The following is a 72,089-nucleotide window of genomic DNA, read 5'->3' on the forward strand; positions in this document are numbered from 1 at the left end:
TAATTGCTTTAGGCCAAAGCAAAGAGTGCCTGCTTTTTCTGCCACCTTTCAATTCTTGGAGATGGGGATGTCATTTTTCAAGCTGGGTGCACTGTCAGGATTAGATTGCATGGTAACCAAGTAGAAAGATTTCTGCTCAGAATGAGATTTCTTCTCATCACTGTGCCTTTTACTCAGGTCCTGATTCTTTTTTTACTATTATCTATAGGGATATAATATGAACACCCTCTTTTTTTATTTTTTTTTTAATTTTCTCTTTTCTCAGGGCCAAAATCAGAGCTCTTTTATGGCAGTTGGAATAAATAGATAAATAGAAACTGAGACTAGATTCGGTTCTTGGTATTTTATTTACTTTACACTTTCTGCTACGAATCATGCCTGTCAAATGTGGGTAGAACACCACCTCATTTTTTTAAGTATAGCTTTTTAGCTAACTAAACTAAAACTTGGTATCTTTTCAATTATGATACAGCATTTTTGCGCTATTTTGAATTGCTGCTAATTGCTGCTCTGCAAATGAGTGTGTAGGAGACTGCACAGTGCTTCCCTGGCACAGTGGGCTGTGACGGGGAGGTCACTGCCCTGGCACTCCAGAGAATGGGGCTGGAAATCTGGTCCCACCAAACCGCCAGTTAGAGGAAGAGGGGATCCAGGACTACACTCCTTTCTGAGGAGATGTCCTGCGCGAGCCTGAAACATCAAATCTTTGACACAAGATCTGCAACAATTTACAAAGGGGGAGGAGGGGAGAAGGAAAAAAAAAGAAGGATCAGCTTTTAATGTAAATGACTCTGAGGATCATACGAGGAAACTTCAACAGAAGAGTGATGTATCATTCATTTTTTGGCAGTCTTTTCCTTTTTACACCTCATGAGCACATATATGTTTGTTTTCATCTGTCCTGATTAAAAACACACTTGTGATACCAGACTCGACTTCTACAGTTTGTATCCCTTATGCCTAATATTATGGTTATATAAAGAAAGGTTACCCTCACCTTTGGGGAAGAACATCATCTTTATGCGGCTTTTGTTCTTGGGATTTTGAGATGTTCTTCTGCTGAATAACTCTGACATTTCTAATAGTACAGGTATCCTACATAACTACATTAAAATTACAGAATCACAGAATGTTAGGGATTGGAAGGGACCGCAAAAGATCATCTAGTCCAATCCCCCTGACGGAGCAGGATCACCTAGATGAGGTTACACAGGAATGTGTCCAGGTAGGTTTTGAATGTCTCCAGAGTAGGAGACTCCACAACCCCCCTGGGCAGCCTGTTCCAGTGCTCTGTCACCCTCATTGAGAAGAAGTTTCTTCTCAAATTTAAGTGGAGAGAAGAGAGAAGGTATCTCACTACCTTTCTGTGGTTAAGATTTGTGGTTTGGCTATAAGAGCCATTTAGATGACAAAAGAAACCGTAACTAAGACAGTGATTTATTGCTAGAATTATTTTTTTTTTAATACATACTGCATGAACATTTTAATACCTGTTTTCACCTCATACGGCAGTTGAGAGTTTCAGTACAGACAATTGCCAAGCATTACTGTAAAATAAAGCCTAAATAATTAATTCTGTCAGCAATAAGGGTACAACATCAATAGCTAAACATAGTCTCAAAATTGGGGGCGGGGGGGGGGGGAAGAAAAAAGAGAAGGTAGAGGGAAAACAATTCTTGCTTTAGATCCTGCCAAGAAGAGCAAAGCAAGGGCGGGATTACAATAAAAGTTCATTTATTTAGAGATCCATGCTGGCCCTTGATTCTTGTTTTCAGAGACTCTGTCACAGCAGATGAATTCATGGAGTAAATGTATTGTGAAACCACAGAAAATCTGATGTGCTGATGGCTTGGCAGTATCAACTTTCTTTCCTGACAAGGAAAAGCAACAAAACCAGAAAGGCATCATTGATAAAGCAAAGCCCATTCCTCTGCTGATACCAGCTGGTCCAGGGAAGCTGCATCATGTGATGGCAGCAGAGTTGCTCTTCCATCTTTCTCTTATCTTCATGGATTCATCCTTCCTTTCCTCAGGCCACTCTCGTGATGGCACAGCCTCAGTAGCATTGATGAAAGGAGGCTTGAAACCAAAGGGGCATCTTTAATCTTCTTGATGTCAGTGAAAATTGCACCCAGTGATTTTGAATTTTGCAATCAGCACTGGCTAATACTGAGAATTAGCATTGCTCTTGAAAGGGGAGTGAAATAATATGCATTTAAATCAGGTAGGACTCAAATACACAAATTTTATTCAGGTACAAGCTCTGCTCAGAATCACAACTGTTTATTTCCTGTGCTAACATGTAAAAGAAAACAGAGAAAATTTCTCCATGCAATGTGTTCAGAAACACTAAAATTCTCAGTTCACAGTCCCATGCTTAGGACACTGTCCCCATAAGGCAAGTTCTGGTTTCTTGAGCAGGTTAGCAACATTCTGAAGTTTTAACATATTTATTGTATCTCACCACTTGTTAAAATGTAACTACGTGTAACTAAACGCCTCCTGACTTTTTACCGAGCTGCTCTTCTTCAGAGAAAACAGTTCTCAGCTCAGTATCATTTCTTTTTCACCACTCACCGTCTCTGTGCAGAAAAGTCTGAGGTTCTCAGATGTGCTTGAGAAAAGAAAGTGCTGAGGTGCTAAACAAAGACTTCTGTTTCTCAATAACAAATTTAAAAAAGAAAAAGAAAGAAAAAGAAAAGCATTTTCTTACCAGATATAATTCAAGAGCTGGAGTGACTTTTCTTCGTTTCTTGTTTTGCTTTTGATAATTACACCATATCCCTATAATATATTCTACGCTGAATTATTGATATGCACTTTCAACCTCAACTCCTGAGTCCCACTGTTGTTTCTGACTGGGAGTAATAAACACACTTCTCTTTTTAACATGCCCCTTGACAAGTAACTGAACACAAATATTTATCACTGCCTCCCCTGCCTGTGTGCATCGTCCTAGCTGTAGATGTTGAACCCAAATTCTTTTCTTGTTAGTTCTTGCTCCTGTGGGCTGTGTGGAGCTGGGTGAGCTCAGACTGGGACCTGGGGCCTCTCCTGCTGATAGGACTGGGGTGGCTCCAGGTGCTGGGTGACCCCAAGGTCTGTGTTCAGGCTGTGAATGGCCAGGCACGGGGCATGATGCCAAAGGACATGTTGCTTTCAGAGCCCACAGGCTGGGGAGAAAGGAGGTTTCCCCCGTAACACTTGGGAAAAGGGGTCTGTGAGAGCTGATAATACACATGCCCCTTTGTCATCTCATTTTTACAGACTTTTTCAGAACTTCTGCAAATGCAGCAGGCTCTAAATTGGCAATAAGGATTCCCAGTTTAAATCATACTTTTCTAAACCAAGTTTCCAAAAGCTGGCTATTTTAGGGTCCCCAATGTCATGAGGAAGTCGAAGCAGCACACTGGCAGCCAGAGAGGGCAACTAAAACTGCCTTTTTCCCCCAAGGCATTTCATTTTGACTTGCAAAGCCACTTTAAAGACAGTGAGTGCTACAGACCTTTAGCATGCTCAGGGCTATATTAACTCACATGGCTGCTGAATGTTGACCTAGATCCAAATCACCTCAAAAATAAAGCCATCTATCTGCAGATCTTCACTCAACAGGAACAATATTTACTTCTTTGTTCCTTATTTAATGTACAAAGCATTATGTATTATATGTGTGCATGAATGGAAGATAAATCTATGTTTTGGTTTTGACATACTATGGTATTGCTAACAAAAGAAAAATGTTTCAGCTAACTTTTGTATAAATCATGGTTATTTCTGTAGAAGATTAAACAGTAGTTTGGTCCCTTGGGATATTAATGAACAGATGAAACATTAACCACTGGGTCTTAAATGTTTTATAAATCTACAGTGCATTCCTGCAACAGAGAAATAAAAGCAAGATTTATAAGTCCACAGTCCATGAAGGGATAGATACTTTTGCAGAGACAGGGCTGTACACTAGGTAGGGCTGGTACACTTTTCTTATCAAAATCTTGGACAGTCTCAGATGAGCTGCTTTTGTGCTGTGACTTGCAGCTCATTGTGCATGAGAGGTAATTTGTACAGTAAATACATTATTTATCTGCTCGTGTGCAATAGTTGCATCTCTGGGCTTGCAGGATCCAGGTTGCCAGACAAGCAGCAGATGCAGTGAAAATCCAGGGAAGGCCACTTACCATAAACTTTTAATGTAGGATTTTTAATGCAAATATAATATGAGATATCCTTTATAATATAGACTATCTGACAATCCTAGAAATGGTTCAGGTCACAGTTTGCCTTGCACATGTAGCAGAGAATTTTGTATTGGCCAGGAGATGGCCAAAAGATCCCCTTGGGCTCAAAAGCCACATCCACTTGGCAAGGTGGGGAGCAGGTTTGAGGGAAATTTAATGCAAATGCACATCATGGCACAAGCTTTTCATCCTGCCCACAGACTGCAGGTTCAACAAATTGTGTATGTATGAAAAGGTGAGAGTACAAGGGCTTGATCCCTTTCTAATCTGGGTCATACAGACAACCTGTTTGCCTTGTCTCCTGATTGCTCCTGCCCAAACTTTCGGGATGGGAACATTAGGTCCCCACTCACTCAGTTATCTCTGCATAACTTCAGCTGCAGGCATTATTTCACCTCAGCTTTTCAAAATATGCACATACAAACTCCTTTCACTTGCTCTGGCCCTTTAGCAGAGCAAGTGACAAGAAAACCTGTGAACATCTTTCATATCATTATGTATTGCAAACAACATTGCTATTTACTGTGTGTTGTATTCAGTGTCATGCACTTCTTTAATGCTATAGAAGGCAATGTACTCTGCTGGTGAAACTGGGGCACACGGGTCAGCCTGCAGAAGGGTGGCCACAAAGCATGATCATTGTTCACAGGAACACTGGGGTTTAGGTTTCAGTCCTAACTAGAAGATGTTTCTGCCAGGAGCACAGAGGGATTTCCTGGGCATGAGCTCCTTGGCTCAGGACTTCCCATTTTGGGTGGGAGATCCCCCTGTGCCCCTGTCTGTTTTCCCCTGTAAGTACTGTGGGGTCCCTTGGGCACATTTCAGGCAATACAGATCGAGAGGAGAGGAGAGGAGAGGAGAGGAGAGGAGAGGAGAGGAGAGGAGAGGAGAGGAGAGGAGAGGAGAGGAGAGGAGAGGAGAGGAGAGGAGAGGAGAGGAGAGGAGAGGAGAGGAGAGGAGAGGAGAGGAGAGGAGAGGAGAGGAGAGGAGAGGAGAGGAGTTTGGTTGGAAGGGAGGTACAGTGACTGTCTACTCAAATCGCCTGCCCAGTTCAGGGCTGGCCAAAATTTGAAGCAACAACGTGTGGTTTTGGAAGATTTCTAGCTAGTCGGGTGGGTGCCTGAGAGCTGCTCCCCATGAAGGCAGGTGTGAAACCTGTCCTTACGCCCACATGTCCTCAGTCGCTGGGGCACTATCGAGCAAAATGACTTCACCATCAATGATAAAGACCCAGAAATCAGCATTTGAAGATGTCCACAGGCATCCAGTGGGATTCCCCAGAACATATGGCACCGCCAAAACCCCCATTGCTTCCGGTGACTGGGCTGCTCTCGAGTTCCTTGGAAAATTTCCAAATTATTCAGACTCTAAATCCCAAAGCTGGTGACTGGTTCCTTCCTCCAAGGGTGGCCAACAAGTGCTGACTGCGCGTCACAGCTTCTCCAGGGACCTTCTGCCGTGTCATAGCGGGGGAACTCCAAGTGGAGGGGGGTCCGCTTTCTCCCCTCAGTCAGGCGGCGGCTGTGCCCGGGACACATGAGCAGGGGCCGCGGGCGGGCAGCAGGGGGCGCTCCGGGACCGCGCACGGCGCACACGCTGTCGCGATCGTCTGCCCGGCCCCGCCCGCCGGCACCTACTGTGTTCATCCTTCTAATGTCTGTAATTAGGAATAAATGTGTGTGTGCGCCCACAGATGCGTGTGCCTATAGCTGTGTGTGCCCACACCATACCTGTGTATAGGTGTAGCCGTGCGCAGGCACATATCTCTGCGTACAGTTATCTCCGTGGACACGTTGTTCCCACTCCTTCCCCACGGCAGAATTAAAAGCAAAAAGCCCGCTGGTGTCATCCAGCCTCTCTGGGTGACCCTAAAGCAGAAAGGGGGGGAGGATTTGGGGCCAAATAGTGTTTGTGCAAAAGTAAAAAGGGAAGTACAAATTAAATATGCATATCTAAACACCGATCCCGGCTTGATACAGTAGGGCTTTAAAATGTAATGGAATTAATTTCAAAGGCTGAGGTCCAAGCCTTAAGAACACAGACTATGTGCCGTAATTGCACAGAGCCTATTTATTTTAGCTGGCAACGTCAGCTAGAAGTCAAGAACCGTTTCTTTAGAAATACCAGGCAGTTGCGACTGTTCAGCTGTGTGTGCTTTCCCTGCCTTGCTGTGGTCTTTCTAAGATGTGTCTTTTAGTTCTTGGGAAATCAAGATGCTCACCATCATCATATGTTGTCACTTCTACATCGTTTAAGTCCAGTCGTTTATAAACAGATAGTAATTTGTAATTAATTAAACATCAATGCTTGGGTGTCCATTTCTCTTCTATACCCAGTGATATCGATCTGTGTGCCTCTGAGAGTTAAATAACTTCATTCTTGCACTGCTGGCTGATTGATAACAGAAGGCCACAGCCAGTGGTTTTTGTTTCCACAATACAGCATTGTTCAGGAACGTAATAATTTAGTGATACTGTGAGGTTAGAGCACTTACAGCCTATTGTGTCATTGGACAATCATCTAAAGTTTGGCTGGGAATATTTGTGAGCTTTTTTTTTCTTTTTAATAAAGGCATCAGTTAGTTTGAAATCCAAATCTTTTCAGGGTATGGAACAAAGCCTGCTCTTAGCTATGGGCAGGCAACCAGTGCTGGGCAGGCAATGATGCTGTTTCAGATTTATTCCAACATAAAGCAAAGCTTTGGCCTCATAAAGAAGCCTTTAAAAACAGTGTAAGTATTCTGTGTGTGCTGTGCAGCCATTACAGAGCTAGTCATTGCATTGGTAATGTGTTTTCATATTTCAGGGCTTAGCACTATCAGTAGATGCTGAGGGAGCAACCCAGAAACTCAAAGCACAGCCCAAGGCAGATAAAACCCCTTTTGTTTTACCTTTAATTTAAAAAAAAAAAAAAAATCTCATTCTGATAAAAAAAGAAAGTTTTATGTGATGGTGTAGATTCACGTAAATAGGTTTTGAGGTTAGCAGGCCAAGGAGTCAGCCTCTAACCTGTGCCTGGCTTTCTCCAAGCCTTGTGTGCATCAGGAAGGTGGTGTCCTCAAGGAGGTTTGTATTACACCTGCTCAGGCCCTTCTGGGCTGCACAAAAAAAAAGAGAGGCAGGACAGACAGAAGGAAAAGGCCATTCGCACCAAACATATAGCTGTGTCGCAGAGCTGCCGTAGTTGAGAAATAGCTGCACTGGCCCTGAGAAATGCAAAACAAAGAGAAGACATGGCAGTTGTTTGTTTTCATGTTGATAAATTCCTCAAGCCAAGGCTGGAAACTTGCCGACTGCTGGACATGCCTCCGAAGCGCAGCCAGCCAAGCGTTAACCCCACGTTCCTTGGCGTGGGCTTACAGCGAGAACTTTGCTCCTTCTCATTCCTGACAAGACTGCAAGGCTGTCCAGAGGTGGTGATGGCTGTGCAGCAGTGCTGCCCTCATGCTCACCACCATTGCCAGCATTGCTCAGAGCTCCACAGCTTAACAAGCAGCCAGTCCAGAAACTTAATAAATCAACCTTTGGAGCTCCCAGCCCTCGCTGCCTGCCAAGGCTGGGGTTTGGTATGCTTCAGACACAGTACAGCAGGAGTTATTTTTATGAGATTCACCTTTGACTGCACAGGCAAATGCTCCCTACTACATTTGCAAGTTTAGAGCATCTCCCTCACCTCTGGAGCATCATGGCTGCTGTCAGGCCTCTGTCCCCAGGAAGGACCCCTGGGAACAACAGTCCACTTTTCACATGTGGGAAATAATCATCAAGAAGTGTCTTCTACCCTGTATTTTCCCTTCCAGAGGAGCCAGATATGTGATATTAGCAGATCAGAAAGGGTTTGTGCCAAGAGAGGGCCACATCATGTTGGCTTCTGGAGGCTGGCATTGTTGTTCATCCTCATTTTGTCACATGTGAATCAAAAAAGTAAGGGTGGAGCCTAGATGCATCTGAATGTTCTTTGCTTGTGAAAAAAAAAAAATAATGGAGCCCCAGCTGGCTGGCTGTGAAGGGCACAGAAATCCCCCTCTGTTAAACTCTTCCTTTCACTTCATTTCATGCAAAAGAAGTTGTGGATATCCCATGACTGGAATGTTCAAGGTCTGGTTGGACAGGTCTTTGAGTAACCTCATCCAGTCATATATGTCCCTGCACAGAGCAGAGGGATTGAATTAGGTGACATTTGAAGATCTCTTCCAACCCAAACCATGCCATGATTCTATGAACACCATTTCACATGGATCCACTGCATTTCCACTGTATTAAGTTTCTGTGGCACTATTGCCCTTTGGGACACCATACAAGATATTTTGTATAATAAGAAGGAGGACACCACCTCCATGAGTAGGTAGGCTTCTCTGTTGTGGGCTGGAGGGTAACATTAAACATAAATCCTGGACTTCTTCCTGCTGTGAGAGCACTATCAAGAAAGATATGTTGGTGAACTTTGCTGAGTACGTTTCCCAATAGAGTCCCGACAGAATAGGAAATAATCAAGGAGAAACAAGGAAAAATTCTGTTTCTGCATCCATGTCATCCCTCTCTGTGTCTGCTGGGACAGTTCAGGTGCTCTTTTGTGTGTATGTGTGTGTGCATGTATGCGTGGAGGCTGCTGGTCTGCTATAAACTACATCAAAACACATCAGTACATGTCAGAGAGGTTATTGAAGAGTCTGTTGATCCAGCAGTGATGGGTCAAATCCCACAGCACTGCTGTCCCCATCAGTTTCCATTACTGGTGTGGTGGGTTGACCTTGGCTGGACGACAGGCGCCCACCCAGCTGCTCTATCACTCTTCTCCTCAACAGGACAGAAGAGGGATAAAATAAGGTGGACAAAAACCCTCATGGGTCAAGATAAAGGCAGTTTAATACAGCAAAAGCTTTCCACCAGCAGGCAATGTCCAACCACTTCCCAGGAAGTAGGGACTCAGTGGCTTTGTAATAATGAATGCCCCCCATCCTCTGATTTTCTCTTCACTTTTATTGCTGAGCAGACTTCATCTGATATGGAATATCCTTTTGGTCAGTTTGGGTCACCTGTCCTGGCTGTGTCCCCTCCCAAGATCTTGCCTAAAGTCAGCTTATTGGGTGAGGGGAGAATATTGGAGACTTGATGCTGTGTGAGCACTACTCAGCAGTAGCCAAAATACTGGTGTGTCATCAACACCCTTCCCGCTACCATTACAAAGTACAGCACTATGGGGGCTGCAATGGGGAAAATCAACTTAATGTCAGCCAGATTCAATACAACTGTTTTCCGAAATGTACTCCATGAATGGTATATTTTCTCTTAAAAGTAGCGTTTTTTGCTATAGGGAGAGGGTCCACAAGATGGCTCAGGTGGAAAAGAAATGAGGAATGTTTGATCTCTGTCTAGTACATATAGGACTGGAACAGGAAAGTGTTGCCCTGGAACAGTTATTTGAAACTCTCCCAAAAGATCTGTTGATTTGAATTCAGCTAATGATAAAGAGGTGCAGAACACCAAATTTGTGCCAATAAGTGCTGAGGGAACTTCATCTTGTAGCCACTCAAAAGACCAAGGACTGAGACACAATAGCCTGGACAGGCAAAGAAAATTGTATCCTTGTGATCCAGATCTAAAGGCCTTGCCCTTCTGACTTGCCCACAAGTACCTTCCCCCAAAATTAAATGTACTTAAGTAAAACTGAAAAGTAGACATCTTTGAGCATTTTCTTGTGAGTTAGTCAAGGAAGTGTCTGTTGAGCCAATAGTTGCCTCTCTTGTTTGGCGAATCATTTCTGAAGCCTAAAAAGTCATTTGTATTATTACAAGATATTTACAAATGGAGAAGCACAGAATCTGTATGGCTAACAAACTGCTCATGGCAATAACTCATCACCCTGCAGTTTATAATGTGTGATTAGCCACAGGGTATTGTTTTTGCTGTCAGAGTGGATGATGGGACATCTAACACTTGAGTGATGAGTGGACGACAATATGTAAGCCTGCTGATATAAGTTCTGGGTAATTCAGGATTTCTAGATATTAGTTTATTTCTCATTGAATCATCTGAATATTCACTTAAAACACAAGCAAAACAAACCTATCCATATCCCTCAATCAAATGCAAATCAATCCTAGCAGAAATGTCGCAGTTTCTTCTCATCACAGCTTGAACTATCATCTGAGATAGTTTCTATGGTGTTGGTATTCTATTTCTATATGTCAAACTCAGAAAGTGGCAATACAATTAGAAGAAAAGTTATTTCTACATCAGCTCCGCAGTAGTGTTAAAGGAGCAACAAGTAACCAAACTAACAGACATTATATTAGAGATAGATGGTAGGGCTTGAATTGCCTGACTAGAGCAAATTAGGAGGGCAGCAGTTATCTGATGGATTTGCTTTGTGCTTGCATAAAACAGTTGCCCAGTAGCTTGCTATCCTCTTTGCCAAAAAGTGTTGGTTGAAAGGTCACCAGATGGATGGTTTGGTGAAGTGAGACTGGTCCTTTGCTAGCAAGGACTGACACTTTTGTTCTTTGCTCCAAGCACCTGTGACTTCCAGTGCGAGCTTTCACCTCCATGAAGACCAACAATCTAGATGGGGGAAATCTTCTCCCCAAATAATTTTCCTCTGCCATACCACCACCTCTTTATGTATTTCACCTGAGCCCAAACCCAGCCCTGCCACATCCCCAAAGCTCCTGGCCCTGTGGGCTGGGAAAGGGCACCCACCATGTCAGACCATGCCAGACCATGTCAGACCATGCCAGACCATGCCAACATGATACCATTACAGTTACTCATCTCTCCCTCTGAAGAGAAGGGGAGCAGTGACACTCTACCAAAGCCATGTGAAAGATGAATTTCTACAGCTGATCTCTAAAAAGCAGCAGTAGCTCGAAAGCCCTGTGTGCAAGGAGCACCAGCGACCTGTCCTCCAAATGAAGATGGTGGCATGAGTTTGAGGTAGGGTGTCCACCATCAGTTTTTCATGTTGGAGCTGTGGAAACTGGCCCCATCCCTCTGTGGGAGGAAGATCTCCAGCAGGGAAAGTGAGACAGTGACATTCCCAAACTGATCTGCCAGCAGCTACAGATCACTGGTCCCTGAGGAGGTTTTCAGACCTGTTAATGTCTAAAACCACAAAATGTTATAACAAAAAAAAAGACATAAAAAGAAAACTATATTTGACCTAAGATGCTTAATTACAGACACTCACCATTTATGAATCTTGAGGCAGCTAAGCATCTAGCCCTCTGCATGAAGAAAGGACAGGTTCAATCTTACAATACCTACAAAGCTTCCAGGCCATGATTAAAAGTTGTAAGTGCCACACCTGAGGCATAAACAAATTGAAACTTATTTCACATCTCTTGAAACATAACCATCATTTCCAGCTAACTGATCACTGACGGAAGTCTCAGGGTATTCTGGGCATATTTGTGCCACTGAACACTGGTTTCAGCACGTTTTTTTCACTGTTTTGCTTCTTTTAAGCTAGAGTTGCTTTACATGTTTTCATGCAAGTTTTTTTTGCTTCAGACAGTCTGTAGATTTAAGACATGACTTTCACTCAGAAAGATGTGCTCTGAGCTATTCAGTGAGTGTCAAGGAGTTTGGCCTGATGGGCAGGTTCCCAGGACACACAAGGAAAGAGTTAACACAGAACCACTTGCCAACCTGGAACGAAGGAAATGATGGATCAGTGTCCTAAATCAGCAGGCATGATGGCAATCACATAAACAATGTATGAGTGGGGTGATGGATTATACCATTTACAGTATGTGAAAGGTTGCTTAATTTTTTTTTCTTCCCCAAAACTGAGGCTGAACAGTAAAATGGACACAAGTTAAAGCAATGCATTAGCTCTTCTTAGGGAGAATATAAAAATCTTATATACCAAGTGTCGTAAGTAGTACAGGCACCAATAATTGTTCTGAGCTTAGAAATCATAAGGAAAATAAAGGACTATAGTTAGTTAATGTTTCTTCTAAGAAAGTCTTCTTTTTTGTTAAGTATCACCATTTATTAATCATACCTAGGCATTTTCTAACTTAATGGTACATTCAAAGTAGATTATTTGAAATTTAATTTGGAATTCGTTCAAATACAGTTCTCTTATACCATAGAAAAGTCTTCAGTCTTTGAAGGGCTGATCTTTAGATTAAATGTTTTCCTCTCTGGAGGAAAACCAATAGCCTACACATGTGAGAATGCAGTGAAAATACTGGTACTAGAAAAGGATTTCTCAGATTTTTCTCCCATATTTCTAGAGTTTCCTTGGAAAATATGCTGTTTGACCTCCTGAGGGAGCAAAGCATCTTCTCCACAAATTATGTGGGAGGAAAGCAGCCATTTGCTTTAGCGTTGTGCTTGGTGGGTTGCTAATTTGAGTTTCTGTAAAATGGAACCAGCCTCAAGTGCCTCAAACAATTCCTATCAAGTGCTGACATTTCCAGATAAGGAGAACAGTAGCTCCTACGTTGTCTTTCTCCGCAGCTTTAGCAGGCTGGTTCTTCACCCTCTGCTTTGCAATATTGCTGCATATTTACTCAAGCTTTTCCTTTTAATGCCAAGTGGCTAGAATTACTGGGAGGATTTCTACACTGTAGGGAAGAACATGTTTTTTATGAAACAGAAGCAGCCTAGGAGAAGCAATGAAAAAGTGTAATTTTTATAGGTCTCGAGGTGAGGAATAGTGAGTATTACGAGGGTAATTTAATGGGGCAAAGTCCCCTTAGGTATTTGAAACTCTCAAGAGGCTATTGAAAGAGGGAAATTAATTCAATAATAGCTTGCCATCAGATTATTGACATCAGAAGTGGGTTTTGTCATGGGCTGTGTGGGAGGGAGAAGTCTGGTGGTGGTTGCAGCTATGTGAAGTGGGCATGGTGAAGTGGTTGGCATCCAGGACCCTTGTTTGCTGCTGGATCCTGAGAAACATGGTGGCCTTTAAAGCTACTTCTGTACTGAAGGTCATGTCTGGTCCTTGTACCACTGATGTTCCAGCCCAGCTGGACCAGGTCACTCTTCCTGTCTGGTCCATAAGCTCTGGCTCCTGGCCTGTGGGACAAGTGGGGATGCACAGAATAGTGCCAAAACCACAAATTTCACGTTGTTGTTTTTTTTTGTTATAGCTTACTGAAGGACATCAATCAGCTTCTGAAAGCACTGGTGAAGAGAGTCAGTGTAAGGGTTGGCAAAGGCCAGCCCGGCCTCACATGGTTCTTCCCTGAGACGCTCTGCTGGGGCTGTTCAGCACTTCACCAGCAGTAACAAAGTCACACCTGCAATTAAGTTCCCTTGCTGTGACAAAAAAAAAAAGCAGTCCCAAAGCACCCTATCAAGTGCCTTCTCTCAATTAAAGTGAGAAGAAATTACATTTCACCGCTTGTTTAATAAGCTTTGTAATGTTTGATGTTCACTTAAACCTGTTATTGGTGGCTGACCACAAAATAAAGTCAGGTTGCTAGGGATTAGCAGTTTTAATGACAAGGATAACTGGGTTGGAAGATGGTCACTTTATTTTTCACTGAATTCTGTATTATTGCTATTATCTGTATTGCTGGTGTTACTTCTATAGCAGCATTAGGAAGCCTTCGTTACTTAACACTATGCAAGTACATGCCAAAAAAGTTACCATTGCCATGGGCAGCTTGTGACCTGGACTGCTGGTACAGCTGCTGCAGGACCACAGTACTGCTTAAAAGTCTTCTAGATTATATTATTATTGTTATGGCTATTGTTATTGTTATTCTTATTATTGTTACTATTATAATTAGTAGTATTGCTTGCCAGCAGAAGCCAGATTTTTCTCTGTTCAACAGATACCCAGCAATGAAAGAACTGAAAAATGAATGACGCGAGAAGCGGACTAACAGAATTAACAGATACAAGCATCCAGCCCTGGAAGTCGTCTTCTGAGCTTTGAGCTTCAGCTAATCTCGATTTTCCAGACCGTTTATTCTGTTCATCACCCTTTGTTATCTCTTTAAAGGCGAAAAAATAAACCAACCCTCCCCAAAGTAGGATTATATTATTACATGTACAGGGAGCTCTTGAGGATGAGCACATTGATCTTATTTTCTGCTTCAGTTTTGAAAATACATTGGCCTCTGTTTGCCATTGTTCTCCCCCTGCTCCTGCTAGGATGACCATCAGTTCTGACAGGGATGCTGTGCACGTGCAGCGCTGGGGCACAATTAATTTTTGAAGATGCACAGTGTTTGGACATGTGAGCAAGGGCCTTGGTATGGTAACATCCTTCCCCCACAATGTATATTTTTTCCTGGTTTGAGCTGCCTTGGAAGCAAAAGCGATTCGAAAAGCAGTTTGCTTGTGTGCTGGGATCAGTTTTGTTGACTGTTTGACTGGGTTTGCACATGATTGCTGGTCTTCCAGGGTGGCCTTAACACCTCATACAAAACCAACCCTCGAGCAGTTGCTGCATGACTTATTGCAGAGTACTGCTGTGCAGCCTCCGCTAATGAACAGAAGCAGCCAGATTCCTCCCAACACCGAGGAAGGAAATTTTCTCTACCTCCACTGTCTTTCACTTCTCCTGCTCTTAGTTATAAATATTCTAGTGCATGAGCTCAGATGAATAATGCTCATACTGCAAATAACTAAAGCTGAGGAGCTCTGTATTTAAAGGTGAAGAATCATTTATTTTGGAATAGAAAGTGAGATTTTTTCTTTTTGTTTAGCAGCTTTCAAACATGAGCAAAGCCTTCTATGAAAAAACTGAAATGATGCGGTTGCGGTTTTATTTTTAAGCCTAGAAACTCAAGTACATATTTCTGTCCGGCTTAGGTTTTAAGGCAACATTAAATACTTTTAATTAAATACAAGTGCAAGGAGCCCCATAAATATGAACATAAATATATTTCATGACAGCAAAACCTTTCTAATTGATCATTCTGTTTTCAAGCTATGTCATCTATGCTGGATTTTTTTGTCTTCTGTGCAAGTCCTCCACTAAGAAACTTCTGTGATTGCACAGTTCAAATCCACACAGGGAATCTGAGATTTTATTGTTCCTCTTTTGTGAGGCTGCAGTTAGTAATGACTTAAGTAATGTTTCATAATCTATTTGTAGTCTAGTGTCTCCTTGAAGAAGACAGACAATTTTGAGTCTTCTCTTTACAAAACAACTTATCAATAAGCCTCTTTCTGGAAGAGCTGTACTAATTTAAACCCAAGAATAAGTAATTAAATAAACATCGGGAGGGTTTGTTTTGAGTAACTGAAGACTTGTGATACACTGCAGACACCTTTTTGTTTTGAAAGTACTGAAATGAAAAGAAAAGCTGAATTTTGGTTTTGTTCAAATAATTTTGAGAAGAAATGCTGAGAAACTTTTAAGATGTATCAGTGATAAACATCTCTGGCATATCAGGGGATTTATTCATTAGGGACAGTATGACAGAAACCCACAACTGATAGGATTATCGGTGCAGATCTTGCCCATGGCCATGCTCAGGATTGTCTTGTTACTGCAGCTATTTAGCAGAGAGCCTTTTTGGCCCTGCCAAACCGCTGCAGGTCAAAACCAGTCATTTTGCATTTGGCTGCTACCTGTTACCATTCCTTTCTTTTCCAGCTAGTAAGCACCTTAACCCCTGTAACGTCCGCTCTCATTCTTTTCTTTGGTGTTCACATTAAAATAGGTCACATTTAAAACTCCTGTATTGCTGAATGGGGACCATGAAAAAGCAAAAACCTTAACAACTTTAAATAGGTTACAAGGTAATAGCTACATCTTTGCTTGCCATGTTTAACGAAATGTCTATCACTATCTTTGCAGTTCCCCGTGAAAATGTGAATGCCTTCAAAGTTGCCTTTTTCCTGGGCATAAACACTGTCCAGTCATCAGCTCCAAAACCCCACAGCCAGCTCCTGCAGGCACATTGCACGTCGATGCTGCAGCAAAGCGAGAGGTGGAGCCCCTTTAAAAGGGAGGCCAATTGCAGGAATAGGTCTGGCACTCCAGTAAAGAGCAGGAATTAAAACATCGAACAAGTTCTATCAGGAGAAGGCTGGATCATGTTAATTATGAGTCTACAGAAACGCTTAAGATTATGCATGACTGTCAATACACAATGGATCGTCCACGTAGTCAACAGAAGGCTTGGACACAGATCAAGCATAGGAACTCAGTTGTGTTCTCAGCTTCTGCAATAAGTTATTTGTTCATTTTAAGTCAATATAAACTGTCTCCAGCCCTCCTTAGGTTTGCCAGCTCCTAAATAACTTTCCTCTTTAAGTATTCCTCTACAATACTATGAGGATTGTCATTGTAATGGCTTTGAAAGAAATCCGAATGAGTAGGACAACTCCTCCATTTGAAATGCTGTGGGCAAGCAATGTGGTATCAATGCATGCTGTCCCCAGCAGCCTTTTTTGTCTCCTTAAAGACCCACCCCAGAGCTGCTGCCCAGCTCACTGTCTACATCATGTCCAAAGAAAATCAGGTAGCTTTTGTGGTCTGAGAAAGAACATGCAGGTATGTAATTTAGGTCCAGATTTTGCTCCACAGCACTTGTGTTAAATGCTCTGGAGAATATATTTGCAACACTAAATCTCTCTCTCAACCTGCATACCATGTATTTGTCAATGTAAGAAGTACTATTTTCCAGTTCATTTGGGTGATCACAAAGAATGAGTCACACTGAGCTCCAGATGATGTTGGTTCATGAATAGGCATGAAACTTTTCACACCTATGGATTGAAGCCAAAGCTGTTTTTCTGTTTGAATATATCAGCACTTTGTTCTCATTACAACCTAAACGACTGGTGTCCAATTTCAACAGTTTTGTCACAAAGAATTGCCCAACCCAGACAGGATGCATTTCATGCTTTCCCCTATCAGGTACCATAACCAGCTCTTTGTTAATAAATGCCCTCAGTTCCTCATGCTCTTTATTAAGATCTGGATCGCACAAATAGTTGGCATCTTCACAGCCTTGCTTGGCAATTGATTCAAACAGCCACGTGAGACACTCTCCTCTGTTCTCAGAGGCTTTGCATCACCTCCCTGCGTGCCAGATCCCAAACCACCCCAGCATTTCACCCAATTTTTTGGTTGAACAAAACCCTAACACCTTTTGTATTTCGCATCTAGCAGTTACTTCCAAAGCTGCTCAGAGCCTCCATTGTGCCCCAGTTCTATTATCTAGGATACTTCATGCAACAGTGGTATAGCCCTTACCCTAAGAAAAGCTACCAGATTGGGCCAAACAGACAAATATTATCTTCACAACCAGTTATGCTGGATGCGTCACAGTCTAATTGCATCCTGCAAACTCCAGTACTCCAAGCACTGGAAAATGTTTAGCTGTGTGTCTTTCTCCAAAGCATGTGCTTTATGCATTCTTTTACATATAACTTTTACTACCTATTTAATGAGAACGTTTGTGTAATTCAGAAAAAAAAACTCCACCAACTAGATAGCAAATCCACCCTTTTTGAGTTTTCCCACTTCTGCAGCAGTTCATAGTATTTAACTTAGCTCCCAAGCATTTTACTTTTTTGAGGTAGCATAAGTCATGAAAAGTTTTCTTATGCCCGCAAAAACATCCCTTAATTCTTCCTCAGTTGCTTTTGTTCCTTTTCCTCCAGGGAATAGACTGCCCTATACTAGATGGATCTTTTGCTGCAAATTCTCATTGCTCAGTAGGAATTCCCTCACCTGGCATCACTGCCATCCTCTACCAGCGTTATACGCAGGTATCCCTCCTCCCCTGCATACAACCACTCTGTTGTGACATATGGTGTAAAAAAAGCTTACTAAAAAACCAAAAATGTATTGCTGGGAGCAGTGAATTAGTTTTTGATCGTGCAAAATCTATGTTTGAAAGACCCCTTCTGTATACCATGCACTTGAAAAAATTCACGAACATAAAAATCTAAAGCCATGCTTTTTCCATACATACATGTATTTATGTGCATATATATAGATAATAATATATAATTTAACTTTTTTTCCTCCCAAAAACAGTTTCAGAAGCAGAATAAATAGCATTGATTTGCCAAAGTATGATCCAACAGCAACTCCTCTCACAAATGCTTTTTATTCTTAGTGCAGGAATAAATTTCAGTCTGGAAACTATAAAACCCATTTGTAGTCAAAAGTATTTGATTACATTTATTTTCACATTCAATAACTTTGAATGTGACTAAGTGACAACATTTTGTTGAAAGCTTCACATAACTAGCAACACCTCTACTGCTTATTGTCCTGTCCACTGAAACTGTGACTGTCACCAGCACATTTGCCTTCATACATCAGAAGTGAGTTTAACATGATTATATATAGCTTAGAATTTTTACATTACCCTGACAATAAAGCTGCTGATTTAACATGATTTAAGCACACAGATTTCAAAGCACTGAGAGCAAGATCAGTACAGGCCCACAAGACAAGGTTCTTGTGCTTTCCATTAACCTTCACCTGTGATGCTACTGACTTTAGATGGCAAGTGGTCCACATAATGCTGAAGAGAGCCTGAGCCTCTGTTGCATTGCTCAGGAACTTGCTCCATTTACATGCACCCACTAAGGTTTGCCTTTACATCTTCCCATTTGGTTGCTTGATCGCAACTGCAACTAAATTTAACATCGAAATTTAAACAATATGGTTCAGACAAGTGAACCATATTGAACAACAATGTAAAACAGACCTGGATACTTAAAGCCAAGAACACACAATTTGAATAATGAAATATTTTTAAAGACAGGATTCAATTTTCATTGTATTTTTATTCTTGCTGCTTAATCAAGCTCAGATGAAAAGCATTGTGCTTAATGAAACTACAAAAATCAGTATTTTAGACAAACATGTACATAAACCCACAACTGAGCATAACTTGAGCAAGTTACTTCCAAATATTTTTTTTAAAAAAACACTTCTGAGATAAGTACCCTCCTGAAGGCTTGATCCTGCTTTCTCTTCTCTTGCAGGAGCAATCCAGAGTAAGAGCAGATCTGCCAGGCCACCGAGCTTTGCCTCTACGCACCATCCCCTGCTTTTCAGTTCTGCCTCAGATTCGGCTGGCCGAGAACAGATCAGGTTGGAAATCAAAGTTGTTACCATCCATGTACTTCCTCGAACACTTATGATGTTCTTCTCCAAAACTTTTACCTTAGAGGACTTGTGAGCCTTCCCTTCTTCCTTACAACTTTATTGGTACCAGTTTTTTACTGCGTAAGGGTTAAGCACAGCTCTGCTGTCTTGGCAATGCTCTATAAAGTCTCCTTTTCCTCTCTAGAGAAGATAGTTAATTATAGTTTGGCAACAACAACTGTTTTGAGTACTCTGAGTCCTTGTTGGTTTAGCTTACCTAACCATATTTGAAATCACGGATTTACAAGGTATGACAAAAAACATAAGAATCCAGAATTTGAAGTCCACTTTTATTTTCAAATCAACGCACAGCATAAATTAAAAGTGCCATGTTATGTAACTACAGTATTTTATGAACATCATGTTTCAAGGACTGACTAAAGTATCTCAAGAGGCACAGGCTCCTTTTGCACAGTGTAATTATACATAAGGCTTCCGAATTAGTTTGGTCAACGTGCATTCTGGCAGTTTAAGTTTAACATCTCAGAAAGTGCTTACCAAATTGCAATCACATGGACATCAAAGTTCACAGCAGAACCTAAATCTTGCTCCTCCGGCAACTCGCATGGCCTCTTCCACCCACCACCCTCTGCCCAACTGTGTCTACACCTCCTTCTTCCTCCCAGTCCCCGCAAGCTGTACCTGCAGGACAATGCAGTATGTTATGCAGCAGCAGCAAAGCAAACACTCCCCAGCATATTTGCTCTTCAAGGCAAGGACTACAAGAGTTTACCTTTAACAGCTAGAATGCAATACATCTTTTTCTCCAAGTCTTGCTCTACACTATTGGCTCCTTGCCACAGGAAGTTCCATCTGAATATGAGGAGAAACTTCTGAGCTTTACAGAGCACTGGAACAGGCTGCCCAGAGAGGTTGTGAGGTCTCCTCTGGAGATATTCAAACCCCACCTTGACACAATCCTGTGTAACCTGTTCTATATGAACCTGCTTTAGCAGGTGGGTTGGACTAAATGATCTCCAGAGCTCCCTTCCATCTCCAACCATTTGTGAGTCATGGCTATGTGGGGGATAGACTCCCTGGAGACTAAACACAAGTAACCTTGAGAAGGTGGCAGTGCAGCCAAGCAGATATTCCGTATTATTTGAAGCCTTCATGCCTACCTGACACTACTTGGTGAGATGAAAACACCAACAGCTTCAACTGCAGCAAATCCTCATCTCATCAAGACTTCTGCCCTGGCAAGATCATTCCCTCCCATAGGGAAGTGTGATTTGCTATGCCCTGCTGTGACATTCCCAGCTCAGCACACCTAATTTCCCCTGGTGGAGGGGCAAGAGAGCAAGGAGAACCTCTCATCAACACTGGTGTCATTTGGCTAAGAGCTGAAATCACACTAGGAATATTTTTCAGTCTATTAACATAGTTGTAGCTGTAGTGGGAAAGCCTCATGAAAAATAAATATCTGAGCTTCAGTTGCTTATCTCAGGCTTAGCCATGACTGAAGAGTAAAATCCACTGCTTGCCAGAAATGGAAGAGTCACCCAAGAAAGTGAGAATTCCTCTCCATTAAACACATATTTAATCCCGTGCTTTACTACTTGTGAAGGTTAAAGCAAGAACGTACTTCTGATGTGATTCAACTTTGGTGTTTTTTTTTAAACACTCAAGCTTCAACTCAAGCTAATTAACACACTTTAGTCAAAGGTGATCACTATGTGCTTTACATTACATTTAGTCAGATTAATATTCAGCTTCTGAAATCCTTCACCCCCCTCTGCTTTATAAATGAAAGGATTATTCATGTGACAATAAGCAGCAATGGAAAAAACTGTGGGATGGGGAGAAGACAGCAGGAAAGGTAAAAGAGTTCTCTGGGTATAAAGTTAGGAAAAGAATCACAGATTGGTCAAGGTTAGAAGGCATCTCCAAAGGTCATCTCCAACCTCATACTCAGGAAGGGCCTCCTAGAACAGGTTGCCTAGGACCATGTCCAGAGAGCTTCTGAGTATCTTCAAGGATGGAGACTCCACAATCCCCCTGGGCAACCTGTGCCAGTGCTCAATCACCCCCACAGTCAAAAAGGGTTCCCTGATGTTCAGACGGCGTCTCCTGTGTTTCAGTTTGTGAAGGAAGAAACTGAAGGAAAACGATTGCTGTATCTATGTGCATTTCCCTAAACTAAGACCACCCTTTCTCTGCCTCTTCCAAGGAAGCAGGACCTGAAAAAACTCTTATAGAAAGCCACAATTATGGGACATGCTAATCAGAGCTTGGAGTCAGTATAGCAAAAGTGACAACACCCACTGTGACTGAACTTATTGCCTATATATGAATTTAGACACCTTTGAGTCGCCCAGCTGCCAAAATGCAGAGTATTAAAGAGCTTTTGCTTGCCTAAATGGAACTACTCACACAACTTAAATATGCTATTGTCATTAGTCTGAGTCTCTTGTTTTATTAATGACATTCCCACAAGTACTGTTCCTCCAAGTTACCACAAAACACATTAAGGATTTTACTGTGCAAGCGGGTCAACATTCAGTATTAAGACTTTTATTAAAAGCAGAAATGCATCACTTCAGTATAGCTGAGGAACATTCACAGGAGCTCTGTAAGAGACCAAGAGTTGGTGCAAGAATATAGTTTCCAAAACTTAAAAGGTAAGAACCATCACACAGGGTAAAAACCACCATCGCACAAAAAGGCAGTACTGCCTCATAGCCTATGTGAACTCAAAATAAAGCAGCAATCATTCATCAATACTCTAATGCTGTTCTTTCATAAAGCTCAGGACTTTGTATGTCCATTTCAGAAATCTGATATTATATATAATTCAAGTAATTCAAGTAATTACTTTTATGTTGGCTATATGATTCCAAGTTTCAGCTCCCTCATTCTGCAGTTAATTAGGCTGAGGTTTCAGTACCTTACCTCTAATACCTTAAATACAGGCTCAACTGCACAAGTCATTTTCAATAGCATTAGCCCAAGTATTCAAAAAAATAAAACCTGGTCATACCAGAGATTATTTCCAGAGTACAGTAAGCATAACAGCTGAGCTCCATGAAGTAAGAAAATAGTCTTAATTGAATGGCATTTGACAAGTTTTCGTAACTTCCACTTCTCTCCCTAAATAAAATAGAAAATAAACTTGGGATTACTTCACAGTTCCAGTTTCTACTCCTAAGAATCCACCTACTTTTAGCTCAGTGCCCTTTTTCTACCAGGCCCAGGGTTCACCTCCTCTGGCTCCAACTACGAGGCAAATCCTCCACTGCACAGTGCTATGAACCCACTTCAACTACCGCAGCTCCCCATTCTGCAGCTGATGGGCACGTCTTGGTAACTTAGGTATCCTGCAACATATTTCTGTCCTGATGTCTCAAGATTTATAGAAAGGCCCATCACTACCACGGAAAGCTCAACAAACGAGACTCCAGAAGCCACCGCTCTGGGTGGGATTTCAGGGCACTTCATGCTACAGAGGATTTTTTTTTGAACACAGCTGCCCAGGCAGCAGACAAATATAAATATCCCAGGGTTTTTTGGAGTCAGCTCATGACTTCCAATACTTTATTTGTATTTCATTGGACTCTATGGTCTATTTATAAATTGTTTATTATACAGTTGCTAGAAGTCAGCAAGTCTAGTAAAACAGTACAAGTTAATTTCATTAAAACACATGTGAAAGTCTTGTCCTTTTCATCTCTTTTAAGAGCATGTTTAGATTACAGGTACAAAAGTTAGATTTTTCCTTAAAACTTCACCAGCTCAAAATCAGATCTCTGGAAACTAAAGTAAGCACATTCCTCAACTCTATCAGGTCCAGTGGCACCCTGAGACTAACCAGCTACAAGGTGTGCAGCTTGCCTTTATATTCTCCACCCTCTTAATTATTCTCCCCTCACAAAGCAAACTGAAGTGTTTGCCATTTTAACATTAACACTGCCTCATCGTCAGTCCCACCAATGTAAGACACACCTAAATCTTAGGATTTAAGGTGACCCTGACATGGAAAAGACAAAAATGCAAGAAATAACACCTTTTATACTTCTAAAATGTCTCTTTGTAAGTTCTGAATTCAGACTTCAGCATATATGTACAGAGTTCAAGCACATACATGCCGCTGTATGAATACACGCAGGGAGCCTGGGCCACGCTCAGGTCCATTGAGCCTCAACTTTCAGAGTACTTGACAGCAAACTCCTTTCCTGTTCTCCAGCTTGCAGAACAATAAATAGGTTAGTATAATTTTCTTTGCCTCTGTCACTTCAAATAAAAGACTTGTACTATTCTGGAAATCTGTGTAATTTACTCAGCATGCTCATTTGCCACTCTTCCAACTAGGAAAGGACCATAATTGGAATAGACATTCTAAAGCGTCAAAAAAGCACAAAAAAAAAAAAAAGCAGCAGTTTAGAGTACATCTCCAGTAACATACTGTCTAACAGGGAAGCAGAAGATGCCAAGAAGCCGTTGGAAAATAAGTTGTATCAATGCAGTTACACTGTTTGGCATTCAGACTTCGTTAAACAGCATCACCAGGTCTTTTTCTGCTTCCAATTCCTGCATCATCTTAATCAAACACTACTCTTAAAAGGCGAGTCAAAACTCTTCATCTCCCATCCAAGGCCCCAGGCACCACTACACGCCTAAAGCTTGCTTCAAAAGTCTTACACCGCAATGAAGTGAGAAAGTTCAAATGCTCGGGGCTATCAGATCTCATACATTTCAGTGCAAGAATGAAGCACAAAATAGAAGCACTGAGCTCTTTTCTAGTCCCACCTGAAGGCCACATGATTTCCTGTATCAAAGCAGAAGTGTCACCAAAAGGTCGCTCTTCAAGTATTACTGGTAGGACAGGAGGTACATGCTGCAGACATGTGACAAGGACAAGTGAGGGCTACCAGGAGGCCAAGCGTTACTCACCTTGCCATCACAGCTGGTCAGCTTGTCCACTGGGGAACTAAAGCAGGTGGAAAATCAGCTCCAGATGAAACACGTTAAGAGAAAGTGGACTAAATCCTCATTCCCAACACAGCTGGGCTCCAGTTTGCTGCCATCACATCCAGACCAGTGCAGGACTTCTGGATCCCACCCCACCTCCTCCCCCCCATTATGGGCTGAATTTATACCGAAACAAGCCAAGATCCCAATGCATTACACTTACCCTGAAAGAGTGAACACACGCTCTAGTCTGTGGGTTTCCAGAACCGTAAGAATCTACGGAGTTTTAACCACTAAATCTAAGTATCTAAGAAGCCTTTATAGGATCCACTGCTTCCCCCAAAACGGCTATTTAGTACAAAAATTGGAAACTGTAATTTGCATTACAAATCCTGCTAGGCAGGAACCACCCCTAAATTAAATACAGCGGGACTTTAGCCCTGACAGTACAAGGTGTTTCCCTATAACTGCACTGATTAAACAGTTGCAGACACCAGACTTCCAAGTCCTTTTTAGCAGACGTCACACTGCACAACATAAAGCAGCAGGCAATTGGCCAAAAACGGTTAGGAAAAAGGATTCCTTAAACCTCCAGCATCCAAATATAGCCCTAGCTGGTCACATGGGCTGCCATACAGTAAGTGCTCCTCACTTTACCTACCCTTTGATTAAACAGTTTGAGCTAAAAAGCATGTACTTAGAATAGCATTTCAGTTTCCAGCCCAATTCCATGAACTGTATAATCTTTCTGTACCTTCCACATTCACACTGGCAGAAAGAAAAAGTTGATTTAGTTTTCTAGTGGAGGCCAAAGGGGATCATTAGCTACAAAAAGCTAAAAGAATATGAGATCTCTAACATATGTGCGCATATACACGCATGTATTTAGCTGTGTGTGTATATATATATATAAAAACATAAAAGCAACATATCTGCCATACAATGCAGCTGCTGTGACTTAATTGCTAATGAACTCCACATTATATATTGATTTTTGATTTTAAATAAATTGCCAGACCTCTAGCAATTCCTGTTTTTTGTATTACTCTCCTCACAATCTTATCAGCTGATTATCTCCACCTTGAAAAACTCCACAGTTGACTTTATACATCAAGAAACACTGCAAAACTTCTGAAGAGGGACAGGCCAACTCGTGTACTGTTGCCAAATTCCAGCTTAAACTGAAAAAAAGAAGTTGAGTCCGGCCCTTCGTTTCTCAGCCCTTTGAGCCATTGTCCATGTTCAATATAGTGCAGGTGTCAAATGAAGCTATATTAGAAAACCCTGCAATTGCATTAATAAATACAGGTGTCACTTATCCTTCTAAAGCCTCCCCCCTACACCAGCAAGAACAAAGCATTGCAGTACTAAATTACAACAACAAACCATGGGACTTTTTGAAGATTCAGAGGCTTGAATTTAAGTTGTAGTGATCACTCAACAGAAGTCAAGGAGTTTAAGGTCACTTAAGAGGAAACGAAAACTCAATGCCACAAGGCAAGGCCTAAACATTGAATTAGCACACCGCACACTCATTGTAATAACATTTTTGATAATAGCACAGGCTTTTGCTAAGAGCACAAAGTCTTTTATCCAACGCCAGCCCCTAGTTAAGCTACTATTCTGTTACACACTTAAACCAAAGCACAGTGAGGAGCAGCGTCAAGCACGTTCACATACCCACTACCGATTCAGTTGCACGGAGCACCAGTTTAGTTTCACATTTACACCGACAGCCAGACCGGCCTGACTGCACCAAAATAACCCTCGGATACCCAGATGTTGTGCTATTTTTATCCTGGAAAAGAAAAAAACAAAACACCAACAAAACTTCCGAGCGGGAGGCCACGACAGCAGAGCCTTTATTCCGAGGCTGCAGCGCAGGTCCGGGTGCTCGGCAGCGTCGCCGTCCCGGGGCAGCCCGTAGTGACGTGTCCACCTGAGGCTCCCGGGGCCGCCGCCGCCGCCGGAGACAAAGTTCTGTAGTGCACTGACTGCTATCGTACCCAGAGTCGGAGTGTCACAGAACTTTGCTTCCGGAGGCTCCAGTCCTCCTCCGGTACCGGCACCGGGGCCGCCTGCCAGCACAAGTTTCCCTGCCTGGGAAGGGAAGGCGCACACGGTTAGAGGCGGGGAAGGGAGCCCCCTCCTCCCCCGCGGCTCGGCGGAACACCCGCTGCCCTGGGAAGGGGTGGAAGGCGATGAGATTATTTTTTTTTCAAAATAAAAACGCCAAGCCACCTCCCCGGAGCTAACGCGCAGCCCAGCGCAAGTCGCGGCCGAGCGACTGGCCGGAGCGCTGCCGACGGAAACCTGCGGGTGCAGCCGGCTCCCGCTGACAGCCCCGCCGCCGCGGCCCTTCAGCAGCCCCGACCTCGGCCCCGGCCCCGCCTGGCGGCGCCCGGCATCCCCCCGATACCCCCGGCGGAAGGGACCCGAGCGGCGCCCCCCCGCCCCGCCAGCCCTTTCCCTCAGCCCCCGCCGTCGAGCGCAACAGGTCCGGTCCGGTCCGGCCCGGCCCGCCCGCGCAGCCCCCGGCGCCCCCCGCGGCGGCCTCGTCTTGCTCGTCCGGCCGCGTCGCGTCCCGTCGGGCGGCGGCGGCCGGTTGCGCGCGCGCCGCGCCGCTCCATCTTGACTTTTGCCGACGTGGAAATTTTGGGTTCGGGGACGAGCCGCGCTCTTATTGGCCAGCGGCGGGCGGGGTCGGAGGTCACGGCTGCTGTCGCCGCTCCGCGCCAAGCCGCCTCGCGCGCGGCCCCGCCCCGCCGCCCGCCGGCCACGCCCACCCGCCCACCCAAGGGGCGGGGCCGCGCCGCGGGGCCCGGTGGCGGTTGCAGACGTTGGCGGCGGGGGGAAGGGGCGCTGGGGGGAGAGCGGGCGGGGCAGGCGCTGAGGAGGAGGAGGTGGCGGCGCCGCGGCGGCCGCTCGGCCCCTCACCCGCCTCGGCCTCGGCAGCTGCCGCACGCCGCTCCGCCGGGGGCCGGGGGGGAGTGTGGGGCGGGCTGCCGGCGAGTGCCGCGGGCCCGTCGGGGGTGTGGAGGGGGCGGCAGTTCTCGGTGCGCCCGGCTGCCTGCGCCTCCGCCACGTTACCGAGCCGGCCGGCCCGCAGCCTCGGGCTGGGGGGCGAAGCTGCGCTCCCGCGCCGGCGGACGCGCGTAGGCCGGTCCGGGCGAGGCGGGAGAGCTCTCGGCACCGCTCCCGGAGCCCTGCGGGGGGTGAGTCGGTGCAGCTCGGCGGCGGTTGGGGAGCTGCGGGCAGCGAGCTGTGCCTGCTGCCGTTCTGCGCTCCTCAGAGCGCTGCAGGCGGCCTGATTTGCCCTAGAGAACGGCAACCTGCGCTGTGGATGGTGTGAGCAGGAGAAAATCTCGGATGTTCCTAGTTCCCACTTCGAATTCGAAGAGTTTTGAAAAGAGTGTAACAGACTTTACTGGGAAATGCGTTCCCTCTCCCTGAAAGAAAAGCTGGGGGATATCTGCTGTCTGAAGATGGTGTTTTCTGCTCTCTTCTTGAGATGGTGTCAAGACTTGGCTAGTTCTGTGTGGTTCTCGAAGTATGCTGTGGTACAAAATTTGCTTAATAAAGATTTTAAAATAATAACATTTAATTTTTTTGTCTCTTACACTGAATTAAAGTCATTACAGTTAAACCTCTCTTACTGATCAGCTTGTTCACTAGGCTTGGATGAAACAACTAGCACAGTTAACAGTTTGAGGGACTGATCCAGGATTAAGTCTGTGTTCATTGAGGCCTCCACTGTAAAAATGCTCTTGTGCACTGGGGACTGGGGTGGTCCCAGAGGAGCCACAGACATATAGGAGCTGTGCGTCGTGTTGGTGATGGCGGTGACTCATGGGCCCTCTCCTGCCGTGGCTTCACCGCACAGGTGACCTCCAGCACTTGTAGCAAAACCTCACTGACACCCGTTAATCAAAACCTGTGGCTGTCACTTCAGTATCTTAAAGGGAAATAAACTGAAAAAATGCTTTAAAGTATTTTTCTTTCGTTTTTATTTTATTTTATTTTATTTTATTTTAATCTTCTGACTTTAAAACATGTTTTGGGGAGGGAGAAAATCAGAAGAGTCTCTTACCTTTGAATACTTAAATTTTGTCTCCTTCATCTCCGCTGCAGAACCAGAAATGGCAAGTCTTTCCTGAGCCTTTCTGTTGTGCTTATAAAGCGTTTTCCTCCCACCCTGTCGGCACCTTCCCTGTGCCGTTCCATCTTCAGCCCTGTTCCATTTGGCTGTGATTTTCCCTGCGCCGTTTTATTTCCCATCTTCCCATTTCCCCTCTATCCCTGCTCCCTCAGCGCACCCCCACCATGCTAGGCCACAGAGTCGGCCTCAGCTATGCTGTTGCCACGCAGCTGTATGTACAGGAATATTGATTTTACAGTGTGTATGCTCTGTAAAAAAATCAATATTTCAGTAGATTGAGCAGAGCGTGCAGCAGTGTAATGGAGCCCAGCCTGCTAATGTAACATGCAGGGGTCCTCATTCAGAGATTGAGGTCAGTCAGAAAATGGAAATGTGTTTTCTTATTTTATTGTCTGTTTCAGATTTAACATAGGTGTTCATGTCCTAGTGTTTAACTTGCAGCAGGGCACACAGTTGCTTTAAAGTCATATCCAGCAGAATGTCACATATTGCAGGCGACATACATAAAAAGCATGCCTCGGGCGTACAATCATTTTTTTAGACCTTAATAAACTCCCTCTTCCCCTTACCCATCATATGTCTGTCAAACAACAGCTGTGGAGAAAAATTAATAATTTTTGTTTCTGGAAATCAAAAATAATTCTCTGTCATTTGGTGCAAACTTGGGTTGTGGTTATGTGATGAAATATGCAGTGCTTTAATGAACATATATAGCAGCGTGTATCAATGAGTGTCATAAAATAAGCGAAAAGAATGAGGGAGGAGAAATAACAAATGTATGACACAAAACCAGACTGAAAGCTTCCATTGATTTTAATGGACCTGGGATTTCAGCCAGAATGTTCTCCATGATACATTATCCGCTTTTTAAACCGTTGCATCATGCCTTAAAATTTAGCAAAAGTGCATCTTGAAATGACATGTGAAACCACTGCATTCTTAGGCTCAGAGTCAAGATTAGTGCAAGCTAAGTATTGTTTCACAGCCCTGGAGAGGCTTGTTACAGCTTTATCTTTACTTAATAATTTTACCTTCTGTTTTTGTCAGAGGTTATTTCCCATCTACCAAAAACTCACACTGCAGCAGTGAGTACAGATCTGTCCAGTGGGCAGAGGAGTGAGTATTGTTTGGGATTGTTATGATGCTTTGCACTGAATAACGTGCATTTAGAGATGCTATGGGGGTCCTCTTGCTCAGTAAAAAGGTATTTATTCTTCCGTCATTCACATTATTAGTTGGTGACTTTGATTTGGCAGTCGTGGCTGGGGAGGCGTGCAGGACTGGAGCAGTAATGTCTTCTTTCACTTACAACTCTGTTTTAGGACATGACTCATGTAGAAGGCTTCCAAATGTAAAATACTGCTACCTACAGATGTGTGCTAGACGGGGATTTCTCAAAAATCCGTTGATTTTCTTCAGTCACTGACCACTGACTTCCAAAATGCTTATATGTTTCACTGTTTTGAAGAAGTGTTTGTTGCTCTCAAGCATTTTTTTTTCCTTACGGAAAACTGCTCAACTCAACCTTTTTTTGAAGTTCATTAAGGAGTCAAATGCAAAAGGAACGGCAGTAATACTTAGTATTACCAGTTGCTGGGATCCTATGCACTTACCACTCTTAAGAGCGTACCTCAAGACATGCAATATGTCCTGATGTATTTTAGATATAGTTTAAACAGTAGTGTAATAACATAAAATGTAAAATATATTTAAAACACTTTGATATAATTTTATTTAATTCTAGAATTTTTTTTTCCAGTATAAGTATGATAAACTGCAATAAAAGTATTATTCCAATTTAAATTATAAAGTAAAACACATAACTAAAGTTTAAGGAATAATAATTAGGGTTGCTTCTTAACTTAAGAATCCATCTGCTTTGGTAGCATGCTTCCAGCTAAGAAGATTCAAGAAGGTGGTTGCTACATGAGATGGGCAAAAACACATGGTACAGAGGACCAAGCTGTGGCTTTTTGTGAAGTAAGGAAGAATAATATTTCAGAGAATGTTAGCCTTAAAAGGTGAGAGAGTTTTCTGATAGAATTTACCTTTATGCACTGAAAACTCTCTTTTCCAAGCATCTTCTTCTGCCAGCTTTATAAAATAGTAAATAGTTGGATGCCGGGGGTGGGGGGTGGGGGGGGGTGGTTTTTTGTTTTGTTTTCTTTCTCTCTTTTTTTTTTTTCCATTTTGAAACAATTAGTACATATAGGAATTAGTATTTAAATCTAATTTGAAACTAGAGTTATGCAGGATGGAAAATTTATTATCTCATTAGTTGAAGAACTTTTATGGTATTCATACAATGAGTAAAGACTCACTCATAGGCATCAATCAATATTATAGAACATTCTAAAACAAATGTAAACAATTTATATTATGACAATTTGTAGCACTACTTACCAATAAAAGAAAAATTATACAAATGAACTCAGTGGCATATAATTCTAATTCTCAGTTGGTTATTATCTGAGATTGTTCTTGATTAAATATGATTTGTGTTATATCTGTGTAATTCTGTACTTCATTACTATAATAAATGTGTATTAAAACTGCATTATAATGCCCTAATTGTGAAATTGCCATTGAGTAAATTAAGGTTATGAGCACTGTAATGCAGTACTTTACCAAACTGTTATGTTTCTTAGTGGTGAAATTTTGTTACATCTTAGAATCAAAAAATTAATTGCCCAAGTTAGTAAATAATGATAGATAGTCTAAGCAAGTCAGTGGTAAATCAGAAAATAATCCAGGTTTCCTGAGTTCCCACTGGCTCTCTAAAAAGTAGACGAAGTTGATCCCTCTTTCTGTAATTGCAGGAATAAGTGACTGATAATTGTGGTGGAATCTCAACATCACAAAATAAGATCAAGTGTCAAATTAAAACTTCAAGATACAAAGACATAATGTAATGAACTTTAGTTCAAGTCCAGTGGAAATCTTTCTATTGACTTAAATAAAATTTTTAACAATTCATAATGTGCTGGCATCAAGTGTATGAATAGCTCCATTAGTAAAGTAGCTAATGCTTACAACATCTTATAGTTTAGAAATTTGCCAAATCAAACCCTAGATGTCTCCTACAAAAACTACAAAGATTCAGAAAGACTCCATTAAAGTTATAGACCCCAAATGGAGTGACTGTCATCTGCATTTTTAAGAAGATAACGAAGAGATCTGCAAGGCGATCCGTGCTGCGCTAGTGTAAGAGTGTCTGCAAAACATTAGCATTGTGGAAAACAATAGAAATTTCAAAATGTACTTTTGTTGTGCATTAAAATGAAATGGGGACGATCCTGAAAAAAATGCTGTAACAGGCATTAAAAGACAGAACCCACTGAGAATACTCCCTTTTACCCTGGCTGAAGCTGTTTGGCTTTGTAGAGCTAGCCCAGAAAGAGACTAACATGCTGAATCAATGGGATTTGAACCTCTCTTGCCCATATCCTCCAGGGGATGCTTGAGCCCTGAGCAGCCATCTATTTTGGGGAAAAGAAGTGAAAGTTTGTCTTTCACTTTTTTTTTCTTTTTTTTTTTTTTTTTCCCAGAAATTCATTTCTGTATCTGAGAAGCCTTCTTACTGGAGCAAATACTTTCCCACAAAAAGGTTCCATTTCGGCAAGTCAGCATTTTTGGATACAAACAAATATATTGTGGGAAAATTCCCACCAAGCTTTACTTTGGAATCCTTCAGAAAAAATCATGCAGGGGGGAATTATTGGAATGGCATTTTCAAAGGAATACACATCTGATCCTCTATAGCAGGGGTGCCACACTCATTTTCACCGGGGGCCACATCAGCCTCGCGGTTGCCTTCAAAGGGCCAAATGTAACTTTAGGACTGTATCAATGTCCTAAAATTACATTTGGCCCTTTGAAGGCAACCGCGAGGCTGATGTGGCCCCTGGCAAAAATGAGTTTGACACTCCTGCTCTATAGAGTCCACATAAAGTGACATGGTGGTATCTAAGACAAAGACTTGAAGGAATTTAACCTTTTATTTTTAGGGCAGTAAAAATCCTTGATAAAAGAAAATCAGCCAGAGATAAATAAACAAATTCTGTGCCATCCACAACAAGCCATGATTTAATCAGCTTATAATAACTTCAATGGGGATTGTTCTGAAGCTTGTCGGCAGATGCTGCAGGACCAGAACTGAGATGTAGCAACCAAGAGGTTATTGATGTAACAGACCCAACTTTCATGAGCAATGTGTCCTAGAAGTGGAAACCAAGGGTCATGTTGCTCACATTGGTGAACAGCTACTTACATAAGTAGTCTCACTGAATTCAAACCTGTCCTGAAAAGGCACTTAACAGTCTTAGCTGCAACAATGTGGAAAAAAAAAAAGCAAATAAGTAGAATAAGAACCTTTCATGTGGCAGTCAAATGCTTCTTGCGGAAATAGCTGGGGCAGGTGTGAAGTTACCTGCTTCTTCCATGTACCCTGCGTTGGCAACTTCAGACTAACCCAGTTACTCTCACAGTGCTGGAGAGAAGCGCTTGCACTGACCATTCCTGTAGTGAAAGCTGTGAAGTCTTACACCATCGCTGCCATTTCTCCAGTGGGCATCCATCTGTGGCCTCAGGATTTGATTGCAACTTTTTCCTCAAGCCTAGCAAACTACTTTCAGTGACCTTCAAGGCTGAGGGAAAGAATTCATGGAGCAAAACGTAATGAACGAATGTTAGTAATGCAATTGGAACTGCAAAGTAGCTGAGAGCGTAAAGCATGTGAAAGTAACCCCTCCTTCCTGCATGCTCATTTTCTCTGTGCCTTTTTAAAAAAGAGGCAAAAAATAGTGTCATTTGCAGATACTAGTCTTGTATGTGAGATTGGGAAGCATTTGGGAACAGAAAATTCTTATATACTGAATCGTCAAAGAAGATACAGTGCAGTGGAAAAAATGTGTGTGACAGTTGTGTTGTGTGACAGTTTTTCCTACCCTGCTCCAAACTACCTGCCAGGCAAAACCCTTTTTTTCTTTTCTTTTTTTTTTTTCTTTTTCTTTTTTTTTTCTTATTTGCTAGGGTCTTATATGCAGCTCACCCTTCAGGACACAAGCACAAATATTAACTGACACTTACTTGCTAAGTATCCAAAGCAATGAAATCCTAGATAGTAACTACTGTTTACAAATATTTAAAAAAATAATATTTGACTTAGAAATATCCAGTGAACACTTACCTGATAAAAATCATAATATCTCTATCAAATTTATTTAATTTCTACTATCTACTGTCAAAGCATGGATTTGGGGAAGACACAGTTATTCAAGGAAAATAACTGAATCTTTAGCAGAAAAGCCCTTTCCTTGAACTCCTTAACCACATGCATCACAAATTATCACTCAACCCTGTGACATGGGCATTTGATTTGTAAAGACCTGCTCCAATGGAAAGGCTCTAGTCAGCTCGGGGATGGGGGAGATGTTCCATTTCCCATTGAATCCCAGAACTCTGGGCTTTTCTGGGTCATTTCGGTTGCAGCTCCAAGACAATGTTGCTGTGCCGAACACTCGGCAGCTCAGATGTTCATCCAGGATGCAGCCTGGCTGCTCCAGAAGGTACACAGTTCCAGGATCATATCTAAAACATCAGCTTCTGTTGCAGAGGTAACAGGCTGGATATCATGACTTGGAATCCCACTGAAATAAGCATCATCTAACCAGGCTTCAGAAGCCATCTGCACCTCCTCCAGAATGCTATGGCTTTTCATGAGAGTCTTGAGAGAGGAAGTGCACTCATTGCACCTCCTGGGAATTTCTGAAGAATACAGTTCAACAGTTTCCACTTCCAGTATTTCCTTCCTAGGTTAGAAGAAGTATCTTTGTCCTGTCCAGATCTTGAAGACATTCAATGAAATTTGGCATCTTAGGTTCAGAACATTAGCAATCACTTAGACTTTCACCTTTGCTCAGGTCTGATTTATGTCTTTCACCTTGCAGGACACATAATTCAAATCACCATCCACTATATCCACGGGAAGAATCTTCAGGCCAAACTGTTACAGCAACCCATTAGTCCTCTGGCTTTCTACACCACCAGGAAACAATGGCGAATGCCAAACTTTTGCAACTGCAAACAAAGGGAAATGGGTATTCGTGTCTACCATTACTTTCCTAATTGGTTGAGCAGGGAAAAAACAATCTTACCAGGAAATCCTCACAAGTCTGAACTACATCTCTCAGCCTTGTTTGCTTGCCAGTTCTCCTGCTGAACCACAGGAAATCCATTCCAGCTCCAGCACAGATTGTTCAGAGCAGGCGAGACCAGCTCATTAGCGATGTAACCTCCAGGCAGTAGGCATGCACACAAAATGTTCAGCCTGGGGATGGGGTAGCACAGATGCAACCAAAGGGGCTTGCCTGACGCTCTTGGATTGTGTATTCATGTTTATGTTGATCATATAACCCTGCCTGCTGTTCCTTATCAATGCGGACATGACCTTGATAGAGCAAGCTGTTAGATCCCAAGCCTGTGTGCATGAGAAACCTGGACAGAGCAGGTTCCCCTGCATGCAGCTTCCCAAAGAACTGTATTTTTTCTGTGCTGGAGGGTAAGTAACTCTTCAGTAAAAACACTAATTGATGCAATAATTGCTTATTAATAGAGTCACTTGAAAGAGGGGTGGAATTGCTGGACAGGACTTCCTAGGCATAGTACACCACAATTAGAGTGTGTCTTTTCTTGAAAAATGTATGATTTTGTCAAAGCTGTCTGTGCCACACACCATTAAATGCATTTGAATAAATAATCTGAACGGAATGTTTAAAATGAAATACATCAGAAAGTAAATGGGTCTGAAAGTTTCTGTTCCCTCTGGCTAATTTCCCTGTCTTTAAATGGAAAATTTCACTAGATTTATTAGTTTGTCTATAAATCTTTTAGCAAATTTATATATTACTTGCTCAACTGCTTTCAAATAAAAGAGTTACAAGCTGTCTGACTAAAGGATTTTTTTTTCCTCGTTGAAATCCACAGAAGATTTCTGTCAACCTCATTAAGAGAAGGAGGAAAATTTTATAAAAGTTGCATTTTGAAACCGATTGCCTGGAGTCTTATACTGTAAGAAAAATGTTGCTTTCTAGATCCCACCATGGCACTCTGCTAATTTTATGAGTTTAGGAATAGCCTGTCAAAATTCTGAAACACACAGGAGTCCTAATCATGAGCAGCTTGTTCCAGCTAGAATCATATTTCCTACGCTGCAGGACAGCAGTGGGAAAAGTGCTTCATTTGCACCTCACAGAAATGTGCTTCTCCTCCCCAGTTTCTCAGGCGAATGCAACAGGACACTTCCTTTGGCCCTTAGTAAGAGTCCTGAGCAAGGGCCGACGGAGAAGAGCAAAGCCAGGACTAGCCAAGAGCTATTGATTCCCGAATGAAAGAGAACATTTTCTGAAATAATAATTAAAAAAAAATCAACTAGTCACAACGATTGTAGGACCAGTCTAACTTCAGTGACTAGAACTAAGAAGGACAGGCAACTTCAATTGACTTTGATCTTACTGCTGGCATTCCAAGGGTAATATTTTCATTATGATAAAATGTTCTTTAACAATATCTTTAGTGAATTGGCCAAAACCATACTTTTCTTCTACATTGGTCCTGCCTATTTTCCTGTTCTACCTATTTTTATACTATTAAAAAATATTTGTTCAGGCAATGCAAACAAAATCCCCCCACTTCCATGTGTTTAAGTGCTCTTGCTCTTTAGGCTGTAACGTAGCACAAGAGCAGTGAAACAGATGAGAATTTTGTTTCAAACTAACTTTTTTGTCTTGTTTTCAGTCTTCACTCAGAAAAGCAATCATAAAACTTGCCCAAACTGCTAATAAGCCTGTAGGACCTGGATACAAGTTCTATAGCAACCCTTCCCAAGAAACACACAGGCAGAGGAGTATACATACATATATAAACACATTTATGTAAGTGGGCAACAAGTGTGTTTTGTCCACAGAAATATTTTTGTGTATGACAATATAGAATAATCACCACAAAGTTGTGTATATATATATATATATATATATATATATATATGTAACTTCTTCAGACATCTTTAAATTTTTGCCCCCAAAAGTCGATAGTTGAGAAGATGCAGTTATAATACAAATAACCCCTATCTTCATCATCTTGCATAAATTCCCATGGTTTTCTTTGCCCATCATCATCAGGCAATGATTTGTCTCATTAACATTTTTCATAGCAGGGGAACTGCTCCAACACTGCTCCAACAATATATAGTGGTATTAGATGACAAAACGTATTGGTAGCAGATATATGACTATTACTTGTTATTCTGAAACATCAACAGCACATTAGTGGGCTGCACAAAAGACAAAGTCTCTGAAGTCGTATAGAGTTTCTGTGAAAATTTATGTGACTTTATCTGCAGTTTATGATGTGGAAGAATGACCAGTTTATGGTGTGGGTGGAACTTTGTTCAACATATGAAAATGCCTCCACTCTTCAGTTTCTGTTCTCCTGTGGTAGGCAGCAATGCTTTCTGCCCTCCATATGGCCACCATGTGCCAGCAGACACCAAATGGGTATGTGGGTTAAATGTAAAATAACCACAAGAGCTCCAAAGCCAATAATTACAAAGCTCCTTTTGATATGGTTAGTGCATCATTATCCGTACTGTGCAATAATAAAACAAAGCTCATGTTGTCCTTCCCTTCTCCATCAGTAGCTGTGGAGCTTAGTGCAAAACTACTGCACACAATTGGTGTCCACAAAATGTTTTTAGGAACTGTCATAGCAGCAGCAAAAAGCACACCAAGTTCTCAGTTCTAATTAGACATTAGCTTGAATAAAATACTGGAGAGGGAGTCAAAAAAAAAAAGCTTATTCTGTGCATTCACTGAAGGCATGGATCTTGTACTCTGTTCAGTTGCCCAGTCTCTGGGGTAGATCGGCTGGTTTGGAGGGCTTCTCAGACATTTAAGGAGACTCTTTGTCCATTTAAAGACCGAATTATCAATTTTTAGCACTCAATACTTGTGTGAACAAGGAACAAGCGACTCTGTAAACAGTGTTAGTTTCCCACTTCTATCCAGGTGTAGTTCAAGGCTTGGATATGAGGTATTTTATGACTTTGGCCTTGCCAGAAATATCTCAAAAACTAGTCCCTGTGCTTTTACCCAACAGCTGAGATAAGCTGGTTTCAGAAGATAATGGTTTCTTGACACATGTAGCTAAAGGCTTAGGACAGGTTGTTCTCAGCAAAGGGCTCATTGAGTATTGCTTTGCTTTGGTGCATTAGACCCCAACATTTTTGCACACATTTTCATAGGCTTGAGATTTTTGAGAAGGTGAATTTAGTGGGGTGAATTTGTTGAACAAGGAGTGCTTATATTGGCTTTTCTCTTACACTTGCTAAATTTGGATTATTACTGATCATAGTTTGTAGTGGTATTTTCTGTGTGATTATGACTGACCTGCTGTGTTAAATGAAAATAAATAAGGACTTCTCACTCATTTGTCTCCTGAACACGTAGTTCAGAACATTCTATCTGTCTGGCCGAGGATGGACTTCCTACTCATCTTCTTGCAACATCTATAAAGCAATAAATGAGCACGAATCTGTCTTTATCTGAAAATGCAAAAACATGCCTAATAATCAGGAATAGAGAAGTTGATACACATATAAAATCCAGTTAGAAAATAACTCACACAAACCCCAAATAGGTTACTGAATTGTCATTCGTAACAACAGGCAATGTTTCTGATGAGCTTTATCATCTTCCTCCTTACAGTCTATGAATTACATTATTATGTTATTAATTATAGTGTATTATTTATACTGAATTAAATAGTAAAGAAAAGTTATGTCTAGGGTATACAAAGGAAAGCTATGTGTATATATAAATGTGTACAGAGCAGGGCTCTAAGGGATCTGTTGTTAATATCCTGTAATGGGTCATCATTATTCCAGTGCTTTTGGTGTTACTCTCTGATTGAGGATTTATACCTGAGGGAAGTGAGAGGCGTCTCAGCAGCAGCTTCTCCAGCTTTGATTTTCCACCTTGGCTTCACGTTTCCTGCTCTGTAAAACCAACAGTGTGACACTTCATTGAGAAGCACGTCACATGTCATGGGCAGATACAGCTCCTTCTCCTTCTCATGTTTTGTGTGAGCAATTCAAACTCGAGTTTAATCTTTATTAAAAGACTGTCAGGGAACAGTTGCGCAAAACAATCTTTCTGATTTACATTGGTAATTTGCATTTAACTACAATTGTATTTGTAACTAAAATGCTGGCTATACTATTTCTATTTTTTTCCCCAATCTGTTATAAACTAGTTATTGGTTTCCTGACCCAGACAGCTCCCACGGGTATCAAACACCCTCTAAGTACTAGATTTTTGCACTGGCTCTCTGATTTGGCTGACAGACATGCTAAATCACACACAGGCAAACTGCTCCAAACCAGGCTGGCAGAGACTGAAAGCTGTTACTGTCTGGAGTCTGTCCAAAGGTAGATGGGAATTACAGTAATTTTGGAGTCTCAGTCAAGTTCCTGGCTGACCAGCATCTACATCACAAAGCCACCACTATACCCTTTGCTTGGCAGTAATTAGTACTTTGCTAACAATCTCCATAGGGAAACTGTTAGCAAAAAGCACAAGAAACAACAGAGACAGAGTAATACGGCAAACAGCTGAATATAAAAAATAGCTATATGCAAATACCAGTAATATGTAGAATAAAAAGGAAAACTGAAAGTCTTCATATGCACAAAACCATGGCATAATAAGTGCCATAATAAGTCCTGATGGAACAAATCAGAGACCTGAAATAGGGACACAGGTACAACTTTTTCCTGAAGAATAGACAGGACAAGGCATTTAGACATATATACTTGCTTTCCACTTCAGGGAAAGCTAAGAAGCTGGGTTCTTAATTGCCTCTGGGAGAAAAAGAGGAAAGAAGGAAAGGAAAGAAGGAAAAGGAAAAGGAAAAGGAAAAGGAAAAGGAAAAGGAAAAGGAAAAGGAAAAGGAAAAGGAAAAGGAAAAGGAAAAGGAAAGGAAAGGAAAGGAAAGGAAAGGAAAGGAAAGGAAAGGAAAGGAAAGGAAAGGAAAGGAAAGGAAAGGAAAGGAAAGGAAAGGAAAGGAAAGGAAAGGGGAGAGGGAAGGGGAGAGGGAAGGGGAGAGGGAAGGGGAGAGGGAAGGGGAGAGGGAAGGGAAGGGAAGGGAAGGGAAGGGAAGGGAAGGGAAGGGAAGGGAAGGGAAGGGAAGGGAAGGGAAGGGAAGGGAAGGGAAGGGAAGGGAAGGGAAGGGAAGGGAAGGGAAGGGAAGGGAAGGGAAGGGAAGGGAAGGGAAGGGAAGGGAAGGGAAGAAGGATGGATGTCTTGTTGGAGGTCTTTGGAGAAAACTAAACCATGAGAAAGAATGCATGAGGTTACTTTTGCTTGAACAAATCACAGAGATGTTCAAAAGAGCCAGCATCACCCTTAGAAGGCACCTCAATAGGGTAATATCTACTGAAAACCAATAGAGGAGGACACAAGTAGTTGTCAGGGTCTTAGAATTTACAGAGGTCATGTTTTTTCTCAGTAGGTGATGGTGTGAGGAGGGATGATATTTGGGGACACAGCTAAACTGGATTTGATTCAGCTAATAATGAAGGGTTTCTTGAAAATCTACAGATACAAGGTACTGTGGGTGAAAACAAGTATAAAATGACGGACTATTTTAAGAAAAGCCTCAATATTAAGGATGAACTACAAAAAAAAACAAGTTCTAAAAATTCGTAAGCTGGGGTGAAGGCCTCTCGAGAAGGTAATTGAAAGGATAAAAGAGTAAGGGACCACTGGCAGATACTGAAGAAAATTACATATTAAAGGTTCTACAACAAGCTGTTCAGGTACAAAGGAAAGGGAAAGCACAATTGCAGATTGATGTGGTACTCTGAGGTGTTCTTTAGGCACCTGGAAATCAAAGCCTCGCAGAAAACCTGGAAACCAGGACATCTGACTATATAATATGGAAAGATAAATGTTTGGGCACACAAGGAGTTACAAATAGCAGGAGGCATAAAGGCAACCAGAAAATGTTGCCAGAACAAAAGAAGTACAGCTATATAACAGGCAGAGCAAGTAACAGACAGCACAAAAGAGGCCAAAATATTAAATCTCTTTGTTGTTTCAGTCTTCACTAAAGAAGTTAGTTAGTGACCAATACCTAATACAATTAGTTTAAACAAAAGAAAAAAGGAGCAGGCCAGAGCAGAGAGGGAAAATTTAGAAATGCTTATCTAAATCAGTTATATTCAAGGCCTGATCAGAGTTTCCCAGAAGTCCTGAAGGAACTAATGTCTGAGCCATTAGAATTTGCCTGGGAGTACGTACAGGGTGGTCACGGGGGACAAGAGAGGAACAAATACAATGTAATAAATAAATATAGTACTTGTCTGTTAAAAGGGGGAAATGAATTATAGGACAGTCAGCCTGCCTTTGACATCCAGAAAGAGTCTCTAACAACACAGTATACAATATACTCACAAGCACGTGGAGGATGAGAATATGTTTAAAAGTAAAACCAAATAACACCAAATCAAACTGATTTTCTTCTTTTCCCAGGTAACTCTCATCCATAGCATTCAATAGGCCGTATATTTATTTTAGCAGGGGTTCCGGTGTGACCCTTTGTGACATTCTTATGAACAAGCTAGAGACTAACTGAAAATGTTTTCTCATTAAGTGCAAGAAAAATTGCTGTCTAAAAGAGGACTCACAAAAAGTTGCAGACACTCAGTTATGTGACATACACAGTGGGCATTTTAAACGGGATCTTATTGGAAGACTGTGTATATCTGGTTTGTGCTTGATATGGATGATCTGGGTGGTGGAACAGAGAATACATCTACACAGTTTGCAGGTGACAGTGAGGAACAGGGAGGGGAGAGCTTCCAGGCACTTCAGAAACCAGGATCTGAATTCATAAGAGTCTTTACTCCAAATGAAACAAATGAGATGGAGTTCAGTAAAAACATATCTAAAGCATTACACTTGGGAATGGGAAGTCAAATGAACATTTACACAATAGGAAATAAATGTAATATTTTCAGGAGTGCTGCTGAAAACAAAACAAAACAAAACACAGCTCCAAGTTGTGGTAGGTTTCAAAATCAATTAATTAATACCATGATGCTGTTGTGAAAAAATGCAAGTCTTAATTTGGAAATGCATTCAGAGCTAGACCATGTATAAGAAGTGGGGTTAGGAAGTTTCAGTAGAAGTCTTGTTTCCAGCTCCAGGCATCATTAAAAAAGAGGCAAATTAGGGAGAATGTGGAAGGAATCAAAAAAATTATAAGAATGTATGAAGAAAGGTGGCAGAGACTGAGCTGCTTTCTTCTAGAGAGGAATGAAAAGGGGCATGAGAACAGGCTTCCAGTGTATAAGCTTGTCACAAAGAAGGTGGTGGTCTGTAGGACAAAAATAAACGAGTTTCACTGGTGGCAAAGCAGATTTGGATCTGACAGAGAGGACAAAATCCTAGCTATGAAGTCAGTTGAGCAAACTCATTAATAAAGGCTGTGAAGTCCTCCCCCAGTGGAAAAGCATGTTATTTTGAACAGGTATAGTAGCAAAAAGTCTATAGTTAAACAATCTAATGTAAAACATATTTTCTTTCGGAACCAGGCATCCCAGCCTGTTTTCCCCTGACAAATGGAAGGATCACTGGTATCCTGCTTCACATGCTTATGCAGCACTATAATTATCATTGCGTACAGACTCATTGGGTTCTGATTTATCCTCCACTGAATGATTGGTATCCTAGTAACACTTTCTTTGATTTTTTTTTTTTTTAATATCAGTTATTTTAATCTTTGTATCATTTGTTAAACTGCACACAGTGACAAAGGCTGAGGACTTTTCATGCTGTGTGAAGTCTATGTCCTACGATGACAGACAGCCTTTGTTATGCTCTTCAGGAGCTCTTGGATCACACAACTTGTTATACCAGTTCAGAGCAGTCACTTCTCCCAGCTTTCCTTCTCCAGCAGTGGCTGTTGCCTTCACAGTATCCTCTTAATGAACAGAGAAAACAGAGAACAAAAAAGATTGCTTCAGATCAATTTTGCTCCCTCTCCTAATCAATTTTGCTCCTTCACTCTGTACTCAATACAGTTTGGCCAGACCAAACAATATGGGTCTTAACTAGAAAATTATCACTAGACAAAGAACATGGTGACTTCTTCCCACACACTCATCCACTATGATATAGCAAAAGCCACCATTTCCAAGGTCCATGACTTCCTAAATCCACCCTCGTCTTCAGGAAAGAGGAGCACTAATCCTGCAGTAACTCTAAATCCCCTCTGGATACCACTTCATAGCAGTGTTTATGTTAAAAATTTGCTGCCTGAAGCTTTGGCTTGAGAATTTGTCTCCAGGACTGTCACATATCCTTCTTTGATAGAGGTCAGTGGTGATACCAGCTACCATTATTGCTTCATTATGATGCTTGATATCTTCTCTATTAATAGTCTGCATGGGAGTCAAGGTCAATGGAAAACTCTCCCTGGGTGAAGGGGAAGGTGGCTACAGGAGTGTAGGAATTAGGAATTACTGGAATGTGAGGTGGTGGCAAAGATTTACCAGACAAGACAGGGTGCAAGACAACTGGAACTGCTCAAGCTCTCAGCTTTGCTGTGTTTTCCAGCTCCTACTTTCCCCTTTGGGTGGGTTGTGGTGTTTGTACCTACAGTAATTTGTGTGCTTTCTGGAGGTCACTCCCAAACTTGAGCTGGAGAGTAAGCCTGCTTACAGCCTGTGCTCTCTGTGGCAGCACTGTTAACTCGTCTCAAGCTCAGCTAGGCTACCTCAGTGTCTTACATCTGATTTTGATTAGTGTGGAACCCCCAGAAGAAATTGTGCCCTTACCCTGGCTAAAGGCAGGGACCGCTGCTCATGACTTCTTGAAACCCATGGGACTGAGAACTGCTGTTAGATAAACATGTCAGATGGGCCAAGGGGCCACTGATAACTGCATTATTAAAAGCACCCGTTTCCTAGGTTGTAGATAGAGCTAGTTTCTGCCTATGGAAGTTCCTTAAATATAATTTTATTACAGATGGTTTGAAGAGATGTTTAGGGCCAAGACTATTAATACTTGAATAAGTTACAACCTATTGTATGAATGTCTAACCACAACCATGGTTGCCCAGAACCTCTAGACAATTCCTCTTTTCTCTGAATAACATCAAAACAGAGGAATCAAAATTTGATAGAAAAGACACAAGTTTCAGTCACGAATACTGCCACCTTTCAGAGATCTCATGTTTGTTGCTTAACACAGTATCTCGAGTGATACACTGAAAATAGACTCTCAAGACTTGTCCAGGGGCCATCTCTGTTGCACTATCTCTGAAGAGTTCTACCATATTGTATGGCAGCATGTTATCAAAGACTAAACACTGGCACATACATCACCTCTACTTTAAATGTATTCTTTTTTAATAGAGGACCAAATAAGTATGAGTGCAAGAAAGACATCAAGAAAAGACTTAAAAGAAATTGATGCTATTCAGATAGATGGCAAAGAAAGAGCAAATGGTGGGGAAAAGTTAAGCCTATCCTGCCCACACTGAGTCTTAGAAACTCAATTTCTGTTGCATTTGAGTATTACTTCTGAGTAGCTACATCAACATCCATGTCATCGTTATTAATTTGTCTGCAACACAGCCATGGTGAATGATGGCAGAACCAGATGGAAGATGCCAGTAAAGTCAGTAGTCATCTTGTGCACTTATTTAGCTATTGTACACAAAAGATAATATAGTCCTTGCTCAGCTGCATTTCTGCTTTGCAGACATTAACAAAACAATGCAAAATCACAAAAGCGCTTGTATTCTCAAAACTTCAGACCAGACACCTAAAACTGGGATGGTACCATGAACTTGGTTACTGGTTAATGTACTCCACAGCTGGGACCATCCACACTGTGCCTGGAAACATCCAGTTTCAGATCTGATGCATCCCAATGCAGCTGCCATTGTGCTCCAATCCATAGTTAGTTTGATTAATGAGATGAGGAGGGTAAAAAAAAACAAAGCAGAAGATATAAAATTAACTTTATAGAGTCCCTGAGAACCCTCCGCCTTTAGTGTGGTCAAAAAAGCAGATAACCTTGTTCTCAACTTAGAAAATGGAAAGTAAAGTGGGAGTGTTGGGATAGTGCTGTTATGGTGCAGGAGGACAACTTGTTCTGATGAATGTGCTGTGCCAGGTTATTATGCTTAGTTAATTTACCTGATACTTTGCTGTAGGTAAAGACACTAATTTATTTTTGTTTTATTGTGTGTGTGTTTTTTTCATCAGAAAACAACTATCTGCTTTATCAAATTGTAGAATACAAAAGCCAGATGCCTTACACATTCTTTTGAATGTTACATGTTTCCCCCCCACTTCAACATTGTCACTTTTCCTTAATCAAGGCAAGAACGTTTCCTAACCATTCTTTTGGCCTCTAAACAAAGTTTGGCTCAAACAATGGAGGATTTATCGATTGTTAGAGCCGTACAATCAATAATTTTCATAAGGAATTGTTGCCATCTGGATGTTTGCCAAGCACCACTCTCTGGGATGGAGAAAGTTTGTAGACAACCTTTGAGGGGTGGAGTGCACATCTGTCTTTGCACTAAGGACAGCTGGTGAATAATGATTCAATCCAATATTTTTATTTTGTAATCAGTATTAAAAAAAAATAATAAAGAAAAAAAGAAAAAAAAAGTTCTGATTGGGGTGAAATTCTGGTCCTTTTCATGCTAATGGTGATGGTGAAACTCCCGTAAGTTTTATTTGGACCAGGGCTTCACCCATGGTGCATCACAAAAATGAATTACCTCTTCATCTGTTTTTTTCTGCAAGCTGCTGAGACAAAAGGACATTGTTCATTTAATGTGTATTCTTAATATAGGGATATCAGAGACTGAAACCTGTAATGGGAGAATGAGAACAGGAGAGAAACTTGTCTTCCAGTTAGATATCAGAAGAGTCACAGCTTTGCGGCAATGAAAAATCCTACTGAATGGAAACATTGCTGACGCCTATGAGACTTCCTTTCAACAGAAGAAGTAGAAAAAGAGCAAAGCAGCATTGATAAGTTGCCCAAGCACTGTTCACTTCAAGTTCAGCTGCGGGTCATGCTACACTAATTCCTATTATCTCTAGTACTCTGAAAACAAATGTACATAGCAGAGTCTGATGCAAGTTTTGCTTCAATTGAATTACACCAGAAGCCTCATGCCTGCAAGGCTGTGGCCAAGAGAGGAACCAAAGGTGAAAAAATACCTCCTGTTCAGTTCTTTACTAACTGCACAGTGTATTCGGATCACAGGGGATGAAAGTGTTCATATGATATGGCATAATGAGAGGAGGACATAATTTACACTGTGTAGCAGAGGCATTCCCTGACACTATATAGCTAAGGTTCATTTTTGCCCTGGGCACCACCAAAGCAGAGACACAACTATCTAAAAAGGAGGCTAAGATGGGTAGCGGGATCAGTCGAACTTTAGTTCCCAGAAAAATCTTGGAACTATTTGTAAGCAACTAGCATAAAACATAAATAAAATAAAATAAATAAAATATGTAATAGCTGCTACTGATTTGTTAAGGACAAATTGCACCAAAGCAATTACATTTTTTGGTAGGTAATATATCATGTGAATATGGAGAAGGAATAGCTGTCATATGTCCTGACTTTAGTAAAAGTTTTTGCACTCTTTAAATGGGCAAACTAAGTAAATATAAATTAACTTACCAAAAAGTGGGGATGCTATTGGCCAGAAAACTACTCAGAAAGTATTTATTAGATCTTCAAAGTGTCTGTCTTAAGGCACTTTCCATCATTCTTATTTTTAAGGTGGAAATATGTGCTTGTGTTAATATTACAGCGTGGAAGGAAGGAGAGGAACTGAAAAGGATCTTGACAAACTGAAGAAATGACCTAGAAATAAAGTGCAATCCAGTAAGAAGAATATTTTACAGTTAGGCAACAGTCATTAACTGCACAAAGAAAGAATAAGGAGTAGCTGAGTAGGGAAGAGTTCTGCAGAAAAAGATCTTGGGTTTTTGCAGATGACAAGTTGAATAGGAGTCAACGAGGTCACACTGTTATGAGAAAGGTGAATATCACTGTGGGATGGAAAAACAGAATTACTGTCTGTGGGAAGTTTGAAATAATCTTCCACTCTACTCAGCATTAATAAAACCTCAGCTGGAAGCCTGGGTCCAGATTTAGGAAATGAGTTTCAAGAAAGATATGGACCAATTGGGAAGAGTTTGATTTAGAGGTCTTACAATTGGGGATGTTTAATCTAGAGAAAACCAAGGAAGGAGATGACAGTCTGGAAGTATTTTACAGAAAACTACCAAAAGAAATGGGTTGATCTCTTTCCCATGGCCATGTAGGACAGAACAAGGAATAATGGGCTTAAAATGAAGAAAGGATTAAGCTAAATATTAGAAAAATTTCTGACTCTAAAGGTAGCTAAGTACTGAACTGTGCAATTGAAAGAATTTTAAAACTCAGTTGGGCAAACCACTGAGGTGTAGGTACAGTAGATGCTGTCTTAGGATGAGGGGAAGAAATAGATGATTTTCACAGGTCCGTACAAGCCTTATTGTCTGTGATGCTGTGTTCATTTGGAAAGGCCTGAGTTATTGATGCTATATATATTATCAAGACATTGTAACAAAATTCAAATATTTTATCCGCATATGAAAACCATGTGTTCCAACATCTGGATTTGTAATAGCTGCCATAATAAATTTTACCTACTAGTTAAGTGATCCCATACATTTCCCCTTGCCATACAAAGTAGATTTTTCATTATTATTTTCTAAGGCTCCATTTAGGGCTGTATCTTCTGAAACAAGCTCACTTTCTAACACCTGCAGATGCTTTCATTTTTTCTAACAATTTTGAAGAAACACCATTGAAACCTATGTAGTTTTGGTATTAAGAAGGCAGTGACTCATTTTCCTAGGATAAATATACCAGTAATACCATAGCAGGCGGTGGAGAGAATGTCCCTTAGATTATCTAAGCCATCCCTTGCTAAGGCAGGGCTGTTCTTTACAGAGCATTTTATAGCAATTTTTAATGATTGCTACATATAATGGTTGCATATGGCTGGAGGGTAACATTAGCTTGACACGCAGGGTGATGTGAGCAGCCCTTTTATGTTTTACGGGTTGCCTGTCATGCTGTTGCTCTTACATAGTTCTTTGAACACAGTATATAAAGTACATATGCCAAAAAGAAGCTATGTAGTCATTCCAAAAGAGCAAGGGGAAGGGCAGGAAGGAAATACCTGCCTGTTAGATACATCAGATGAAAATCACTTCATTAATAGTGTGTTCAAAAGCTAAAGGGGATGGGTATTTGCAGCCAGCTATCTCTGAACTCTTGAAAAGCAGCTCACACAAACGCATCAGCATAATTGCAAGTGAGGATCCTCTCTGCCAGTGCTCCAGATGATGGGTCTGTCTCACTTCCTACATCAGTTTCAAACAGAGGTAAGTCTGTGTCCGGTGCTAATCCTGATTTCCATCACTGTGGAGGAAGAATCTGGACCATTCTTCTCTTTAAGGTCTTACAGGGCTAGTGATTATCAATCAGTACCTATGAGCTACTCAGAAATATCAGAGTGTAGGGTCATATAATCTGTTAATTTGTTCCATGTTTCACAATCTGCAATGGAAGAAAAGGTGCACTCACAACACAGGAGAGCTTTTTCTTTATGTATCTGTACACACTGATGCTGGGCATTACAGTGATCTAACGTAGTTAGCACCGCTGCCATGGGAGCCAAGTTCAAGGGAGCAATGGATGATGCAAGCCCTCGGTACGCCTGCCAGACTTGGCTTCCCCGCCTAAGCTGTTTGAACGCCAACCTACGTCTTTGCCTTTGGCAGCTCATGAGCACCAGCTCACCTGATGAGATTTATACAGGAGCTACAGATCCTTCCTGCTGTGATACCAGTGAGGGATGACACGGACATCACCCAGCAGCAGTGACAGCCTGGGCAGCTCCTGCCTCTGTCTTCGCCTGTGCCACTTGCCACAGGTCTTGTGCCACAGCCTCCTCACAGCACTACACAGCTCCTCAAACTGGACTGGAGAGCCCAGCTGGGTTAAAAATAACCTTTTCTTTTGCCAAGCTATTTTTAACTCGGATCAGTTCCCTGATCCAGGTCACCATGTAGCTGCATGAATAGTTGTGCCAGGATGTACCAGCATGTTTGCAGTGTGGAAAAAAATGGCTGGAGGAGGGAGGGAGAAAGCCTGAGTGTGGGGAAAACCTACTAGGACCCTTCTCAGGTCTTCTGAGCAGGCATGATGTGTGTCCTCACGCAGGGTCTCCAGCCAGAGAGGGTCCCAAAAGGCTTTGTGCTGTGTGGCGAAGACACCCAGATGGCATCCAAGGTGAGGTGTTTTGTCTTGCTGGTTTGTGGTTTGGAAAGGCTGGATGGCGGAACCTTTAAAGCCGACAGGAAGTTGGACAAAGTGCCTTGTCACCAGCTTTATGAGCTGCTTTGCTCATGTAGTACACATGGGTTTCGTAGAGAGCTGGTAACATACCAACTTACAGTATGATTTTGTGAACTTACAGAGTATGTGTATAGCTGATACCCTCTATAGTATCTAATACCAGCTATTAGAAGCTGCAACTCATGCTTAAGTATATAAAGTAAACAGTTTACATTAGGTGAAAATTGAATCATCCCACAGGCTGATAAGTAGGAGCTGAGCACAAGCCAGCTTGCTCTTCAGGTTTTCAGGCTGAAACAAGGCTGCTGTGGGGACCTGCCTGCATAGTCCAGAGTAGGACTGGGGAACCAGCTCAGGTGGCAAAGTGGAAGATTTTGAGATTGTGTTAGCAGTAAATAAATATCAGGAATTGTGATGCAAAGTAAATTAGGGAGACGGAGAAAAAACAGCTGCTTGTGCACATATGGGAGTCAGTTGATGCGAGTTGGGTCATCAGCCCTCAGAGCTGGTACAGAACAGCAGGGGAATTACTGCCCGGGAGAGCCTGAGCCAAAACACAGCCCAGCAGTGGCAGCAGGGACGCATTCCCAGGCCAGCCTTCCTCAGACCCAAGGGCAGCCCACAGAAATGGGGGTGCTGCTGAGAGGCAACAGCCCCAGTCTTGGCAGCAAAGGTACATTGAGTCTCCCAAGTAAACCGGAATAAGTAGCTGCCAAGATATCCAGTTTCTACACTTCAACTGGAATCGTGTTTCACACCTGCCCTACCCACAGCCTTTTGTTTCCAGTCTCATAATGAAAACTCTTGCCTGAATTCTTGCTGAATAAACCATTGTCTGGTTCTGCCACTAAAAGGTGATTGGTGTAGCAAATTCGGACAAAATAAAGACGCTGCTACAGAAGTATCAGAGTCAAATAAAGTGATGTAACATCACCCCAAGGGCATTGCATCCCAAGGCACAGTCAGGGCCAGGTACTTCTGCTCACCCCATGTTATGTTTTGGAAAGAAGTTCCAGCTGCCAGTCATGTCCTTTACTCCACCTCATCTATTTCTACTACAGAGAAATGAAATACTATCCATAACTGCAGGAAAATCTCTGAACTTCCAAGAAGCCAACTCTGAAAAATGTGAACTAAACAGAAACTGGAAAACAGAATGATGTTTTGGATGAGGTCATACTGGAAACTTGTCTTCTTGGAAGTGGATCCATGGCAGCATTATAAATAAACCTCATAAATTTCTCACCTTTCTGAAAGGTGTCCAGCAAGGAAGCAGTAAATATATGCATTTTTCATTTATTACATATTTTGAAGTAAAATTTAGAAGTTTACATTTTCAGTTTCTATTGTGTTGCCAGGTGCTATTAAGGAAGCCCCATCTGAACCCTTAAATAGAATTTGGTTGCATGGGAAGTATCGCTCACACTCAGAAGCCCATGGGAAAGCATCTCTAAAAATCTAGCTGCTCAGGGGTGCCAGAATGAACCCTTAGCAAGCTCGTGCATGTTCCAGACTTCTTTTCCTCCAGAAGCCGCTCCAGCATCTCAGGACGCTGTGATCAGCACGACGGCAGTTGACACACTGGGGACCATATTGCTAATCTCCCCACTTTGCAGAATACATGTGTTCCGTGAAATATTTTCTGCTCTGAATCAGGATGTTTGGGACTTCAAATCAAATGTTCTTACTGAGAGAGTCAGCCAGCTAATCTCCATGCCAGGAAATGAAGCCATCTGATGTCCCGAGGTGAAGCTATAGGAGGGTGTACGAGTCCAGAACAACTTAAAATCTGTTTTTTAAATAAATCCTCACTCATTGGTTTGGAGTCTCTGAGCAGCACGGGTAGAGTCCCTACTTTCTATCTCAATCTGCATTGCCTTGTTTTTATTTTCAGAGCTTATGAGGTGGATAAATGCAGAGTCTGCTATTTACATGTTATCATTTTACAGACTTCTATCTTTCCAAGGCAGTTTATGAAAAATTCTGTGTGCTGTCTGAAGGTGAGAGAATAACACTTAGTACTAGCAAGCTTCAAATTGTGATTCTAACTGTAGATCTTGTGTGTTGCAATCTGGAAAATAAAGATCCTGGAGACTGAGAGAAGCGTGTACTATTTGTTTGGCTCTATGATAAACTGCTATTGGAATTGACATTAACCTCTAACAAATGAAAACTTTCAGCTAGATAAAGTATTTTAAAATTTTGTCTCATGAGCACAGTAAGTTGCCCTCCTCCCATCTTTTGGAGAATGAGAAAAGTCCAAAAGTAAAAAACTCTCTCCTCTGAATTTTGAAGATATCTCTACTGCCTTGAAGATCACTTCTGAAAATAGTCCCTCCATAAGGTAAGTAAGAGCAAAGGACTTAATGGCATAGACAGCTTGTGCTTCCCAGGGCAACACAGTGGGAGTGGTACCCAGAAACCAGACAATTTCCAAATGGAGAGGTGTAAGGGGAAGATTTACAGGGTTTTGTATGCAAATGTCGGGTGTCAGTAAAACTCAATACAGACCTGTGTCTCCCTTTGATGAATGGAGATTTTCTTTTACAAAATTTCAAAGCTGTTTCCCAAATGATTCAGGCAGTATGTACCAGGGCCAGAAAGACTATTGAGGCCATTGTTTATATTGGTCTTATTTAGAAGCAAATCATCATTAGGCTACTTCTCATTTAACTGCAGCAATCCAAAACTTCAGTTTCTTATCTAAGTCTGTCATCTAGGATCCCAGCCATTGTCCAGAGGTATTTATGTTCCTCCACTGGTTACAGAAGGCCCCATATTGTTATTTTAGTGTGAAGACACATGAGTTGATCCAATCTGATTGCTACTGGTGCCAAGAGGGGAAGAGGGTTCTGTTCTCTCTTCTTGGTTCTGTTGCTGACTCCAGTTTCCATGTCAGCTCAACCCTGATCAGCTCTGGGATCCCACAGACCCTGTGACTGCTCAACTCAGGAAGCCAGGAGAAAAACTAAAGGCATCTGAAAACTATGCATAGCTGTCTGCTAGTTCTGTGAGCTGAACAAGTCCAGGGAAGAGCCCAGTGAGTTGCTGCGCTGGTTCTGTGACATTATACCACCACAATAAGATGACACAGATATATAAGAGCAATGAGGTCATTTGCTTGCATTTTGTCCATAGGAAACTTGGATAATTTTGGAGGAATCTGGACAATTTAAAGAAGAAAGATGTAGATCTCTCATCATGCAGAGCTGCTTGGAGTCTGTTAGGGAATTTCTGTGCATAGAAGCCAACTATTCAGGGTAAAGATGCTGGGGAAAGATGCTGAAGCCTCAAGCCACATTTCTGTTGGTTTGTATAAGGTCTTAGAGGACAGTGGGTCTGCATGCAAGGCTTGCACTGGCACACAGACCAGAAGAGCTAACTTTGTTCAGAGCTCAATACATATTAAGGTATTCTGGTGATGCCAGAAAACCATCTCTGCAATTAAGAGGTCCAGTTAAAGATAAAGGAGTCAGCAGATCTTCTGCTAACTGGGCAGTCTCCACGACTAAAGCCGAACCTGCAGGATGTGTGGACAAGGTATCTCAGCAGCAAGGGGTGCTGACTATGAGGTCAGGTCACCTCTGTCTCCCTCCATACACAGCTCGTTCATTGCCTGTGTGAGTGCCAGCAGCATCATTTTGGAGTCTCAAACCACCTTTATCTGTAGAAACTGTGGGGATTTATGTGCTCTGTACTGTAAAGGGCCTGGAAAGGAAGACCTCTATCTTTTTTGTCTTTGAGGTTTACACTCTTTCTTCCCCTATCACTAGAAGTTTTGCCAGAGCAGGGAATGAATTCCACCATCAAAACATTACACAGCTGTGTAAAAGAAAAAGAAATATTTTTCCAAAAAGGAAGCTCAGATGTTTCTGCCCAAGGCAATTCAAGATCAAAAGAAGGACACATTGATTTTTCAAATAAAAGCATTTTCAAATGAGGGTCCCTTACTCCTTGGAGTTTTTGGAAAATGATTTGCAGATGGCACACCTCTCCATGGTGTGACTTCTTCTTCCAGACACAGGGAGCATTTAGCATGTCCACAGTTTAGAGGCATTCGCAGCCTGAAGATTTATGTTCCAACTTAGTAAATGAGCTTATTATGGTGAGTACCTCCTAGGTAAATAACAGTAGTTTCCTCATGAAACGATCAAAGGAAATGCTAACAAAACCCTGTCACTGGCGTGATACAAAGTACCCATTTATCAGCTATCTGCAATTATTTACACAAGAAGGTCCTGCAGAGCCGGAGGAGGCACCTAGTGCCAGCTGTGACGCGTGGCCATGTACACCTGGGCTGAGGGGCAGCGAGAGGAGCCCAACCTGTGTCCCCTGGACACAAACCTACATGAATGGCATTGGTGCTGCTCTGGGTATGCTGCTCAATGAAAAAGTCTGTTTCAAGTGCACTAGTCCATATAGTTCAATAGCAAAACACACAGATTTGGCAAAATATTCAGAGAAGCACACCTTTCAGAAATACAGGCATAATCTTTACATCCTAACTACAGCTTCCAGATGTATCTTGGAGCACCTAGAAATTATTACTAAGATGAAAATCATATTTCTTTACTGGGCTCTATGTCTTTTCTTTGTCAGCTGTGTTGTCACCATGATTTATGGACATAACTTTCGCTTAGTTTAGTGAGTGAAAGCTACACATGTGAAAAGATGAGATGCATAATTCTTGAGGTTAGCCATGACCAAGCCCTGTCAAGTTTAAAACTAAGTCTGTTTTAATAATAGTGGTTAAATAATAATAAATTGTCTCAAAGCTGTATCTTTGCCTTAACAACTGTCTTATGAAAACGTGCTCTACAATTTTTATCACATGTGCGTGCATATCAAATGATACTAATAATACACGCAAACAGACACACGCAGTGGTTGGGGCAGTTCAGTAAATGGCACTACAGCAGCAGGAGACATTTAACAGCAAGTTGAAGATGTCACATCTTGAAACATGCCTCGTCACAATCTGGGCTGTTGGTTCAGTATTGATGCACCAGGAGAAGGGCTGCCTGCTGAACAAGCAGCAAGTCCTTCTCTGCACAGAAACTTGGGGTTTGGCTCTTTCCTCCAAATGCCAACTTTCTATTGTGCATTTCTGTGAAACAAGGTCACGGTCTCGAGGGCAGCATGACATTCGTGTGTATGCACTTCAGACTGCTCCAGCAAGAATATATGGCAGTGCTTTTGGGAAAGGATGTGCTTTCCATTTAAGTGTGAAAACCCTTATCGATGTGCTAGTGTATGTGGAGTTTCAGGAGACCGTTTGGCAGCAGAATTATGTAGAAAAGATTATACTACAGCCTCTCAAGAAGGGAAACGTTACAGGTGGTTTAGGTAAAAATAGCCATACAGTATGTCACTAAATGATAAAAAAAAAAACCCTAGCAATACTGTCTTGGTGCACAGAATTAGTAAGAACCCAATTCAAAGCTCAGTGTAGTCAGCAGCAGGGTGCCCCCTGAGGTCATGAATTCTGAATCAGGACTGCTTTTGGAATGAAAGAAGGGTTGTAGCTGGATAAGCTAGAAAAAAAAAAAAAAGAAGTGTTGGCAGAAAGTTATTTTCGTTATCAGTAATGGATTTCTTGACAGATATTCTGTAGAACTGGATATGGGGGTTGCCTGTACATGAATGGTTTAACCAAAAATTACAACACACACCCTTTCAGAAGACTATATGATGAAAATAAGCAGCTACAGTGAGAACAAAAGCATCCCTGAGCTCCACAATTCATTAGGTTTTGAAGGAGAATTATACTAAGAAAATTTACAGCTGAAAATTTCATGGCTATTCTTGTAGGCTTAGTGTTAACCAAGAATAACATAAGCCTTGTTGTATCTAGAAAAACAGCTTTAAGTAGCAAAGCAAAATAATTATCAGGATAGTTTCTCCACCACATAAGGCAGTTGCAAAGATTTATGGACTAATTCTGCAGGCTGGGTGTTGTTTTTTTTAATTTAAACTACAGCTACCAGTGAAAGGGAAGTGTTTCAGCAAAAGAAAAATACATTTGAGATTATATTTGAAAAAACAATTTGGAGTTTACAGAAAGAAGTAACTTTGAAAAATGACCTGAGGGTTGTAACTGTACGCGATTGTTCTTATAGGAGCTTGCAGCTGGAAAGCGGCCAGCCCAACCTGTTTCTCCTGAATGCAAATACTTCACTGAGGCAGTGGAGCGGGGTTGTGCAATGTCCGTGCGGGAAGGGGATGGGCAGCAGCAGCCTCATCGCCGGCTTTGCATGCTGGAGGAACTGGAGTCTGGCAACTGTGTGAGCAAAGTTAAAACCCTTGACTGATCAAATGCCCCTTTAGTATCCAAGGCAGGGAATAAAGTTCAGGGATCAGGAAAGCCAGAAGCTGCAGTTGCAGCAGTGAAATAACTCTACAGCTGAGGGGAAATGGGCTGGTCTCATTTTACTGTTGTCTAATTCTGCTGAGTTTGCTCTTTCCGTGGACAAAATGCAGTGGAAGGACAGGAAAAAGCAAGACGATATATCACTTCACCTATTTTTCTTCTTTTGTTTGAGTGTTTAATCTTTTCTTATTTAACATGTGAAGTGCAGAGAAGTGGTCCTTCTTGCTCCACTTTTACAACTTAGGTAATCCATCTTCTGTTGCATCTGACGGACACCTGGTTTCAGAAATGTTTGTTCTTCCAACGATATTCTGTTGAGGTGGACTTGAGCTGACATGCGGCATCTTACACTCCCAGTTTTTCCTTCTGTTTAGTGAGCTTGAAGAGTCAGTCCAATCCTGAAACCAAGTATGTCTATGAAGCTGCTTTCCTATGATCTCTGTGGTCATTCCCCAATGCAGGTATGTTTGTTTATCATTACAAATGTAAGCACTATCTTTCAGAGATACCTTGTTTCAAAGCTCATAGCCTCTGGGGACATTTAGTTTACCATAATAAACAAAATCCTTTTCAGTCAACCATGCCTGACCAAGCTGAAGTAAATTTTAGCCACTTACTGTTTCCATAAATCTACAGTTTAGGTTCTAAATTGTGGTTTCTGTCCCAGCAGTCTCAAAATCAATAAATGTTTCATTTCTAGAGTTGAAATAAAACTTAAAACAATAGCATCCTGTACTGTAACTTTGTAGTCAATTATCATTCTTGCTCACAGTGAAGCCAGACATTCCCAGCCTGTATTTATGATCACAGATGCTTCAGAATAATGTATATAAATTGAGTTTTATTGATCATTGAACATCTGCTGGCACTTAAATATGTGGACACATAAGCATGAACGTAAGCTTTGCAAGTTTGCATTTTTTGATGCTCATAAAATTATAATTTATAATCAAGTACACCATGTTATGTTTTCTTTATCACCTTCATAAAGATAAAGTAATGTAAGCAGGGCTTGGATTACAAAGCTGTTACAATATTTCAAAGACTTAGGATTTTATGATTTATGGAAGCAAAATTTTCATTATTTTTCCCTTACATCTGACACTATTTAATTGTAATTTCCCTGCTGTGGTAGAGGAGATGTGCCAAACTGTGATTATTGCAAACAAAATTGGAAGTGCTACAAAATACTGTTTTCTTACAACACATCCATTGTCAAAGGTGGTGAGCAAATGGCTTTATACCACTTTTTGATCACACAGTTTTGACCCATCCTTTCCAACACTAACTAATACGGAACACGTGGCTGTGCTGATGCAGACCTTTTTTGCAGTATGTGCACTTCACACACAAGCACCGCTGATATTTTGTGCAAATACAGCTTGAGTAAGGAGCTGGGAGAGGGAAAAGGGTCCTACTGGAGAGAAATAGAATCAGATGAGCATCCCTTGTGGGTGTGGGTACAAGAAAGGTCTCTGCACATGAGAAGGGTGCTAGGAAATTATATTCTTGTATGAAAATATGGGTCACAGGAACAGGACAGCAACTCAGAAGAAAGAGCCTTTGTCTCCTTTCCCAGAGTTATCAAGCTTCTTTCATGTGGCCCAACCTGATAAAATTCCCTCTTTATTTCTAAAGTCAAACATGAGCTAAAGCAAACACGCCAACAGCATGTCCAGGCATGGAGGCAATCATAGTGGCCCCTCTGAGTTTGCAGACCTGCTCCTCTCCTGGCTTTGGTCTGACCAGCCCCAGATTCCAGCAAGAAGACTCCTGAACCATGCGTTAAACATGGGTCTTGCTAGGTAAGGATTACCAAGAAGGTCAAAGCATACTGGAAGATGTGACTGTGAAGTCCCTGAGAATACCACAGTTTCACAGGGGTTTGAGGTATGTGAAGGGAAGAAAGAACAGACATATTCAATACATAGATTTTGTAAGAAATGGTGGTCTATAACGATTATCACAGCCAGCTAACCCAGACTTTAGAACACTTGGGTAAGATGATCTTTCATGGATAACAATTAACAACCCTCCAACTTTGATTTTTAGGTTGTAAAATAACTGTGAAAACCTACCGCATGCCATTGCCCCTGTTTTTAATGAGAAAGTCACCCTTTAATTGCCATCAATGACTATGCTGATACATTACCAGGGTATTTCTCCCTCACACCTTCTCTTTCCTGCCTCCATATGTGTTCAGTGCTGAATCGCTATTGCTCAGGAACTAAACGCTGCAGATTTATATACTATGGACTGAAATGAAGAGGTTAAACGCAGCCAACTCCTACACTAAGGTTCAGGAGTGTGTCACTGAACGGTCTCACTAGAGGGCAGCCGATAAAACCTCTAGCAATAAAATTGCAACAGCTGAATCCTTCCCCCCCCACCCCCGCCTCTGGAGTGTGTTGGGATATAAAATTTGGCCTCCTGAAACTGCTGCCAGCAACTATTTCTCTGGTGCTTTGTGTTTGTTTTTTCTATGTAGATATCTGTAGAGGAAGATTCACCCACCACTTAATCTCCATGGGACTCTGCAGGCCTGATGGAGCTGGAAAATCTTTGTGAGGGTTTGAAAAAGCATAAAGGTGAGACAGCACCTGATACTGAACAGGATAGTTGTTACTTTCCTACCCTTGCTACTTTTCCTTCACTCCCTAAAGAAAACATCACAACTTAGAATATGATATGAATAGTGTTATATGTAGTGCATTCTGAGTTATTTGCCATAAAATTGCTTCTTAAAAGCGGTTATTAAGGTTCAAATGTATCACAGTATTTCTTCTATTTTTTTTTTCTCTAGCCCTTGCAGTCCATCTTAAGTGCCTCAAGGTCCTCTCACCTCTGGTTTCATGAATGCTTCCCAGTACCTGTCCCATCCTGTGACACCGAAAAAGAAGTATGCTATGTGCTTTCCAGAGAAATACAAGAACAAGATCTCAAGAGCTTCCAAGATAAACACATTTTCTGAATTTTGTGCATTCACCACATAGTTTTATTAGGCCAAAAATTTGCTCACAAGATTTTGTGTGGTTCTGAAATTAGGTATATTTTCTGTCCCTATAGAAATGTCTTTATTTACTTGATCATATATCACACTGCTGTGCAGAAAACAAAACAAGCACCTGTGTTTTCCCCATTCTTCATGTACCAAGACTAATGTCTATCAAAAATAGTCCTGTAAAACATAAACTGTTTCAGAAATAAATACACTTGATGTTTATGAAGTGCATTCCTCTGGCTGTGGCTGCTAAATACTCTGCTCAATGCAGGAGTTCACATTTTAAGTAATTCTGACTTCCCCCAAGGTGACTAGATGTATCAGGACCTACTGTGATGTCCTAAATCTAATCCTGTTTTTATGTTCCATATTCAAAACTCCCATTTTCTTCAAAGACAAAGATGGTAAAAAAATGCTAAACTGGAATCTGACAGGTAAAGTTTCATCAGAAAAATCTTGTTGACAAAATCAAATTTATTGTAGAAGTTTCCATTTCACATCAACACAGTAAACAGTATTTGTTTTTAAGTAGCAATTAATATAGCTGAGTGAGCAATTAAACACAAATTTTCTCTTTTTTTGTGTTTGCATAATAGCTGTGCTTACTTTGCCATTTCAACACGTGTATTTATTACTCAAACACAGTTAACATTTTTTGTTCATCAGGGTAGTAACTTGGGTTTTTATTTCTTAATCAGTTAAGAATGCTTGGTCCTTTTTGTTGCACACGTGGGTGTGTATTGCACACACAATTCCTACTAAATTTATTTTGCCTGTGATTACAAAGGTCCTGTAATACTGGCTCTGCTCCCTGTTTGGGTGATCCTATCACATCCATCAGGAGAACAGCCTGAAGATATTATCAAAACAGTAGTTTATGGAGCAGAAACAAATAATGCATGATCAGAGATTTCCTAAAATACTTAAATACATAAAATACTTCTCTGCACCACACAGATTTTACTCCAACCATCATTATTAGACTAGGAATTGATAAGACATATAGTCTGGGAAAGGAGTTTAATTCGGTTCTTACTCATTGCATTCACACAAAATAATTGAATGCAAATGCAGTCTGGTTTTCAGGGGTACGGTCAGGCTCTTCTCTGATTCACCTAAAGGTCTCCTTGTGTTAGAACTGACAATGAATTTCAAAAGCCTGCTTGTTGTGTTGTATCAAGCAGTTTTCCACCCTGAGGCAGGATTGAGTCAGAGGCAGAGTTAAGGTTGTTCAGGAAATATATAGTGCAGTATTTTTGGCACATGCATTTAAAAGATCTTGGAAAGCTGAGGTCAATAACTTGCTGATTTTAAAAAATACTTGTAAATATTTAAATTTTTATTAACTGTAGCACTCATCTGGTATATGGGAGACTCTATTCTATGTTTATGAGAAAGCAGAATGTGAGGGACCGCTGCTTTACATTTAATCGCATTTGTTCTTAGAAAGACAAGGGAAATGCAGAGACTACCAAAGCCTTTACTGTCTCTCCAACTGTGACTGTGGCAGCAGCGCAGCGTGCTACCACCAAGAGGTTTAAAACCCTGGCAGTCTGCCTGGCTCCATCCCTCAGCTGCCCAACATTGTGGAGCTCACAACTTGCTTCCAGGACCAGCTGCAATAGTTCAGTTAGTGTAACAGTATTGCAAGGTCAGGGATTTTTTTTTTCCAAATTATTATTGCCCTAGTAACATAGCACTGTAGAACTATAGCTCTAACAGTTCTTTTATGCTCAGTCCCTCCTTTTCCCCTTTTCTTGACCTCGCCTTGCTAAGCCGTGAGAGCCCTGTGGGGAACGGCACCCCATGCCAAGGGAATCCCCCCCACAGTTTCTGAGGGCCCCTTTCACACAGCTGGGACAGGGAGTTTCTGCATGGCCTATGGCTGAAAACAGTCTGGCCTATTTCCCTCATGTAGGAAAAACAGTTTCTTATAAACAGACCAGAACTCAAGCTAAAATTCCCATGTGCGTTCAGGCTGTCCAGGTGCTTATTTTCCATTGGAAAAGTTAGGTTGCTGCCACATTCAGGGCGGTGCTCAGGCCTAGGCTCAACCTTGTAGGACCTCAGGGCTGACACCACCTGTCTCCATATGGCCAGGGAACAGCGCCTCCCTGTGCCAGTCCCCCGAGAAACCCCATTGATTTTGGGTGCAAACATTTCTTCCATGTGCAGACTCAGATTTGGGGCTTTTACGACTTGGTGCTTGGGACGAGTTTGTTCACGCATGGTTCCTTAGAAGAAATAAGTGACCAGAATTAAAATACAGTAGCCTTGACTACACAGCTCCACATCTGGAAATACTGGCACATGTCCTCAGAAGAGGGACCTTACTCACTTCTCTGGGGTGCAAGGTGACGCTACTTCCCAGCTTCATGGCAGGAGAAAGAACGGATCTCTGCTAAGCAGGTTTCATTAACTCAGAACACACGCTTCCATTTAGTTAAACCATATGGATGCATTTTATGTTTTTATTACATTTTGTATGACTGAGACCACCGTAAATGCTTGCTATGCGTCTTTGCATATTTTAGTTTCCTGAAGCAATTTTCTCTTATATTTCAGTTAAGTACAAGCTCCAGAAAACACGTTATTAATTACAGACGTGGGTTGCCTTATGTGGAATGATGTGTTCCTTCTGCACATTTACTTAAATGTCTGTTGTGAAACAGTTACATATATAGTGGTATTTTATTTATAAACTGTCTGAAACATAAGCCTTTATAATTAAACATTGATTAAAGCTTAAATTCTCCAAAGAAATGCTCAGTTTGGGGAACAATTTTTTCCATACTCAGTAGGTGCTTCGTAACATGCTAAAGACCTGTTTATTTCATTGGAAATACTCAGATGCTTTTAGTTAAGCATGCACCGAAGTAGTTTGCTGTGTCATGGTAAACCAATATCTTCTCAAAACAATGAGATAGGCAGTAAAAATCCCAGTGCAAAGGGTCCACTTCATCTTGATGTCTATGAAAAAGCCTCCTGACTCCTATCAACCACAACAACAATTGGACTGACACTCAAACTTGCTGGTGCAGAGACTTTTGAATGTTTAAAAAAATGCTTATTCTAATCCAAGTTCACCTTCTATTTGGCTTTAAACAAGTAATACACAGATGAAAGGTTATGCAGATTGTTACTAATTTATTACAAATTTTCAAACCATTGTTTTCAATAGTGGTCTGTATTACTTTCCAAATATCTATGCTCATCTGCATTGTGAAAATAATGACATAGTGAGAATGCAGAATGGACTCATGATAAGAAGAGTAGTAATCAAATTCAGAGATGTGATGTTACTTTCAGGAGTGTCTAAACTTTTCCTTTTTGCTAGTCTGCCACAAATACCCACTTAGAATGAAGTGGCTCAGTAGTTAATAATCTCATTAACCAGTAGTTATTGCAGATACAGTAGGAAAATATGTAAGCTGATGAAAAATTAAGTTGGGGAAGGACTCAAGACAGTGCAGTGCAGCCTCTTTATTGCTTCTCACCAAACTAAGTAATGTCTTCCATTGCAAAGAGACTGCGCTGATCAGATTGACTTTTCCTCTTGCAGAATTGATGATAGAAGGCTCACAGAAGTAAAGAATCTGGCCCAAGAGACTTTTAAAAGCCTTCCAGTCTAAAGCAATATTGGAATCATCCTACGCCTTGACTACATCTTCACAGACCACTTAATTATACCCTGGCATGAATAGAGCTGCTGTCATAAATGCTATCTGTAACAAAATAAATGTTTGTCACTGCTACATATTTTAAAGCAACCCCAGATTATTGTTTATTTATCAGTGTTAGATTATAGTCACTAGGTTACAATGCTGTGAGTGCCTCTGATGTAGCACAGCAAACTAAATCTATGGATATACCTCTCTCAAATGCGTAAGGACCAAGTGTGGAGGTTCCCGAGGTGTTCAGTGGAGAGAGAAGGTGAAACAGTGCATTTGAACTGGGGTCCTGCCCCCATTCAGCTTGGCAGACCGTCTGTCCATCGATGAAACACGAATTAGCCTTTCAGGGCTAGTGCCCCCCTGGGGTGAGGAAGGTCCCCTGCACACCCACCCAGAGTGGCTTACCGCCCAAAAGTGAGAGTGGCTGTGGGTAGAGTTGAACAGCATCAAACTGGGTGCTGGCTGTTGCCAAGGTGAGTTTCCAGTGACAAAAAGAGATCCAGACACTGTGTCTTCATGATGCTCCTCTCCACCAGCCAGCCCGGTTATCTCTGTCCAGTTTGAGTTATGAAGCTGATGTCCAGGTCTGGTCACACTCTGCCCTTTTCCCTGCCTTTGCCTCCTGCTCACGTCTCCTGCTCACATCTCCTTCAGCCCCGGCCAGGGAAGGACCAGGAAGCAGCCATGGAAGAGACTGGAGTGATGGGTTTTGAGGGGTTCACAAGGTTCAAGCAAGGTTGTCCTTTACATAGCAGAGATCAAGCACACCATACACAGCATCCTTACACCAAGAAGCAAAACGTGACAGAGACTCCATGAATACCAAGCACTGCATAAGTTGACCAGGTACCTGCAGTACCCTGCTCTGCCAAACTGAGAGAAATCATGGCTAAACGGCAATACGAAAATCCACTGCAATAGAAAACCATCAACGAGCAAGTACTGCCCACTGCCTGCTGCCCACTGCCTGCTGCCTCTGTGCCCCACTGTGCCAGCTGCCTCACTCACCCCATCACTCACAGCATCTTCCTCCAAGAGATCTTCTTGGCCTCGGTGGCCCTACATCAGCGATGGCTGTGCCGAGGGTTGGCCAGGAGCTGGGTTGTACCACTTGCCCTGTGGTGCTCTGGGGCTCTCCCACATGTCACAGGGAATAGACTGATAAGACTATAAAAATGGAGTATGGATGTCACACTCTGGTTTCACTGTTTTGAGACGGGCAAGCCATCTGCACGTGTCCCCTGTAGACACCACCTACCCATCTCGCATCTTGCTCCTTCAGCCCAGTTGCAGAGCAGGCAGGCACATTCCTAATGAAAAGCTGTGGTGCAGCACAGATTGTGTGAAAATCCTCCAGACTCTCTTGGAAATCACATAATTTTAAGTAAGTCTGGGATGCTCATCACAAGATCAAGTTGCCAGCCTAGGGGACAGCAACTACAGTGAGTTGGCACACGTTTGCACAGCATTGATTGAACATCCTATCACAGCTTGTAGGCCAGAGCAGTCACAGCTCAGGGGTGACTGTGGACTGCAGGAATGAAATGGAGAAGTAGGATGCTTTTTCTGAGATCTTTTTGCCCCACGCAGGAGGTGTTGCATCAGACTTAGGCAGGGCATCCCCATGGGCAGCCTTTCACAGTGCAGCTTCTCTACTTGAGCAGATGGTTTACACATTTCTCTGCTACCCTGTGAACACCTGGTTTAGCAAAGGCAAACTCTCAGTAAAGTCGGGGGAGTTATCCTATGGTTACAAGAGTGTAACACAACAGGACTAGTGTTTGGTGCTGTTACCCCCATAAGCTATTTTTATATGGCAGGACTTCGGTCACTGTAAGACATGCTAAGTCAGAACCACAAAAATAGGTATGCTTGGGTCCTGGGTATTACCTTGCACTTCTCACTTCTTATCGTAAAGAAACAGCCTGCGGCTTTTCCAAGAAACCGGTGCCCTTGAGGCAGTTCTCACCTCCCTCAGAAAAGTATACAAACCAGTTTTGAGTGCAGCAAGGTATGCAACACAGCCCACAGTCATTGAAACTAGGAGTAAGAGGCTTCTGGTTCCTCCGCCATACAGGAAACACAGCTTTGCATACCTATACTTCATCCAAGTGCTTCAGGCTTATTTTTGTCTCCGGTTAGACTGTGAGATAAGAAGCCAATGCATTTATGTGCTCTGAAGCACATAACTATATTTTAATGCTTGATTAAAACCTATGGGCACTCCAGTGACACCAGCAATTGAATAGTGTAACAATTCACAGACAGTTCTTGAAAATGGTTCCTGTTTTTCAGGATGGGGATGGAAAGAGTACTTTTAATGTGTTCTAGGCAGATATCTGGAAATGAGGTAGCAGATGTCACAAGTTAGATGGACTGATAATATAGAAAGCAGAGAAACATATTTTTAGTCATCATTTAGTTTTTCAGGGAGGGTTGTAATAAAGGAACAGAAAATGGAACTCTTATTTTTTTTTTCTGCAAGTCTCCTCTCTCAGGGTTTCCCCACCTGCTGCACAGCAATAAAGCTGTCAGCATTCAAGATACTTATTTTTGGAGCAGACAGATTTTTTAGGGTTTTGCTTTGCATGTTTTAGTTTCACTTGCAAGGCAATCTAAAGAAAGTCACCAGCTGGAAGAACAAAACCTCTTGGTACTGAACGCAGGAGGAGACTGCAATGCTTCACGAGATCCAGTGTTGCATGGGTAACGTTGCTACAGGTCAGACAGTTGAAGGTTTTATAAGAGCCCCATTTGCCAGTTCTCTTTTGCTATTAACTTTTTAGAGTTTAATGATACTTCTGATTTTGCCTGCAACTTGTTTGCTGTTTTCTGGTGCATTGGCAACAGGAGTGGGACGTCCAGTGGGCAACCTGCTGCAGCGCGGTGCTGCATGAGCATCACTTGTGGCCTCTCTGAGCCACCCTGGAACCACGGGGCTGCTAACACTACTCAGCTCTGCTATCAACCATAAACAATACTTGGAAAATAATTTAAAATCTACCTCTTTCCTCTCTTTTTAATGTATTTTAGACATGCTGTTTCCTTCCAACTTTGTTTCTTGATTTTGGTTGTCTGTTACTTGAAGGAACAACTCCCCCTGAAGAGGGAACATAATAATGTTTCACGCTCTGGTCTCTTGTGTTCAGTAGTGTTTTCCAGGTATTTCTAGCAAAAGTAACAAAAGATTGATGGATCCTAGCAGGACCCATAGCGACCATAAAAACCAAGAGGTGGTCTTTTCTCAAAGCCACATTGATGCCTGGAAAATGTAAGGGCACATGAAAGATGCCCAGTATGCTGTTTAGGATAGGCTAAGATGTTAGGTGTCCAAAGCCTAAGGAACATTTTTTACACATATTTATTTTCTGCTAGGGATAGCAGTGCGTCTGTTTCCCTTCCTTGTACACGTGATTTTGATGGCAACTCTGGCATTCAGCAGAGTCTGAACCTGCAATTGAGGGATTTATTCCAGTTTAGAAGAGAAAAACAAAGCTTTCAAGCATACAGCCCATCCAAGAGCCTTTGAGTGATCAAGACAGGTGAGGCAGGGGTAATGCCAAGTGACAAAAAGGAACAGATCCAGATTTTAACATCCAGCATTGCCATTGGACCTGGAGTTTCTGTGAACTGGTGAAATATTCCCCATGCATGGTGGTTACAATATCTGAATGGGTCTCAGAAAGGTGGAACAGGCTGGGAAATGATAATCCGTTGAACCTCTAACTACCTCAATATCAGAGTTCGGTAATACACAGATTGATATTTCTGCATCTGAAAGAAATACAAATGAGCTACTGCTGTTGCTGAGCTGACTCTGCTATGACTTCTCAGGAAAACATGTGGCTTTACAGGAACAGTAGTTTTGCTAAAAACAAAGGAAAGGTTAGGGTAGTAGGAAAAACAATTATATGATGAGACTAGAAAAATACAAAGCAAAAATGTAGTAGCTCTAGCAAAATCATTACAATGCCTTAGCAGCTAAATGTGAAATAGTAAGATGAACCACGAAAGATTGTGGTTTTTTCTTCCTCCTTGCACCTACAGAAATATTTATGAGTGTACAAACTGAGCATTAAAGAAGCATAAAACATTCTCATTCTGAGTTGATATTGTTTCACATCCGTTTTTCCTGGGTCTGGATGACTCCACAGTTTTAGGGGAAAAGAATAGCACAAGCAGAGTCTGAATCACAACGCAGTGATATGTAGCATGTAGGTGGTAACACATATGGACCATGTGTGGCTAGAGTCCAGCAAGAAAAATGCAAAAGAAAGAAAAATAGGATACAAAGAGAGGGAAAGAGAACAGTGGAAACTGGTAAGAAGTGGAAATAAATGAGGCCCAAGGAATAATTTTCAGTAAGAAATGCTTTCAAGAAAACTGTGACCTAGTTGTGGACAATTTGCAAACAAAGGAGGTGAAAGATCTTGGATAATTATTCATTATCCTCCAAGATGTAATTAGAACACACCCACACTTGTGTGCAAGAGTTGAGGGGAGCATTTTTAGCTTCTATGAGCAGTTTTGATCTGCCTCCTAAAATGCTGCAGTGGATTGCCAAAGCAAAAACATGGCACCTCAAGACTTGCCTCTAACTGGAGCTTTCTTCGGATGTTTATCTCAACAGTTTCGAGGGTATCTTTTTGGTGCCAAAAAGTGCACAGATGAGAATTCTTCCTGAAAAAAAAAAAAGGATTCTAACTGCAGGCATGTATTTCTTGTTGACTGATTATGACATTAAAATAATTTTCAGAATGTACACCTCAAAAAAGAAATAATTAAAATCACACTTAATGACTGCAGCTCTTCAGAGCCTGCCAGGAGAAATGGCTGCCTGAGGACGCCCTCATATAGTGCTGATTCACTAGTGGCACATAAAATCCATCTGTCCAGAGACTCCAGAAGGCAACTTTATCTTTCAAGTCCAGTGTTTTGAAAATCTTATTCCAAAAAATATTGGTAGATTAATATTGAATTGATATTCTTATCTGGTAGCAGAGTTGTAAAATACTCTCTAAACAGATTTTGAGTCAATCGGTTCCCATGAGATTTGGTCCCCAATTTTGTTGACTTCCTTTTTTTTTTTTGCATAGAGGGGTGTTGTCTTTAAGACCATGAATCTGATACTCGTCACTGTTATACCTGCACTTGGAGAACCACATGCATAACTGTTCCAAGAAGGCATGTTAAACGTTTGCATTTACTTAATTAGCATATGCAAGTAAAATAGATGCAATCAGACTCGTATTTGGCCTCAAAAACATGGCCTAAATTCCTGCAGAAAACAAGCAAAAAAGTAGATCCTAGACAAAACAATGGAGTTTGGAGACTTATGCCTTTCCTTTCTGCCATGCTCCTGTCACAGTTATTGAGAAGACTATGGGTGTGTTGCCAGATGATATGGAAACAAAGCATATTGGTGTTATCAGTACTCATGAATAACAACAGATTAGCCAAAACACAGAGTGTGGCATAGCCTAACTGCTGTCAGGGTGTGGAGGCTCTGACCTGTGGGGGAGCAAGTCTTGCTCAAGACTCAGACTTGAACCTCTCCCATAAAGAGGTATTTGGTGGTGGAGCTGGAGCGCCAAAGGTGGCTGGGCCTGGTAGTAGCAATGTTATTTTTGTGCTTTAACTGTCTTAGTTATTAGGCCCAAAAAAGAGTTTCGGCTTGACCAGTTTCATACTCTATTCAGGTCAAAAGGCTGCAGGTGAAAAGAAAGGGTTTGTGGCACTAGTAAAGGAAATATCAACGTTAAGCCTCCTCCAGAAGTGACATAACATTTTGAGAAGCTTTGGAAAGAGACTTTCAACTGGTGACCTGTGCAATCAGGTTTTAAATAATTTAATACTAAAATGAAAATACATTTTTTTTACAAGAACAAACATGTCAGTCATGAGAATTTCTGCACTTGCAGAGCTGACTTCAGTGAGGGGAGGCCATGCCATGGTACCAGGAGACCTAAAGAAACATAAATTCTCCACGTAAATGAGGGAGACCAGCTCCATTTTCTCTCAAATCCAGTTGGGTGTATTCAGGCTTTGCATTAAGAATAATCCGTATACCTGCATAACTTCAAGAACTCTCCCTAAAATCCATGCCCTAAGGCTCTACCATCTTTGTAATGCAAACGAGTTACCCCTGTCTTTTTTACCATAGAAGCCATGAAAAGACGATGAGATACTATTTTTTCTCTCATTGCATACCCATATGTTCATATAGTGTCTAACTTTGCAGCTAACAGATGCACTTATTTTAGTGTTCTTAAAAAGAAAGCTAAAATCATCTTATATCTGCATCTTTCTGATACAGTAAGATATGTAAGGTTTTCTTTCAGTTACTGAAGTAGAAAGGTTTTTTCTGCCTTCTAGATTAAAGTTTTTTGAATAATTTAATCCCTTCTGAGGAAAAGAAGCAGAGTGTTTTCCTCTATATGCTGATCACTTCTGGAAGCAAGATGCAAGATCTGATGGACCAAAACTCCTTTTAATTCTGTGGAAAAGGGCTGATCCCTTAAATTAATTTGTTCCTACATAACAAGCAGCAGCCCCTCAGGCACAACATTTATTGGAATAAATCAATATTCTATTTTGCTTTGTGGAGGAAGTGCAGAAACCACCTATGAAGAAAAACCCAAGACATTGATAGAAGATTTTGAAAGGTATGCATAATTTAAGGATTACAGCAATTGACATGCCTCCTATTCTTAGATTTCTTTCAAGTCAGGAGTGTGTTTAGCTGTTAAATAATAATACATGTGAATTAGCTATTCATTCCTGTATTCAGATCTTCACAAATCATAACACACTTATGGAAAGCAATCTTCTTCTATTTTTAATTGCTGAGCTTGAGGGGGTTTTCTTTTTGCTTCTAGAGATTACACTGGTAGATTTTAAATGGTGGTTTCAACTTGCCTATCCAACAGCAAAATTTCAGCTGAAATTTTGGAACAGAATTTGAAAACATTTTCTTCTTGGCTTGCATTCCAGTTCTGCATTCCTGGACATGAAAACATCCCTTTATAAAGGCGTAGGAAGCAAGACCTCTGCCCCAAGAAGAAGCTAATTTAATCCAAACATAAAGGATAAGAACAAAAAGATCAAGTGAAGAGGTGGTTGCAGATAGTGCTAAAGGGCACATCAAGTGAAGTCTAAGTGGAAGGAAGACATCTAAAGAGACTTGAAGGTGAAGGAGAAATTATGTTAATGAAGGGGTGGCTGATCCAATTGCAAAATGTTGCTTGAGAGTACATAGGGCTCAAGAAAAGGAGGAAAGAAAAAGAGAACATGAAGCAGAAATTAGGTGACGGCTACGCCTCATCGCCATTAAAAAGGTTTGTTAATGTAATTTACACCAATAAAAAGCATGCACTGGCAAACCAAATATTTTACTTGTGAATACATCAGTTCAGCAAGCAATGAACAAGCAGCTTTATGTATAGACTTACACATATCTACAAAAACTTTTTGTCAAAGAAAGATCACCAAGACAGCAAGTAAAGCTACTACAGTGCTGAAGACCCAAGAAATTTCCTGCATAGACCTGGCCAAATTTATCTCAGAAGACAGTGAAGTGGATGCGAGACAGTCAGCACACCTTGCGTTAAGCAAAAGACCTTTCCTTCTTTGTAGAAATGGAGGCGGCCAGAGAATGAGGCAGCCTTGAAAAGACAGTGTATTTATTTGAATCCAACATGTAAAAGAAAGGGAATCAAGGATGGGCTGAAGTACATGATTGTCAGAGAAGAAGAGAGGAAGGGAGGTAAGCTATGAAGCCTGCGAACCAAACCCTTGTGTGTATCAACTTCAAACTGGCATCAGATTAATTTGGGGTCTGATGATGTAATTTATGCTGAAAAAAAAAATCTTCTCATTCTGAACACTGCCTAGTTTCAGGTAAAAAAATAGAGCTGTGTACATTGAAATAAGGCCAATAGTTTTTTCGTTTGAAGAATGTGCTACGATTTCAGCCCACTTGTGTTTACAAAACAGATGTGCTAACTTTCACGCTGGGTGTGGTGCTCTATTTCATTTTTGGTGTGCCCTAATTACTCACATTTATCCCTGCAATTCCAAAATTCATCTTTTTCAGCTCTTCCCCTGCTTCAGCTCCTTATCAGTAAAAATAATGCAAATTACTTCATTTAGGTTCTGCTGATACTTAGAATAGTGCAATGTATTTGAGCAATGGTAACTCTCCAGTAAGTAACTAATAATACCGGCTAATTTTGTAGTATGGATTGTATAGATTTGTATTACACTTTTATCTACCAGTACTGATCAAAAACTGCGCAGTCAGCGCAGCTCAAGAATTAAGAGTATTGTAGAATTAGAAGTCAGACCTAATGTTTTGGGTTAGACATTGTAGTGACCTAAATTCAAACTCTAATCCCTGTCTCAGGTAGTTTGTACTACAGATTATACCCCTGACAGCAATCACAGCACAGGAGATTATGACTTATCTTCACAAAGCCACTTCTCTTTTTACAAATTACTCTTTCTGGAAAGCTATCATCAAATAAAAGCATTATTTTTGTATACAGCTCCCAAAAGTATGTTAAGCATTTAAGTGCAGAAGCAGGCAGAATGCAGAAGAGAAGCATTTTTTCAGTCTGATAGAACTAAGACTTTGCACATCAACTTAATTTTCCTTTTCTTGTTGGCAGTTCATATAGCACAGAGCGCTGTTCCTTATCTCTCAGCAGTGAAGATTGGCAGGCACTGCTGAATACTGTATTAAAGGTACAGAGCATGATACTGTATGCCAATTCAAAAATATTAGCAATCTGGAGGGGATTTTCCAGTGTTTTATTTGAGAGAAACTCCAGTCCAGAGTATTGTCTTCAATGCAAGAAAAAGCTCAGAAATTACATTCATATATCTTGTCCTGTAAACCTATTTATCAGAGCTGCTTTTTTAACTGACAGACCATTAAGGCATTACCTTGACATGAGTTTGTTTATCTATTTTTAAAAATAATAGAGCAACAGATATATTTCATTTTGAAATTACATCACATGGTTCTATAATTAATCGGGCTCAACTGCTCTATGATTTCATTTGTTCTTATTAGTGTAGAAGCATGTCAGAGCTTACAGGAAGTTAATCACTGGCACTAAGACATTGAAGATGTTATACAACACAGTGCATCATTTCCCTCTTTGTGCTGAATGTGAATTACTGTGCTAGGAGAAACATGAACAATGCCCCAGATACCTCATACCTTCAAGCACAGATGTGCATCAGTTCAAGTTGAAATGTAATGCATTAAATAATTTGTATGTGTTATTTCAGGGGTGAATTTGATCAATTCACTCTTTACAAACTCCAAAGACAGAGAAGCCAGATGGGCCAGTGGTGCTGGATGGGCCTTGCCAGGGCTGGTAGGTGTGTCTAGACTGATCCTGACCACCCCAAACCCCCTCCTAGCAGGTCCGTGGAGAATCATAGAATCATAAAACAGTTTGGGTTAGAAGGGACCTTCAAAGGTAATCTAATCCAAATCCCCTGCAATGAGCTGGGACATCTTCAACTACATCAGGTTGCTCAGAGCCCTGTCCAACCCGGCCTTGAATGTTTTTGGCAATGAGGCATCTACCGGCCGTTCCAGTATTTTAGCGCCCTCATTGTAAAATGAAGTGCTTGTACTCTTCGTACAGCCTTAACATGGCTGAGATTTTCCAACTCCCTCCCGACCTCAGATGTCTTCACTTCAAGGTGCTTATCTAAGCCTCATCATCCAGATTCCAGAGACAGATGAGGCAAGCTGTAGGCAGCAGAGGCCAAAACTTGGCTTCAAAAAGTTCACGTGGCTTCTGCTGCACTGTGGGGATGCCTGACTTGCCTACATCCACCTCTGGAAATCCCTGTGGTCCTGCTTCCAGAGGTGCCTGGCCAGCATGGTCTGGAGCTCCTGCCCTCCCCCAGCCCACAGACATACGGGTAGCCAAAACCTCCCAAGTCCAACCCACCTCAGGGCCTATACAAAACATGGGGACAGACTTTTTATTATAGCAGGGCCTGTTACAACAGGACAAGGGGTAATGGTTTTAAACTAAAGGAGGGGAGATTCAGGCTAGACATGAAGAAGAAATTTTCTACAGTGAAGGTGGTGAGACACCGGAACAGGCTGTCCA

General features: G+C 41.6%; 1 long non-coding RNA gene across 3 annotated transcripts; it reads left to right on the forward strand.

The window, feature by feature from the left end:
• The first annotated feature begins 32,314 nt into the window (after positions 1-32,314).
• LOC102086072 (uncharacterized) lies at positions 32,315-58,498 on the forward strand. Of its 3 annotated transcripts, none has more exons than XR_272556.3 (4): positions 32,315-34,951; positions 55,650-55,736; positions 57,764-57,863; positions 58,079-58,498. It is a non-coding gene; the product is annotated as an uncharacterized LOC102086072 (long non-coding RNA). The 3 variants fall into 3 exon arrangements; XR_010470083.1 differs by lacking the exon at positions 32,315-34,951 and adding an exon at positions 55,253-55,519; XR_010470082.1 differs by lacking the exon at positions 32,315-34,951 and having other exon boundaries at positions 55,253-55,736.
• Positions 58,499-72,089: the final 13,591 nt, after the last annotated feature.

The sequence above is a fragment of the Columba livia genome, chromosome 2 (genome assembly GCF_036013475.1).
Source record: "Columba livia isolate bColLiv1 breed racing homer chromosome 2, bColLiv1.pat.W.v2, whole genome shotgun sequence".
NCBI classification, from domain to species: Eukaryota; Metazoa; Chordata; class Aves; order Columbiformes; family Columbidae; genus Columba; species Columba livia.